Source organism: Leopardus geoffroyi, chromosome B1 (genome assembly GCF_018350155.1).
Source record: "Leopardus geoffroyi isolate Oge1 chromosome B1, O.geoffroyi_Oge1_pat1.0, whole genome shotgun sequence".
NCBI lineage: Eukaryota > Metazoa > Chordata > Mammalia > Carnivora > Felidae > Leopardus > Leopardus geoffroyi.
The window spans coordinates 21,373,270-21,445,358 of record NC_059327.1 but is presented as its reverse complement, the minus strand read 5'-3'; the positions used below and the strand labels follow the sequence as shown (position 1 = coordinate 21,445,358).

General features: G+C 38.3%; 2 pseudogenes; both read right to left on the bottom strand.

Moving 5' to 3' along the window:
- Window positions 1-5,035: 5,035 nt before the first annotated feature.
- Window positions 5,036-6,127, bottom strand: LOC123596331 (annotated as a pseudogene).
- Window positions 6,128-61,084: 54,957 nt separating this feature from the next.
- LOC123586153 lies at window positions 61,085-63,337 on the bottom strand (annotated as a pseudogene).
- Window positions 63,338-72,089: the final 8,752 nt, after the last annotated feature.

The following is a 72,089-nucleotide window of genomic DNA, read 5'->3' as shown; positions in this document are numbered from 1 at the left end:
GGACAGCGACATGCAGAAGAATGAACCTGGACCACTTTCTTACACCAGACACAAAAATAAACTCCAAATGGATGAAAGACCTAAATGTAAGACAGGAAGCCATCAAAATCCTTGAGGAGAAAGCAGGCAAAAACCTCTTTGATCTTGGCCACAGCGGCTTCTTACTCAACACATCTCGGAGGCAAGAGAAACAAAAGCAAAAATGAACTACTAGGACCTCATCAAAATAAAAAGCTTCTGCACAGCAAAGGAAACAATCAGCAGAACTAAAAGGCAACCCACAGAACGGGAGAAGATATTTGCAAACAATATGTCAGATAAAGGGTTAGTATCCAAAATCTATCAAGAACTGATCAAACTCAACACCCAAAACACAAATAATCCAGTGAAGAAATGGGCAAAAGACATGAATAGACACTTCTCCAAAGAAGACATCTGGATGGCCAACCAACACACAAAAAATGCTCAACATCACTCATCATCAGGGAAATACAAATCAAAACCACACAATAAGACACCACCTCACCCCTGTCAGAATGGCTAACGTTAACAACTCAGGCAACAACAGATGTTGGCGAGGATGCGGAGAAACAGGATTTCTTTTGCATTGTTGGTGGAATGCAAGTTGGTGCAGCCACTCTGGAAAACAGTATAGAGCTTCCTCAAAAAATTAAAAATAGAACTATGCTATGACCCAGCAATTGCACGACTAGGTATTTATCCAAGGGATACAGGGGTGCTGTTTTGAAGGGACATGCACCCCAATGTTTATAGCAGCACTATCAACAATAGCCAAAGTATGGAAAAAGCCCAAATGTCCAACAAGGACATTATATATATACATAGGACATATATATATATATATATACAAGGACATATATATATATATATATATATACATGTATATATATACATGTATATATATACACATATACAGAATGGAGTATTACTTGGCAATCAAAAAGAATGAAATCTTACCATTTGCAACTACATGGATGGAACTGGAGGGTATTATGCTAAGCAAAATGAGTCAGTCAGATAAAGATAAATATCATATGACTTCACTCATATGAGGACTTTAAGATACAGAATAGATGAACATAAGGGAAGGGAAACAAAAATAATATAAAAACAGGGAGGGGGACAAAACATAAGAGACTCTTAAATATGGAGAACAAACAGAAGGTTACTGGAGGAGGTGTGGGAGGGGGGATGGGATAAGTGGGTAAGGGGCATTAAGGAATCTACTCCTGAAATCTTTGTTGCACTATATGCTAATTTGGATGTAAAATTAAAAAAAAGAAGTTATTGTTATCTACAATAGGCTTACATGGAGAAAAAATAATATAATACAGAGAATCATTGAAATCTTATTGAGTAATTGCTTGCATAAATGCATGCAGGAGTGAAAAAAAGGCACATGCCACAGGAAAGCTATATTTAGAGAATGACATTTTCCTAAAGTTTTTAAATTCTTCTAATGTATTTATTAAAGAAAGCCTACACCTATAATGCAAGGCATGTCTGAAGAATACTAAAATAATAACTTAATCCCCGTAATAACCCTGAGGTAGGTAATGTCCCTATTTCATGCATACAAACAGTGAGGCACAACCTCCTCAAAATCTACTGAGTTAGAATTCACGGCCAAACACTCTGGCTTCCAAGCCTGTGCTCTTGGTGACTATAATGTTGCCATACTGTATGAGATTTTATTTTGAAAATAAAATAGGTCACGTCACCCAACACTTAATACAGTCTCTCCAAAACCAGTACAAAATGCATGTTTATGACAAGCAACGCAATGGGTTTTTGAAAGTTTTATGACTCAAATAGAAAATGTTACTGGGTTTTCTACAAATGCAACGTGTTTTGAGGGCAGCATGGCCCCTCTTAAAGAGTTGAAAAATTCTCTTCATTTCCCTCCACGTGAGACAACTAATGCAACAAAGATGAACCGATTTCAGTCTGCATGGTTAAGCAAACGCTGCCCCAAATTCCTGAGCCCTGTTTATATCTCTACCGTACCACTGGTATATATACTGAGCATCTGCAACGCGATTTTACCCAAGACAACAGATTTCCCCTGATGATACCAAGTACGGACGTCCAAAGAGAACCTTAGGGGAACCAGGGGAAGTGCAACACTTTTTATCTCAAATGTAACAGAAAATGATGAGTTAAAGCCACTTCCATCCAACTGACAAACTTGTTTGTTAACCTAACATGTCTTTGGATTTGAAGAAGATGTGTAAAAGAGTCAGAGGTGGCCACTTACTGTTTTTTTTTTTTTAATTCTTTTAATGTTTGATTTATTTTTGACAGAGAGATAGAGTGTGAATGGGGGAGGGGCAGAGAGAGGGGGAGACACAGATTCCGAAGCAGGCTCCAGGCTCTGAGCTGTCAGCACAAAGCTTGGGGTGGGGCTGAAACCCACGAACCCACTAGTTCATGACCTGAGCTGAAGTTGGACGCTCAACCGACTGAGTGACCCAGGCGCCCCTACAATTTACTGTTTCTACCCACGCTCTTGAGTGGCTTGTGTAGCAAAAACTATGTGTGGTCCCCAGCAGCCGGGCCCACCCCATCCTGATCTTCCTTGATAAGGGAACTCTAGTTTTGTGGAGATGGCAACATGCTCAGGGAATGGGCACAGCTCCAGGGACCTAGTCGTGATTGGTCCCAGCTTATCACACAGTTCTCCCTGCCCCTCCTGGACCCCCATCAGCGAAGGGCTTGGCTATAGTCACCTTATCCCGGTTTCAGCAGTGAGGTATGAAGGAAAGCCTGCCAGGCCCGTCTGGGACAGAATTTCTTCCCGGGAAAAACAGAATATGAAGAGCCCTGATGCTACTGAGCATTAAATCAACCCTGGAACTATCTGTGTCTGAGCTTCTTTTCATGTGAAAATATAAGTCTCTATTACCAAAAACCGCATGTAGTATGATATGTTATCATCCACAGCCAAAAGTACCCTAATTTGTATACCTTAGTGGACTTGTCTTCAATTCTCAAGGCCACTGTCATAAGTATGTACATGCTACTGTATCCTGACATTTACACCAGCACAATTTCTCCTGGTAGGTACCAGATTCTTTACTTTCTTTTGTACGTAAATTACATTGACTTAAATGAAAATATAATAATTACAACATAAAATATATGCCAGAAAATTTTTGCTGTCTAAATTGTAATGATAACCACCATCACTAATTAGGATGGATTAAAACTGTCCCTGGCAGCAAGAAATCTAGCAAATGTCTTGATTATGCACAAGTAGTCCCAAATAAGGTCATATTTTTTGTCAAGCACTTTCACAAATCCCTGCGAGCACACCGTTCTCCTTCTCTGAATTCTGAAGCATACTTACCACCTGCAGATATTGAGAACACTGACAGATAGCTTCTGGCAAAGAGGCAACTATTCTATAGCAATATGACACTGGGAAACATATACTGTGCCAAATAGCATTTTATATGGAAGAAAATACACTAAATTTTCACATTGCAGGTCAAGTTTATATACTTCATGATATCACATTTTGGGAAAAGCTTTCCTCTTCCTTTTTCTTTTATAATACCCTTGGAGCAACTTCAATCACAAATCCAAGTGGAAACTAAACGATATGCAGTGACAAACTTAAATGAGAAAATTGTTCCCTGGCTAGACCTCTTACTGAGTTTGCTAGGACTGTGTGCTTCAATTTGAAGAGACACCAAAGATCTGAGAAGATGTGCACGAAACTATAATGGCTCCATGTTTTAGAAACAAAATACCTGGAAGGAGAAGCAAGGTCATTCAAACGTGAAAGAAATATTGTTAGGATGTATATCGGCAACAACAACAACAAAAACCTACTGTACATTAGAGTAGTAAGATCTAAACATGGTTTAGATTCCAAGCAGATGAAAATATTTCCTAAAATCCATACATTTTAAAGAAAGATGGGTTCCTGAAGGAGAAAACCATTCTGTCGGAATGAACAGACTCATTCTACTGGAAGGCAGTGACCAGGCAGGAGTGAGCAGATTCAAACCAGAACTTGACTGGAGCAAACATTTTACCGCATTAAATCTACCCTCTATCACTTCGGTATACAACTTCAGAGATTCAAAATACAATTCTCCAACACAGACTTAATAGAAGCTGAAACACTAAGATTGAGCCCTTAGGCTTACACATTTATGTTACTGTCACCATAAGCCCCTCACATAGATACAATAACATTAAACATTCATTAAAATCTTTCTATCAACTGCCCACTTCTTCAAAAGGGATTTCATTTTTATCTTGAACAGATGGCAAGCCTATCACAGAGTGTTCTTTATGACCAGAGCATAAACACTGATTAAATCATTCTGAAACCAATTAAAAACTCAACATTTACTTCAGGAAGACATATCTACAATAAGAGAATGAACAGGAGCAAACATAGTCAATTTACTCACTCTGGTGCCATCCCCTGAGAAAAATCTGACTGAGGACAATGAGTTATAGGAGAAATAATCTACCTCAGGTTAGCTGTCCCATTGCTACCTGGGTACTCAATTAAAAGGGCAATTGGCCAGAGATGTTAGAATTCCTTCATCAAATATGTTTTGGAGTTCCCCAGTGATGAGACCATCAAGTACGCAGACACACACACCAAAAATTAATTTTAAAATCTTGATTCCCATTACAGAAAAAAAATAAATAAATAGAACAGATGTTGCCAGAGCACAAATCCGGGCTCAACTTACCTTGTAGCTACTTTAGCAAAAATCTTAAAACTTCAAAGTATGAGACACTATACATGACTACCTTACATTATTTCATTTAGTCTTTATAAAAAAGTGTCCAAATGGTATTCATTATTATTATTATTATTTTTACAGAAAACCTTTGAAACTGGGTGGCTCAGTCTGTTAAACATGACTCTTGATTTCAGCTCGGGTCATGATCTCACTGCTCATGAGGTTGGGCTTCACGTCAGCCTCCATGCTGACAGTGCAGAGTCTGCTTGGGATTCTCTCTCTGCCTCTCTCTCTGTCCCTCCCCCACTCATGCTCTCTCTCGGTCTCCAAGGAAATAAAATATTTTAAAAATCTTTTAACTTTTTAAACATTTAACAGACCTTGCATATTTTCCTGTGATTTTTCACAACGTAAAAATAAGGCTGTGTTCTCAAAAAGGCTTTTAAAACTATAGCACGTGCGAATTACAAATGACTAACAAAATCCCGCATTTTGGTACTGCATAGCTGGAAAGCAGGCCGGTGGTCAAGGGGGAGGTGTACCCAAATCGAAGGCAGTTTTAACGTTGAAGGCAGAAAGCTTCATAGGAATCTATTTGTAATGTTCTGAAATTGCTGTTGTGAAAGTCTCCAGTCTGCCCTTTCGTGATTGATGGCGGTCGGGATGAGATGCCGGGATGTGCACCCTCCAATGTGGGAACTGGGGTGGCTGCCACCGCTGTGCTTTCAATTGCACCCTCATCGGTTCCTCTGCGGATCCCGAAGTAACCATCTTCGCTCCCGCTAGTGCCCCAGCTATTTTTAACAATCCAGCAATCCACCCCCCAGGCTGTAGGTGCCGTGGCCCACGGGCAAAACAGCATGATTAGTCAGCTCAAAGGGGTTGAAAGGGTCTGTCAAAAAACAAAACAAAAAAAGGGTCGCTCAGACCAGTGTAGTAGTAGATAGATCCCCCTGTGCCAGTGGAGGAAGAGATCATAGATTTCAAAAGCAACTGCCATGGGGCCACGACAGGCCAGCTCATTGCAGCCCCCGTAGAAGCCTGCCACATAGTGGTACTCGGAGGAGAAGTAATGGAAGCAAGTCCTCCTTCGGTTTGCATGGAGAATCAGTGCCTGTGTAAGGGAAGCGTGGCTCTTTCAACAGCCCAAAATCGTGGGCATATTTTCCTGTGATGAGGTACGGCCCACCTTCACAGCCTTGAGCGTGCTGGCTGTGGGGACTCAAGATTGGGGTCTGAGTATTGTTGGTTAGTGTATGGATCCTTGCTTCCAGCATACCCACGGAAGCAAATGAGTAGCAGCTTCCACAAGATGCTTGGCTTCGAACAGGAGGAACAAAATTGGTACCACAAACATTTCTCCAGTCCCAAGACGCTGGCAAATGTAAAACCATTTTGTGTATTTCTTTTTAAAAAAAAATTTTTTTTTCAACGTTTATTTATTTTTGGGACAGAGAGAGACAGAGCATGAACGGGGGAGGGGCAGAGAGAGGGAGACACAGAATCGGAAACAGGCTCCATCCAGGGTCTGAGCCATCAGCCCAGAGCCTGACGCGGGGCTCGAACTCACGGACCGCGAGATCGTGACCTGGCTGAAGTCGGACGCTTAACCGACTGCGCCACCCAGGCGCCCCTCGTGTATTTCAACAGTCAGTGGTGGGATTCTCCAGCTGTGGCTACCGCCTCTCCTAATCCTCTCTCCTAGGGTAAGCGTCTCATGTTCCATGTATGTGGTTGCCGTCCAAGACTTCTGGGGGCACCTGGGTGGCTCAGTCGGTTAAGCACCCAACTTCGACGCAGGTCATGATCTCATGGTTTGTGGGTTCGAGCCCATGAGTCAGCTGTGCTGACAGCTAAGAGCCTGAAGCCCAGATCCTATGTCTGCCTCTCTCTCTGCCCCTCCCTGCTCAGGCTCTGTCTCTCTCTGTCTCAAAAAAATAAATAAACATTAAAAACAATTTTTTTAAGACTTCTGAATGGCATGGATCACTTTCACAAAACCATGGTTATATTTGTAGAGGGTATTAGAATTCAAAGAGTTTCCCTGGAGACTCTCAGGGTGTGCTGTGTTCATGTTCACCTTCTCAGAGGTAGTTCCCACTTTAGTTCCAAGGAAATGAGCCTACTTCCAGCTTGGCACATCATGCACCCATCCAGGCATGGTCTCTGCGGTGGTAACTCGTTGTGGAGGATAAGCTAAGGAATTCCCTGAGCTCGCAACCATGACTTAACAAGGCATATAGGAACAGGAAGCCTCAGGATGAAAGCATCCAAAATTAGGTAGACAAGATTAAGTATTCAGGGCGGAAACGCCCCCCAACTTAGTACAATAGCAGAAAGCTGCTTTCAAAGGAAGGAAGGACCAAAATAGGTAAACATGTGAACAGGGCTATAGACCACAGCAGGGCCCAGTTGCCCAGAACAGAGCTAATTAGCAAAAGAAAGGTGCCTTGTTGACCCTGAGGTAGCATGCTCTGTCTTTCTTGTCCCTTAGGCAAGATAAGGTAAACAGACCTGGCGCCTCATGCCTGCCTTAAACAACCATCTGCCAGGCACCAGGACTTTGTTTGGTATTGACCCAAACCCCTAACGCTGCATATCTTCAAAACCCCCTTTTCCTCACACCCATGAGTTAATGTTCACGGTTCCACTGTCTCTTTGTGCACGTCCATCACTCTTGTAAACCTTCTGATCCTAATAAAAATGGAGCAAGGACCCTTACTTGGGGCTTTTGTCTCCTCCCAGACATTATGCTCTCTCACATGTCAATTCTGCATCCACTATCTTGCTGGACAAGAAAGAACTCCAGACCCAGAGTCTACGACTCCTGGTTACCTTGCTGCCCTCTTCTTTGTACTTAAAACAGGCAAACCACTTGTAGTCATTCAACATAATCTCAAAGCCTTGGTTGAAAATCATGGTGAAAGGGCAAGGATTGCCCAAATTATCCCATCCTGTATCTAACTTCTCAAGGTGTGCCACTACTTTCTTTTTTTTCTGGTAGTCCCATAACCATGTAATTGACATCATGTTGGGAACTAATAGGGCCCGCCTAGAAGACCCAGGGACCCAGGAGCCCAGGGCAAGTGCAACGGGGACGTGTGTCACAGTGTGGGGTGCTGACAACACACAGCAGCCACAGGAGGGCTGTGAGCAGTCAGCAGGGCTAGGGACCCAGGGGAGGAGAAGGAAAGGGCAGTGGCCAAAGAACAGTGGCTGGAGAGCCTAAATGGCACTAATTATTAGACCATGTGAAGATAAAGACACTGTCTTCATAAGCTTAAGCAACTTGCCCAAATCGCATAGTTTAGTATATGGAAGAGTCAGGCTTTTTGCTCCCAGGTTTTGATTTCAGAAGACATGCTTGAAGGTACGACACTCTATTTCCTCTCAGAATAAGTTTTCCTCAGCCCTTTTAGAGAAAGAAAATTAGAACAGGAAGCTCTTTAAATCTAAGTATTGCTAAAACAAATTATTTTCATGCAATGCATACAAACAACTGAAATACTAGTTACAGATCGTTCTCATTTCTTCATTAAAGTATAATGAGAAATTCTAGTTCAAATGACTATATACACTTAAAAGAAATAAAATGAATTTATAAATATTCTATAATTCAAATTAGTTAAAAGGATAGCTTTTAAATATTTATATTTTAGGGTTTTCATACATACTACAAAATATTAACTTGAAATAGTACAAATGTTGTATTAAAATGTAAATGAGAATCTAATATATCTGAAATCCATCATTGGAAGAGTGTGTGTTAGTGATACATGCATGACGTGACCTAACTCTTCATGATTCTAGGTGCCTGACAAAGCATTTATGGGCATGGCCCTTACTGGGAGGCAGGACTTTCAGTGTTAAAACTGGAAAGCCCAGGCAAACGGGGATAAGCTGGTCCCCCTAATTCCGGAATATTATTAGGTAGCAGGGAAAGTCATAACCCAGAAAAGACACACATATCTGGAAAAATATCCTTCTGATGTGACTTAGATTCAGAAAAATGCATGTCAAATTGTGTACATTCTTGTGAAATTAGGCAATTACATTTTTTCTGTTTAATCAAGTCCCAAATTTTTCCCAGAGACGGTGAATAACTAAAAAAAAAAAAAAAATCCATGTGGTTCAGAACTTTTTTCTAGGGTAATATCAAAAAAATGTTTGAATAGTCAAATATGACAAAATTTCTCTACTCATCTTTGCTTGATCTGAGAGATTAAGCATCACCCAGAGTTATCATCTTTATATGTATCTGTAACTGGCACATCTAATATTTACTACTTTAGCACATATTTAATGCATATTCGGATTAGGGGGATGATAACTACAAATTCATGAAATGTATGATATTTTGCTAAAATTATCTCACTATGGTGCATCTGAAGCAATGTCCTACCGTGCATAGCCAAAAAAGCTATGTTTATATTTTATAACTGATATTTACTGGATGATAGCAAAGCCATTTCAATTAAGTTAAGGTTGAATTTAACAGTTTTAACTCTTGTATGGCTATGACAGATGAAACTAAGTGTGGACTCAGCCTTCTCATGAATTTGTCCTAGTGGCAACAAACTAAACTTGGCAAATGAATGAATGAATTAAAATACCACTGGGTCATTGTCAAGTTCATCACAACTAAAAGAAAAAAAATTAAAAATGCAAAAGGAAATTGCATTTTAAAGTATTTCAAGGGTCTTAGTAAAATAATTAAGTGAGAGATATCAGTCCCAAGATAATACATAAATAATACCTTTCTAGAAAGTTAAAAACCACTAAAAAACAAACCAGAAAAAAACAGGCTTTTTGAGACATGCACATAAATGCAGGAGAACCCTGGGAAAAGGAAATAAGGAAATGGTTGCCACAGAAACCATTTGGGAAGAAGTACCAGGTGGTTGGGGAGAACAGTTTGGTTTGCTGTTCATAATGCTTATTCCATTGTTTTACATAAAAATAAATATATGGCTGAATGAAAGCAAGCTATGCCTAGAAAATGAAGAGAGTGTTATATCATAAGGATTACAGTTTTCCCAACTAAATTTTATTTTATTTATTTTAAATTAAATTTCCTCAGGGGCGCCTGGGTGGCGCAGTCGGTTAAGCGTCCGACTTCAGCCAGGTCATGATCTCGCAGTCCGTGAGTTCCAGCCCCGCGTCAGGCTCTGGGCTGATGGCTCGGGGCCTGGAGCCTGTTTCCGATTCTGTGTCTCCCTCTCTCTGACCCTCCCCCGTTCATGCTCTGTCTCTATCTGTCCCAAAAACAAATAAACGTGGAAAAAAAAATAAAAAAATAAATTAAATTTCCTCATTTAAATTTTCTTAATATATAATCTTATCACCCTATGTGAACCCTCACTCCTGGAGTCATTGAGACCAGGTAGAAGATCCAGATTCATTTTCCTGTCCCCAGTGTTTCCTTCTCCACTTCGACCTACATATCCCTGTTACATTCTCTGAACTTCAAAAGCTGCATATTGTCCAAAGAATAAAGACCAGGTCAAGAACGCCTAGGATGTGGATGGGATCTGCCTTCTGTATGTTCGCATTGCTTCCTTCACTGATCACCATGCCTGTTCATGCTAGTCCTCAGTTCTCTCTGTTTTCTTGTCATTTAGTATCTTCCCTTCAGTCCTACTCGCCTTGGAGGGCTCAGCTCAAGGTCACCAAATCCACCTCATCTGAGATCTGTTTCCATTCTGTGATCCAGAGCACAATATACATATCTTATAACTGAATTTATCTATAGTAGGTGATTCCGTATTGCTAATTTAGCAAACTCTTATTGACTATTTACTTCTATCAGTGAGGCAATAAACAAATTCAGGAGAAAAACTTTGGCCAAGCCATATGCAATGCCCTCGGAGAGTTTTAGTCTAGAATTATTTACATTCCCAAATCACGTGTTCTACTTGATAATTTAAAAAAAGGTATTCATTATCAATCGATTTCACCTTTGTATATATCTTAGTACTTCCCACACAGAAGTTAATCGACTAATATTACTTTCACATCTACCCAGGGATTTTTTTTTTAACTTCAGAGACCACTAATCTAAACATTTGTGAAGAAAAAACACACTAACCAAAAACTAACATCCTACTTGCAAAATCTGGAAATAATTTCTTCTAGTAGTAAGTCTTAAGATGCTGCGACAAGAATCACCATCCAGGGTCATGTCCTTTGCTTTAGAGAAGAAGTTCTAAGATTGCTCGTCTTCACTAGGACTTGTTTTCTCATGTGGCCAGGGACAGTCCCTCATTTGTAGCTCTCTTTAATTTTTTTAATGTTTATTTTTGAGAAAGAGACACAGCACGAGCAGGGTGGGGCAGAGAGAGCGGGAGACACAGAATCTGAAACGGGCTCCAGGCTCTGCGCTGTCAGCACAGAGCCCGATGCCGTGCTTGAACCCAAGAACTAAGAGATCATGACCTGACCCGAAGTCGGAGGCTTAACTGACCGAGCCACCCAGGTGCCCCTGTAGCTCTCTTTTAACATGTATTACCACTAATACAAAACAGCAAAGACCTTTTACACCTGTGAATATTGGTTTTTATCCCTGTTTTTTTAAAAATGATGGTTTTCGGGTGTCTGGGTGGCCCAGTCAGTTGAGCATCCAACTTTGGCTCAGGTCATGATCTCACAGCTTGTGGGTTGGAGCCCCATGTTGGGGTTTGCTCTGATAACATGGAGACCACTAAAGATTTTCTGTTTTCCTTTCTCTCTCAAAAATAAATAAACATTAAATTTTTTTTTTATTTTTAATTTTTTTAATGTTTATTTATTTTTGAGACAGAGAGAGACAGAGCATGAACAGGGGAGAGTCAGAGAGAGAGAGAGAGGGAGACACAGAATCGGAAGCAGGCTCCAGGCTCTGAGCTGTCAGCACAGATCCCGACGCGGGGCTCGAACTCACGGACTGCGAGATCATGACCTGAGCCGAAGTCAGACGCTTAACCGACTGAGCCACCCAGGTGCCCCTAAAAAAATTTTTTAAGAATAAAATGTGATAGTTTGTACCAGCTAAACATACTTTTGTCCTCAAACTCCATTGCAACTACTGGTGACCATGTGACCAGAGACACAGTTCTTAGCAATGAAACAGAAACAGAAGTGTCCTGAGTGGAGCTTTCACAAATATACTATTTTTCTAACAACAACAATAAAAAAATTGGACACCCACCTTTTTCTCTTTGTCCTTTTCCTCTTCGAGATACCCATTAGAAATACATATACATATGCATATTGTATGTGTATATGCATATATAAAACCATGAAATATATATTATATACCCATTATGTATTTTAATATATTGGTAATAGGTGTATATGATATATATACATACATACATGCCTAGATTTGGTACAGCCACTTTGCAATCATAAGAATAAATGACATTGTTCAGGAGAGGCCTTGGTTCTCAGACACTTCCTTGACCCACTGGGTTGGCTCTGGACTTCCTAGCTCTAGACTTCTGGTCATGTGACAATAAAAGATTCCATCTGATTAAGCCACTATGGCTCTTTCTCCTACTTCAGACTAAAGCAATTCTAACTGACATAACATCCCTGCTTCCCAGGCACAACTAGGCTGGATTAACTGCCTGTTCAGGGAATGAATTTAAAATGCCAAGGAAGGGTGGAGATTAGAACATTTTTCTGTAACATAAAAGAGCATGGCTTCATGAATGGTTTCTTTTAAAGGACACTACAAGCAATACAATTTTAGAAACAGTGTTGTCTGTTCACAAAGAAATTCAAAGGATAAACCTTTGAGAGAAGACAACATACTGGCGTGAAAGGGAATCTGGCTAGGAGGTAAGTTGAAATGAAAAGGAAATAAATTAAAAGCAAAATGGCAAAATTAATATCTTCATGAGATTAGAATCACTCAATATTATATTCACTAAAGAACAAAGCCAACACCGCTGAAAAGTGAATAGTAATGTGTAGAACAAATTTGAACAGCTGCCCCTAAGATATGAGAAATGAAGGGAGATTAAAATCACGAGAGAAGAAAAAGTGGATGCAGTTGATGGAAAAATGGTGTGCAACATAATTTGTGTCCATGAGAAAGGAACCCTTTTAACTAAAACAATAAATCTGGGTTATAATAGGACTGCGTATTCCCAAATAAAAGAAAGTCTTGAGTCTACAGATGAAAAGTCTCAGTGACTATAGGCAACATTAACAAGGATGAAAACCTGAAGTGATTCTGTTGAAATTTATAATTTCAAGGGTGAAGAAAATAACATAAACTTAGTTCTTGACTAGACAGAAAAGTTTGCCTCCAAACGAAAAAATTCAGACTAACCTCAGACTTCTCCATGTCAAATACCAGGAAATAATGGGACAACATCTATAGAGTTTTAGGTGGTAAAAATTATAAACCAATATATAAATACATAAAATATTTCTTCTCTTTGAAGATTAAATAAACACCTTATTATCAGATATTCAACAATTCAAATATATGTCAATTTTACTTTTGAATATGAACAATTTAAATATCAGATTCTCAAAGTATTCATCAAAAGTTTAAAGGATTACTCAAAAGTTCAGAAATCAATAGCAAAGTCACTTTAAAAAATGCCTCCTAAGAAAATAATCAAATATATATACAAAATATCAGTATACACATGTTTATCATGGCACTATTTATAATAGGTAAAAAATGAAAACATCCAAATGACCAGATATACAAAACTAGTTAAATGGATTATGGTAGTATAAGTGATGGGCTAAGATCTAAGTTTTTTAAACCATACGTTAAAAAAATAGTGAAAAATTAGGAAATCATTACAATATATTAATATATGAAATAACTACAAAATGGGTGTGCTGAATGATTTTGTTTTAATAATGTGTGCAAATAGAAAAATATTGAAGAAAATACAACAAATGCTTACTCTGGTTTAAGATATGTAAGTTTTTATTTTCCTCAAAATTTTCTGAATTTTCTCTAATAAATGAAAAACAAATTGCGTTTTTAATAACCTCTCACTTTCTTCCTTTTGGGTGAGTTTATTTAGGTTAGCTCTAGTGTCTTCTTTCTGGTTTTGAAGCTTCTTTCTGTATATTTTGGTAATGTTTGAAATTGTGATAAGAATTATAACATCACATCACTTATTAGGTAAAATGACTATGTTCTGATCTGCTTTATTGCAACTGACAATCTTCGTAAATCAAATTTTCCATTTTGTCTATGTCAAGAAAATACCAGGCAATTTATGTTTTAATAACTTTCTTCCAAAACTGTGAAACTCCAGAAGCTGAGTTTTCAATAAGCCGACCTATTCAGTAGTGCTTTTTGTTTTCAGTATAAAACCATAAATATGTTAGAACTGTAAGTGAGCCTCTAATCTTTCATTTTATATCACTCTGTCTGGCCAGTTTTGCAGAATTTCACTCAGCTGATTAATACCTTTTGTGTACCTAATACAGTTTTGTTTTGCAAGAATATACAGCAGAATCATAGACTTTTTTTTACTAAGCATTGCACTTTTCTATAGTAAACAGAGTTACAAGTTTAATGGGAAAGAAAACGGTCGTTTTATTTTCTTTATCTATTTTCTGGTATGATGAATATTTTCATGGTAATTCTCATCACAGTACTGGCCCTCGGCAGTGAACTTGGGAGTTCAGGCTGCCAACTCAAAGTAATATATGAACTTGAAAAACATGGATTGTTGTGTTATTACCTGAAGGTTACTTTATGGGCTCCTGGGTTCTTAACTCCGCCCAAACACATGGAAATTCGCAGTGAGAGCCACAAGCAGACCCAGGTAGCACCGATTCTCAGCTACAACTTTGCTTCCTCAGTTGCCCACAGGGTCTGCACTGAACCCAAGATAAAGCATCCAGGGTTTGACAATCTAATTCCCTATCTGCCCCTTGGCTTGCCAACAATCTTTGATAAGGCACTTATCTGGTCTGTGCCTATAGCAACCTACAAAGTGAGAATAATATTTTGATCCCAGCTCCAAGATATGGTGATCATTAACTAATAATTTATTTTGAAGCTAAGAGACATAGATATGCCTGGAGTTATCAGTATATTTGAATAAACTCCAAAATCCTAGGTATCTTGACTTTCTCATATCTGATTAACCACTATACAAATGAGGAAATGATTAGAAGAGGAAGAGGGTTTTTCAATAAGCAGAAGCAGGTGTTAATATTCTGGATCAACAGATTTGTACTGGAGCTTAACATAAAATCTCATCCATGAGTAAGCTTTCTTTCATTCTTGGATCGGATGTAATAACTATTTCATTTTTTAAAAATTTACCATACTGGCATTTGGATTATTTCGTGATTTTTCCGGGAACTGTGTTTTTGCGCTACTTATCTGAATGCGAATGAGGCCACCAATCAATTGCAGGTATCTGTAGAACTTGAGTATCCTTTTATTCCAGACTAGCCACCCTATCAGTGGTTAAATGGATACAGCTTTTCAATCAACGGCTGTCCTCACAAAGGTATCATACACTATCGAGAATATATTTTTTCCCACATAGTTTCCTTTCGTTTTTTGTAAAAGTACAGTCTGACATACATTACATTATCAAAACAAAACAGCAAATACTATACATTGGAAAAAAAATAAATGAATTATACAAGCACAAAATCAAAATGTTGTTATTTTTGTTGACAGGCTGCATAGCACTGGGGGGATTCTTCCTCTGTAACTATGGTAATAAGGATACTTATCTTGAAGATTAAAAAAATTATTCCTTTAAAATTATTACAACAGCGTCTGGCATATAATAAGTAATCAATAAATCTTATCAATTACTAATATTCTATGACAAGAATACACTTCATCTTAATCATACTAAAGTTCTGTGTATCTAATAAGTAAAATCAAATATTATATGTATCTTCAAACACTTCAGACAGCTAATTATATAATATTTCTAAAATTCTTGATCTAAGTTAAAGATGGGAAACTTGAAAGTATCTACAAATTCAACCAATAATCTGATCATTTTGTTCTATGTTCTTATTATGTAGACACCATTATATAATGGGGATACAGCGGCCTCAAATACATTGTTCTTGTCTACTAGGATTTTAAATGTTTATATATTTATTTTGAGAGAGAGACAGAGAGCGCAAGTTGGGCAGGGGCAGAGAGAGAGGGAGAAAGAATCCCAAGCAGGGTCCATGCTGTCTGTGCAGAGCCCAATGTGGGGCTTGAGCCCATGAACCGAGAGATCATGACCTAAGTCGAAATCGAAAGTTGGACACTCAACCAAATAAATCACCCAGGTACCCCTCTACTGGGATTTTATATCTGGGTTTGCCTGCCACTGTGCCTGGCATATATGAATACTCAAAACGTGAGGCCTATTATTATTCATATTACTTTTAGGTGAAACTGGGTGGCTCAATTGGTTAGGCGTCCAAATTCACCTCGGGTCATGATCTCACAGTTCTGAGTTTGAGCCCCATGTCAGGCTCTGTGCTGACAGCTCGGAGCCTGGAGCCTGCTTCGGATTCTGTGTCTCCCTCTATCTCTGCCCCTCTCCCACTCACACTCTGTCTCTCTTTCTCTCAAAAAATAAACATTAAAAATTTATATATATGTATATATATATATATATATATATATATATATATATATATATATCACTCCTAATATTTAAACAGATTATATTGTAAACTGCCTTGGATTGCCAGCTAAGTTATAGATAAATGAGACAACTTCTAGATAAAGAAAACTTTGTGGCAGGCTTAAAATTGAGCTCTACCTAAATTAATAGATAGGAAGGATTCTGTTCATTGTTGTGTGCTATACTGTGTTTTACATATATTTTATATGTGTATTTACATATATTTTATATGTGTATGTTTACATATATTATATATATATTTATATAGATACATATATATCAGAAATATACACCAGAGTGAAATAATCTATACAACTACCTCAAGACCTGTAGCCAACCTTACCACTACCTACTTTTAAAATTAAAAATACATACATGAAAACTTAAGACATGACACACCCAAATTCTCAGCAGGAAGAAAAAGACCAAAAACAATGAGATAACAAATAGATCTTCTATGAATCTCACTAGAGAAGAAAGACAAAAATCTAGCGCACAGCAAAGTGCCAACAAAGAGAAGACAACCTACCTACTTTCTGTCACTCACCCTGTGTTTTCTTGTCTCGGTCTTCTGTGCTCAAGGAAATGGAAAAAGCTTCTCAAAAATGCTGAAAGATTACTCCCAAACCCAAACCTTCATTTCTGCCATCTCTGACTACCACTTCCTTAAACCTTGAACTTGTCTTGTTCCACCTCAACACTGTCCAAGTGAACAGTCCTATTCTAGACACTAGCGAATACAGCCTGCACCATCCCTACTATGATCTTCAATTGGATAATGTTTTTGAACACTATTTTAAAAATGTTGAGGAAGCGTATAAATAAAGAGGGCCATAAATGTGATTTTTTAAGTTTATTTATTTATTTTGAGAGGGAGAGAGAGAGAGAGAGAGAGAGAGAGAGAGAGAGAGAGAATTCCAAGCAGGCTCCATACTGTTAGCACAGGGCCAAACACAGGACTCAATCCCATGAACCACATGAGATCATGACCTGAGCTGAAACCAAGAGTTGGACACTTAATCAACTGAGCCACGCAGGTACCATGCCATAAATGTGGTTTTAAGAAAGAGCCATGGAAAGAACATTCTGTCTCAGGGTAAGCAGATTAAGGTGTCTGATGTCAGCAAAACACAGACCAAGAGGAACCATGGACCTTTAATGAAGTACTCATGTAGTTTTTGCTGTGGGAAGGGAATGAGTTCCAAAGAAATATATAAAATAGCTTTCACCATCAATCATCTATTGGGGAGAAAAAAACATTCACTAAACAAGGTAGCTAAACAAAAGAGATGATGAGTGTTAACATTCATGAATTTCTAGAAGGCATGGCAGCCTTGTTCAGCTCTGGATTCCCAGTGTAGAGCAATGCTCAGAGCTTGAACCACAGGGATTTGTCATAAATGTTTGTTGAATGAATGAATAAACAAGTAGAGTTAATAGAAGTGAGTAACAGAAATGTCCCCTTTCAGCTTTCGTTTCATCAAGTCTTTCTTGAATTCCTATGCTTCAGGCTTGGAATAGATCCTTCGGGCACGCAAAGATGGATAAAAAAGGAACACTGCCTTCAGAACTTTATATTTGGTGATCGTAGTCTCTAAATGAAGTGAAAATCTGCAGGATCAAAGAATATTTACTTTATACAGAAAGGAGAACAAAAATCAAGTACATCATTCAAGAGAATAAGACTAACATGTCTCAGGTAAGATGGGGAAAGAGTTTAACAGAATTGATAAATATTACATGGAAGGTCTATACTGCCCACAATAAATGCCAATACAATTAAATAAAATAGGATGACAACTAGGGCAACTGGCTGGGTCAGTTGGTTAAGTATCCAACTCCTGATCTCATCTCAGGTCTTGATCTCAGGGTCATGAGTTCAAGCCCCATGTTGGGCGATGGAGCCCAAAATGTGATGACAACTATAAAAAAAATACGACAAAAAAGAAAGATGAATATCATGTGTTTTAGAAAGATGAAGAAACAACTTTGTAAAGGAGAAACATTTCTGTCTACATAAAAATTAAAGTTTGGGGCACTTGGGTGGTTCAGTCACTTAAATGTCTGACTCTTGATTTCATCTCAGGTCATGATCTAACAGTTCATGAGTTCAAGCCCTGTGTCGGGCTCCACCTGACAGTATGGAGCCTGCTTGGGATTCTCTTTCTCTCTCAATCTCTATTTCTCAAAAATGAATGAATGAATGAATGAATGAATGAATGAATGAATGAATGTTTTAAAATAAGTAAAGTTTCCCATTTCAAGATGGCAGACTACATACCTGTGTTTCTCTCTTCCTTTTGTGATCTTGAAAATAACAACAAGGGGGCACCTGGGTGGCTCAGTCAGTTAAGCATCTGACTTCAGCTCTGGTCATGATCTCACCACCTGTGAGTTCAAGTCCCACATCGGACTCTGCTCAGCTCAGAGCCTTGACTCTGCTTCAGATTCTATGATCCCCTCTCTCTCTGCCCTTCTCCTGCTCATGCTCTGTCTCTGTCAATAAATAAATAAATGTTCAAAAAAATTAAGAAAGAAAATTTTAAAAAATTAGAAAATAATAATACATGGGGTGCCTTGAGCATCCAGCTCTTAGTTTCAGCTCAGGTCATGATCTCACACTCTGGGGGTTCAGGCCCCACATCAAGCTCTGTGCTGATGGTGCAGAGCCTGCTTAGGATTCTCTGTCTGTCTCTCCCACTCCCCCAGTCTCTCTTTCTCTCTCAAAGAAATAAGCTTTAAAAAAAAAAAAAAGAAAATAACAGTAAGAGCATCACAAAGCTGTAATCCATCAACAATAAAGAGAAAAGGTGGGAGGCAGTCATGAATGGGGTATGGTTCCAAAATGGTCTATGAGAATGAAAGCATACAGTGTGAGAGAGAAGGAAGCAAAGGGTCCTACAGTGGAAAGCATCAGCCTGCTCATCAAGAATCTCAGAAGGATCTGGAAATCTGTATGGTCTGAAAGAGCATGGCAGTAAGAAACTGAGCACAAGGAGATGGGTTAAAAGTCTCTATATTGTGTGGGGCACCTGGGTGGCTCAGTTGGTTGGGCTTCCAACTTCGGCTCAGGTCATGATCTCGCAGTTTGTGAGTTCAAACCCTGCATCAGGCTCTGTGCTGACAGCTCAGAGCCTGGAGCCTGCTTCAGATTCTCTGTCTCCCCCCTCTCTCTACCCCTCCCGTGCTCACACTTTGTGGCTCTCTGTCTCTCAATAATAAATAAACATTAAAAAAAATTTTTTTAAGTCTCTATATTGCAGTTTTAATTTTTTTTTTACAGTTTATTTTGAGAGAGAGAGAAAGAGAGCAGAGAGGGGAAGAGAAAGAGGGAGAGAGAGAATCCCAAGCAGGCTTCGTGCTGTCAGCACAAAGCCTACCATGGGTCTTGATTTCACAAACTGTGAGATCATGATATGTGCCAATATCAAGAGTCAAAGTTTAATTAACTGAGCCACCCAGGTGTCCCTCTATATGGGATTTTTAACCCACTTCGACTTAGATCTGTTGCACATGCAGACTCTAGAGAAAAATAAAAGGTCTTTGCTAGTAACAATACAATACTCAAATGAATTACCCACAGAGAACTAGGGCAGCTAATATAAGTGCTGATACTCAAGAGTGAGGTCCTCAGCATTTGGGCTTCTGGGCTCCATAATTAAAACCAGCTCCCATTCTACTGTCCTTACAAAAAGCCTTAGATCCGACTAGCCCCATTCACATACCCAGATCTCACTTGTCAAGTTTTCTATTAAGTTATCCTTTGACATGTACGAAAATTAATTCCATCATTTCAAGTACCTCTGGTACTTGCTGGTACCTCTGAAATCTATACCACAATACCAATTTCTTACTGTTTTTAAATCTCAAAAAGCAAAGAACTCTTCATCTACCATCCCTCAACTCTCTTTTCTGCTCTATTATTTTTTTTAAATGACAATTCTTGACAATTTTAAAGTGTATTATTTATTTATTTTTGACAGAGAGAGAGTGCACACATGCACATGCATGAGTGGAGGAAGGATGTGGGAGGGAGGGGAGAGAGAGAATCCCAAGCAGGCCCCATACGGTCAGCATAGAGCCCAAGAGTGGGCTCAATCTCACCAACCTTGAGATTGTGACCCGAGCCGAAATTAAGAGTCGGGTGCTTAACCGACCGACCCACCCAGGAGCTCCTTTGCTGCTCTCTCCTTACCTTGGTAGATGGCACACCAGGCCACTAAATTGCTTAGGCCAAAACCTAGGAGTCATGGTTGATGCTTCTTTTCCCCCTCAGTCCATACGCAAATTCTGTCAATTTCTACTCCTAAACCTACCTCGAACTAGTCCACTTTTCCTTGCTTCACTGACACCGTGAAGTCCTAGCCAATACCATCTTTTAACTGGGAATGTCCACAAAAGCCTTTTAGCTATCCTACCTCCACCCCTGCCCTGGGTTTCCTACAAAGCATTCAGATGTATTGTGATTTCCTACAATGCATTCTCCACTGAGAAGCCAGAGTGACCTTTTCAGAACGTAAATCAAAAGTTAGATCCCTCCCAGAATCCACCCAAAGGACTCCTTCGTCACTCACAATGAAATTCAAACCCTTTACCACGACGAGGAGATCACAGGTGCCATTGCCCTTGCCGGTTTTCCTTACTTCATCTCATGTATGCCTCCTTTTCTCTCACTCTGCTCTAAACACTCCGGTCTGGGCTCATTAGAGACTACTGAAGACTGCCCCAACCTCAAAACCCTGATAATTGCTCTCCCTCTCCCTGAAATACTCTTCTCCCAGACCTTCCCATGGATAGTTACTGTTTTTTTCTTTAAAGCCCCAGGTTCCTTAGACGGGTTTTCCCTGACCACCTAGTCACTCTCTACCATATGAATATCCCACAGCTGAGTGCTATGTCAACTTATTATATTTATTTTTTGTCTACTCATATATTTTTCACACTCCAGGATGAAAACTCCGTGGGGCACGGTCGTCAGCTTTGTTTCTGACAGTATCCACAGTGCCTAGAATAGTGCCTGGGGCACAAAAAGTGCTCAAAAGAGTTTTTTGAATAATTGTTCAAAAATGTCTGAAAATGAAAGGAAAACAAAGCCCAATATCAACCAAAATAAAATCAATTCCAGAAAAGAAAAAAAAAAAAAAAGAAAAAAACACAGAACTTATGTAGTAGCAAAATAATAACTAAAGTAATTTAATTATTAACTCGGTAATTTGAGAATAAATGTAGCAATTTGAAAATAAGACTTCATACACATGAGAACGATTTTTGTTTGTTTGTTTGTTTGTTTTTTGATATCTAAAAATAGCCACTCACATGCAATGCTAAAGCAAGTATGAACTTTGAGGAGCATTCTGGAAAGTAATCCAATAGTGTCTATCAATAACTGAATGCACATACCTTCTGCCCCAGTAATTCCCCTTTTGGAATCAATTTAACAAATATAAAAGCATTAGTATACACAAATGTAGCACTTTAGTATCTTCTGAAGTATTGTTTACAGTAACAACAAAGAAAACGCTCCTGATAGTGGTATAATTGAATAAGATTTAGCACATCCATATAACAGACTATCAGGCAGCTCTGCTTAAAAATAAGTTAGATCAGTGCTTGGGGAAGAGATTTACTGGGGATTATTAAGCTTAAAAAAAGCAAATTTTTGGAATGACTGGCTGGCTCAGTCGGTGGAGCATGTGACTCTTGATCTCAAGGTTTTGAGTTCAAGCCCTACCCTGGGTGTTGAGATTATTAAAAATAAAATCTTTAAAACAAAAGCAAATTTTTAAAAAGCAAATCTCAAAGAGCGTATGGAGTAGGATGCTATTTTTGAAACAAAAAAGCATATTCATATGTTTATATTCATAGCAGAAAGAAAACTATGGATACATACATATAACTATTAGCAACAGTAACCTCAGGAGATCATGGTGGGGGAGTGCAGAGCAAAGAAAAAATTCTTCTTTATACCTTTCCAGAATGTTTTCTTATAATAAGAAACATGTAATTCTTATTTAAAATTCCAAACAAAATAAGGAGGAAAAGTTCAGTGAAATGAAAGGAGAGAGAGAGAGAGAGAGAGACAGACAGACGGAGGAGGAACAGCAAAAAGAATCAGTTACTGAGTTAAACTCTACCCAAAGAACAAGAGGAAAAAAATCTCCACAATAAGTCATTTGTACTTTAGAAGAACTCGTGAACAACATGAAATCAATGAAACAAGACATTCAAGATGAAAAGATAAGACAACAGAATAAAGTGAAAAATGAGATTACAAAGCTAAAAAGATAAACTGGGGATCAAAGCAATACTATTACAGAAATAATAAATAAATTTGAAATCGCACAAAACAGAACACGTGAGTCCAAATACCCAATCAGAGGCCAAAAGAACACAGAGAATAAACACATAGATGGTGAATCCCTGAGGAGAGAGTTAATAGATACCTCAGACAGATAATGATGATCTAGCAAAAAAAAAAAATCAATTGGTCTTCATTCTGGGGAAAACTTGTATTCTGTCCTATAAATGGAAGAGGGGAAAACAGTACATTTCTATATTAAAGAAATTTTTCATGAGATGTAGGAGGGGAAAAAATAGATCTGCTAATTAAAGGAGACTACCATGTCTAGAAATAAAATAAATAAATAAATATTAAACAGAATCACCAAAACTGAGATATATACTGGAGATTTTTCTGAAATTTATAAATGAAAAAACAGATCGACAGGAAAAGAGCCAGGAAAAGCAAAAGTAAAAAGGGAGGAAGAAGAGAGGGAAGGCAGGAGGAAACAAGGAAGGAAGGAGAAACCAGGCTTGAATATGACCAGTAAGTTGAGGAGGAAGTTTGATAAGAAGAACATGAGGGGCGCCTGGGGGGCTTGACCAGTTAAGCATCTGACTCTTGATTTTGGCTTGGGTCGTGGTCTCATGGTTGTGAGATCGAGCACCACATAGGGTTCTGCGCTGACATTGTACAACCTGCTAGGATTCTCTCTCTCCCTCTCTTTCTCTGCCCCTCCCCCACTCATATTCTCTCAGTCTCTCTCAAAATAAGTTTTGTTAGCTTTTCTGTTAGCTCTCCTTCAAAACCCATGCAGAGGACAGTGACCCGCAGAGCTTGTCACACTTGCTTGAGATGATTACCTACATGAAATACAGACATTTGTATTTTTAACCATGAATAAAGCTTTAAATCAATGAAGAAGAAAGTTAATGGAAACGTATCAGACAACAAGGAGTTAGTGGAGAAAGTATTTCAGAGATCTGAGAACTATGAAATCACACCAAGTAGATAGCAAACACTAATCCTTCTCAGAAGAAAAAATAATAAATTAAAAAAATATATATATTATTTCATATACATATTCTATATATATGTATATAATACATATGTATATAATATGTATTATATGTATATAATATACATATGTTATATATAATATATATTATATGTTATAAATATATATTATATATTATAAATATATAATATATTATATATTATAAATATATAATATATTATATATTATAAATATATAATATATATAAATAATTATATGTATATAATATATATATAATGTTATATATAATATATACATAATATTCTGCCCTGTCATTTCCATCTACTTTTTGAGACCAGAACCATAAATTTGGTCAAAAGTGGCAAAGGCATTACAACCATGATCAAGGAGAAGCATTCAAAGTTTCCAAGTATAATGAAAGACTTTCTATCCCCTGGTCCTTAGGATTCGAGAAGACCCTGAAAATTAAATACCTGCTCAAAATAAGTAAAAGCAAAGAAACATCCCAGCCAGATCTTAATTTTATACTAAATTCCTGCATCACTTTGACTTCCCTGGATTTCTCACTCCAGTACATAATTATATTCAGTCTCACAGATCATCTGAAGGCATAAATGAATAGAAATGCTATGTCACCTTTACCTGAGGAGCATTGTTGCCAAGCTTAACCTGGCTGGTACTGAATCTGGACCAGAAAGAGAGTTGAAGCCATGGACCCAGAACCTCCCGTGAAAGCCTCAGGAAGCAAGGTATTATATCTAGAAGTACAGTTATGTCGCAGAGAAGGCTGTTGGAACCTAAGTGGAAAAGAACCACTGTTAGTGGATTTTGCGTCCAAAAAAGGGCAAATAAGTTTGTATAACAAGTACAGACTGCCATAGGCTGCCTTAATTCTTTTCTGCAGTGTGGTTAGTTGAGATAAGACAGTTTTCAAAGTTCTGCACTATTATAGATTCAGAGGAATATAAATAAATAAGTAGATAGGTGGGTAAGTAAGTAGGTAGATAATGTTTTTAAAAAATGAAATGCCATGAGCACGAGATAGGAAGTAATTCAATCAAATTTTATCTTAGGCTTCGTTCTCTGGTCTGAATATGATCACTATAAACATATTTCAGGGACACCAAAAAATTATTAAAATGTACATTAAAAATCCACATCTTTCTAACGAATGGGTTGTAGTTAAATTTGAACTTCAACCAGTTAAACCAAGCAAGAAATAATGGAAACCCATTGATCTGAACAAACAATGATTTTCTAGATCAGAGTGCAGCTACTTAAGTGCAATGAAAATAATTCCAGGTCATGTCTTGATCCTATAAAAATCTGTGGTCTGTGATATTGGATTTTGCATTTGACTCGCAAAGGTCAGAAGAATAGCAGGAAAGCCACGGTTCCAGTTTATTCATAAACATTTCGTATTCATGGAGGTACTGCTTCATTTCTAGGAGAACTGCCTAGAAACCAGATTGAAAATGTCTATGAATTGAGTAGGTTCCAGATGGTCAGTGATCTGCACAGTGACCACACATTTCAGAACTTAGAAAAAAAAAGTGTGTGTGTGTGTGTGTGTGTGTGTGTGTGTGTGTGTGTGTCAAAGTTTGTTGAAATTAAGACAATTTTCAAAACTCTACCTTTTTATAGATTTAGAACTGCTTTCATCAGCCATGGATCTCTTTATGACATTAAACTCTTAAAAATCATCACTAGTCATCAAAACCAGGCTTTAATAGAGATGAGATAAAATCATGTACTATTTTTTTTTCTTTTTCTACTTACCTTCTGAAAATTCTAGGAGTTCTACATAGTTCAAATATTCCCTAACATGGTAATACAGAACTATTCTTTCTTTCCACAGAGTATGTTAAAACACACATATGGACACAAGACTTATGAATTTGCAGTCACTGCTTATGGTCATCACTAGACTTTGTCACTAGTAATAACAACATTTTCTTCATAATCTCCATTTCAAGATTCCCATTCTTTGACCACCACCTTTGATCTTGTTTGCTCACTTCCTGTAGCACCCATTTCAAACAATCTTTTGTCCTCACAGAAATGACAATCCATTATCACCTCCAACTTTTACTTTCAAACACCCCTTGCATCCTACTCTTTCTTTACCCCATTGAGATTCCATGATCAATGATTATAATCACATCTCTGCATATGACTTCAGTGATCTCTTTCTTCTTGTTTTCTTATGACAAAACCACATACAGACAGGGTAAATCCAACTCTCTCCCTACTCTCCCCCCTGAACTTAGGTGGGTAAATTTAGATGAAGAAAAACCCACAATCAGATTGGCGCGTCTTCCTTGTTTTATATTCATGAGCATGAAACAATCAATCTCATAATGCTTTCTGGGAATCATGTTATACTTTATTCAGTCCATTTATACTCCACTTACTTAGATGACTATCTCCCACCTTCTCCGCTCCACCTGAAACCTCCAGCCCTTGCTCCCTTTCTTCATTCTCAGCAGATGATCTTGTTTCCTACACAAAAAAACCCTCTCAGACTCTCACAATCATATCGACCCTCCAACCAGCATTTTCGCTCACTCTTCCATCCCAACTTTTCCCTGAAATAAATGATTCTTTCTCTTTCCTAACAGTACTTATTTGACCTGTAGACTATAACCCGTTCCCTTTAACCTATCCAAGGATACCTGTCCAAGTGATTCCTTCCTCCCTTTGCTATATTATCAATTTCCTCTTGCTACTGGATTATTTCTATCAGCTTATATTCTACGGATGCTCCATCTTTAAAGTAAAAAAATTGATGCCATTCTTTCTTCTGGATAGTGCCACATATCTTTGTTTTCTTCCACACCGAAGTTCTTCAAAAGATCTGCCTTTTTACTTGATCTCAGATTTCTCTCTCGATTTCATTCTAAAAACTCAAGACTCAGTCTTTGGTCCTCCATCTTCTCTATCTGCATTCCCTGCTTTGATGGTCTCATCAGTCTGATAGTCAAAACTCTCATCTACATGCAGATACCTCCCAAAAGTATCATTGAGATCTTCAGTTCAAGCATCTCTTCCAAATCCAAAACTTATGTTTCCACTGCCTACTCAAAATTCCTGTAATGGACTGAATGTCTGTGTCCACCCCAGAGCTGATGCATTGAAGCCCTAACCCTCAGCTTGACTGTAGTTGGAGATGAGGCCACTAAAGAAGTAATTAAGGTTAAATGAAGTCACAAGGGTGGGGCCTTGATCCAACAGGATTACTGTCCTTATAAGAAGAGACACCAGAGAGATTGCTCTCTCTTCATCAAAATCACAGAAGGAAAGGCCAATTGGATACAGCTCAAGACAACCATCCGCAGGCCATTTTCCTCAGCAGAAACCATAATTGCCAACATCTCGATCATGGATGTTTTTAGCCTCTAGAACTATGAGAAATACATTTCTATCGCTTAAGTCAGCTAGTCTGTGGCACTTTGTTACAGCGACCTGAACAGAACAATACAATCCACATTTGGATGTTTTCAGTACATCTCAAACGCAGCATACTCAAAACTAAACTCCTAAGACTTTCCCCAAAACCTGCTCTACCGTCTCTCTTTGTCATTGCCAAATTGACAATCTCTTTTTATCATACCCCATATCCTTTCCAGCAGTAAATCTTTTGGTTACATCATCCAAATATATATAGAATCCAACCCCTTGCCTTTACTTTTTTTGTTACTTCCATGGACCAAGCCACCTCATCTCACTTAACTTACTGAAATATCTTCATACCCGATATCCCTGTATCCGTATATTCTTACAGTGCCAGTACATTAAGAAAATGGTTGAAAAATAATGGGGCATGTCAAAGGACACCAAAACTAACTTGAAGTAGCTGGGATAAATCTGGGACAAATGAGAAATATTGGTGCAGCCGCTCTGGCAAACAGTGTGGAGGTTCCTCAAAAAATGAAAAGCAACAGCACTACTAGGAATTTATCCAAAGGATACAGGAGTGCTGATTCATAGGGGCACATGTACCCCAATGTTTATAGCAGTGCTTTCAACAATAGCCAAATCACAGAAAGAGCCCAAATGTCCAACAACTGATGAATGGATAAAGAAGTGGTTTATACATACAATGGAATACTACCTGGCAATGAGAAAGAATGAAATCCTGCCATTTGCAACAACATAGATGGAACTGGAGGGAATCATGCTGAGTGAAATAAGTCAGTCAGAGAAAGATAATCATGTTTTCACTCAAATGAGGAACTTGAGAGACTTAACAGAAGACCACGGGGGAAGGGAAAGGTAAAAAATAGTTTCAAACAGAGAGGGAGGCAAACCCATAAGAGACTCTTAAATACAGAGAACAAACTGAAGGTTAATGGGGGTGGGGGGCAAGGGAGAGGGGAAAATCAGTAATGGGCATTGAGGGGGGCACTTGTTGGGATGAGCACTGGGTGTTATATAAATATATATATTTATATAAATAAATAAATAAATAAATAAATAAATAAATAAATAAATAAATCTAGTTGGTGAAAATAATATAAGAAACATATTCTCAAAAGATCTCCCCACAATATACTGGCGGTTTAAAAATTGACAATTGTAACTTCATATCACAGAAATCTGGCAGGTACCACCTTAATCAAGTGATCATCACTGTAATGAAGCCTATCAACATCATGTACACCCTGGCATGATCCACCCAGAAGGGCACATCACTTCTGCATTAGTCTTGCAAAAATTACACGTCAATTTGATCATGGCAAAACATCAGACGACATTTGAGACCCATCCTATAAAATAAATAGCTAGTAGTCTTCAAAACTGGTAACAAATACATGCAGTAGTATGAGAGTATAGAAAAGGACCTAGAAAGGGGGCATTAGTTCTAATATTGGGAAAATTTAAATAATGTCTGTAGAGTAAGTATTGCATCAATATCAATTTCCTTGTTTCAATAATTACACTGTGGCTACATAATGTATTAACATCGAAGGAAGTTGGGTAAAGGGTATACAGGGACTCTCTGTGCTTTTTGTAACTTTTGTAAGAGTGAAGTTCATTCAGAATAAAACGTTAGACAAAAACGTAAATTACATCATGCTGCTTCTCTGCCCAAAACCCTGTAATGGCTTCCTGTTTTCCTCGGACATAATAACTAGCTGAGCTCATCACTCATTATCCTCTCTGCTCCACACTGTTCTCTCCTGCTGTCTCTTAAACAAGCCAGGCAAGTTTCCACCTTAGAGGCTTTCACTGGTGTTTCCTCTGCCCGGAATGTGTTTCCCCAAGACACCCACATGGCTAATTCCTTCACCTCTTCCAAGTCTTGTTTCTTTTTTGTTGTTGTTGTTTATTTGTCTTAAGGTTTTATTTTTAAGTAATCTCTACACCCAATATGGGGCTTGAACTCGCAACCCAAAGATCAAGAGTCCCATGCTTTACCAACTGAGCAAGCCAGGCAGCCCTCAAATCTTGTGTCTGATCTTACCTTCACAGTGATACCTGACGACGCTATTTGGTATTATAAACTGAAACTCCCCATTCTGCCCTCAGAATTTCTGATTGCCTACCTTGCTCTATTCTGTCTTATTTTTCCATAGTACTTTTCATCCTCCTCCATGCCATTTAATTTAGTCAGTATTTTTACTTTTATCTATCCCCACCCACTAGTAATAAACTCCAAAAAGGCAGAAAGCATTCTCTACTATGTTCCAAATATCCAAAGTGTATCCAAAGTGCCTAAAACAGTGCCTGGGACAGAAAAGGCACTCTGTAATTAGTAGCTGGCAAATGAATGAATTCTCAATACTTTAATGGGATTTTAGAATTGTTTCCTTTTATCTTATATTGTTGCTTACATTCTTTTATTTTGGTATCTTCTTTCAGAATATCTTTATAGATTGGATCTTCATTTTCTGTTCTGATATCTTGGGCATCGTAATACATTATAATGTCAAAAACTGGAAAAAAAATCATTCACAGTATATATTGCAGAGTAAGTTAATATATTAAATACAGCAAGAACTATTGAATTAATAAGCAAAAAATAATCATTGGAATAGAAAAATGTGTAAAAGATATCAATAGGTAATACATTGAAAGAATTATGGTTGCCTTGCAAAAATACTAATTAAGTTACTAACAAGGAAATTCAAAAAAAGAAATAATGTATAGGGGTTAACTATCAAATTAGGAAGGAAGAAGTTAATGGCTTCATAGAAAGTAACTACATGGGGCTCCTGGGTGGATCAGTTGGTTAAACATCCAACTCTTAGTTCCCTCTCAGGTCTTGATCTCAGAGTTGTGAACTCAAGGCCTACATTGGGCTCCACACTCTGGACATGAAGCCTACTTAAAAAGAAAGAAAGAGAAAGAAAGTAACTTGTTCCTCCTGGAGGAGGGGCGTCGCACAAGAGGAAAAGTTGATTTTGATCAGATCTTGTTGTAAATGTGCCAGTGGAATTTTACAGACATGAAGAAAAGTGGGGTGCTCTTATTAAAACAAAAAACAAAAGCAGTTTTTTAGTCAAATATACCTGGTCAGTCTAGATGAGTAGTTCCCAAGGAGGAGTGATACTGTGCCCCCAAAAGGACATTTAGCAGTGTCTGGAGCTGGGTTTTCCTGGTTGTCACACTGGAAGAGGAACTACTGACATCTAGTGGTAGAATCCAGGAATGCTGTTCAACATCCTCCCATGCACAGGTCAGATCTACACAACAAAGACTATCCAGTCCAAAATGTCAATAATGCGGAAGTTAAGAAACCGTGGTCTAGATAGATTACTGTAAATAAAGATGGAATTTAAGAATTTGTGCATTGCAGTTGAGTATAGAATGGAAGTGAGCCCTGTAATCTCTTATTCCCAAATGACTAACCAAGTGTGAAAATAAAGAAGCTCTGTGGGCAGAAGAATGATTTCCCCAAACCACCATGAGTAGTGATTATATTCTAATCATCAGAACATGCATATGACATTACAGGCCAAAAAGGACTTGACAGATGTGATTAAAGTGAAATAGGGAGATTATCCTAGATTATGCTGGTGAACTCAAGCTAATCACATAGTCTTAAAAGATGAGGACCTTATCTGTCTGCAGAGAAAGAGAGAGAGAGAGAGAGAGAGAATACAAAAGGGAAGGCAGAGTAATGAGGCATGAAAAGAACCCAAGTCATAGTCGCTGGCTTTGAAGACACAGGGACCCATTAGCCAAGGAAAGTAGGTGACCTTTAAGAGCTGAGAACGATGCCTGGAACCAAATTACAAGTCTACAATACATTATTATTAACTATACTCAGCATGTTGTACATTAGGTCTTCAGAATTCACTTACCCTTGCTTTTGATGTTCCCCGCAGATGGACCCAAGTCTAAACTCCTTAATAAATTCAGTCTTCAGAAACCAATTCCAGAAAGACTATTTACCTGGTTTCCCTCCCTACTGCATCTCTACCGTGAGTCAATGAATAACAAGTAGACTACTTCAATGGGGGTGGAAAGATACTGAAGGAAAAGAAAATTTTTAAATATTTCCTCCAGAAACTTCTCTCTATTTATTGCTAGTGCCAATACTGTATCTAATACTCTTAAGAAGGAAGTGTCAGAGCACTGAGAAGAGCAGGGTATAAACTCCAAGAAGAGAGATAAAAGCTTTGTCTCAAGAAAAGACCCGCTTCCATCTTGCAATGTCCATAAAATGAAAAACAAAACAAACGAGCACATTTGCAGGAATCAAGTTAGCCAGATATCACTGACAGGTTAAAAACTAAGAATTAGAACAAGTGTCTTCAATAATAAAGGACCTAATGTAATAAGCAGTTCTTTGGTCAAGGCCAGACTACATGGTAACAAAAGACAGTCCAAACCACTCTGTTTTGTTTTTCTTAGGCTCTTACCTTAGCCAGAGAGGTTAATGGACGTTCCCAGTTCCTCAGAGATTTTTAACAAGAAAATAATGCTTTCCCTCTCCCCCTAACTTCATATAGTGCTATAAACACATACAAATTCAGTAATTTATGTAGTATTTTCATTTTTAAAAGGGGGTTCATTCAGTCATCCTCAACACATCCCTTTAGGTATCTAGAAGTCTCCAATAAGAAAAAAAAAAGCCCTCGAGGTATTTTTATATTAATAATTGGGGTAGGAAAAATAATACAATCTACTATGTGTTCAGCACTGCACAAGTGTTTTACGTGTATAATTATTTTCAAATCTGCCTAACCTGTGAGATAGGATCATGAGAACCCCCTATCTAACCGTTAGAGTTAACGTGGGGAACCCACTCCTCTGTGAACAGAATTCTGTCCAACATGCTCTATATATCCTGGCATATTACCTAATCTTTTTGGACATGCTGTTACTCTAAATCAGTACAACCATTTTAAATTTAAATGAGTATTCCCCTTTTATTACCATAAATCTTTTATTAAAGGTCAAATTTGATGGAAATGAGGAAAGACCAACAGAAAATGGTGGTAAGGAGTAGGTGAAGATTCAGCCCTGACGTTTCTCCTCTGTTGCTCAGCCACTGCATTTATTCTGCTTCCAATTTAAAAGTAGTAAATCTCTAGATAATCTTTTGAATGGCTTCCAGTCAGTGAAATATATTTTATAGCTTCCATGGAAGTGTAACATTGATTGTAAGTAAGATTTGTGAAACATCCAGCAGCATTAGATCCTCAATTTTAAAATGAGGATTCGTATTCTACAAGGCTGTTTGAGATAGCCTTAGGCCAAATCAGCTGATTTGACTCAAGGCATATCTGCCCAGAATTATTGTAGACAGACTTTTTCGGAGAAGTTTCACAGACTTGTCCATTCAACTTTCTAACAGCTTTCCCTCAGACCCTGGCCACTATACTCCAAGGAAGCAAGCCAATTGGGGAATAAAACTGTTTCACTTTGAATAATAACAATATTAATAACAGCTTTTATTTTTAACACTTATTAGATGCTAGGCATTTACTATGCACTAAAACGTTCAACAAATATTAATCAGGAAATTGAAAAATGATTATAGAGTTAGAGTCTTCAACTAATCTCCCTCGCTATGGTCTCAGGTCTACCACTTTTAACTAAATAATCTTGGCCACAACATTTAAATTCTCGTGTGTAAAACAGGCTAAAAAAGATAGTATCTACCTCACAGATTGTGAGAAACACAAGAGTGTGTGCAAGACGGAGGCCCCAGACGGCAATGTAGAAAGACAATGAACTCCCCTCCTCCCACTGACACACTGAATCTATACCTATGTAGACCAAGTCGTTCTGAAGAAGAACTGAGGGCTGAATGAACAGCATTTGCAGAACAAATGGTAGAGGGACCACACAGACAGGGTAGAAGAGTTGGGGACAAGTAATGATGGGAACCCTACCCCCACGGTGGGGAATGCAGTAGAGAGGAATATCACTGAGCAGTGATATCAATGGGCAGACTCACCCACACTGGGACACAGTGGGGGAAAAAAAGACACCTGTTTAAAGGGAAACTAGACTTCTAAGTAAGGAAAACCATTTACTAACCCTAGGGCATCTACCAAACTGGGAGGAAACTGTTGGAATTCTTTCTAGAGTCCAAGACACTGGTGAGTGCCATTTTTTTACATTCCCCTCTATCTTGGGTGCAAGTGGGAGCAGGGCCTAAATGCCTTTTCCAGCCCGCTAGGGCTGCCTCGGTGCACGCCAGGCCTAGCCTACACCAGCTCCAGCCATCTCCACAAGGTGGCTCCAGCACCATGAGCCCCAGGCCTCCCCAGCTGTGCCCACCCCAACTCCAGCCATCCTGCCAAGGTAGCCCCAGCATGGCACACTCTGAGACCAACTTGCCTGTACCCGATGCAGCTATACCACCAAGGCAGCCTTGGTGCAGCACATCCTGGGATAGACCCGCCACCCATGCCCACTCCATCTCTAGCTGTCCCACCAGGGAAGCCCTGGTACAGCACACCCCAGGACAGTCCCAGACCACTTTTGCTCCAGTCTTAGCCATCCCACGGAGGCAGACCATGATCCCACATGAACATGCCCCCCACACACACTTGCTCCAGCACTAGCCATCCAACCAAAGTGCCCTGACCAGGCACACCCTGGAACCCCTGCCTCAACCCGCCAAACTGCCAGGCACATGCAGTCTACACAGGGGATGCTCCTACACAAGGCCAGTCTTTCCAGAACAGAAGTAGTTTTTCCACCTAATTCATAGGAACAAACACAGAATGTCAAACCAGTTCTAAGAGGGAAGCTCATAGCCATACAGGCCTACCTCAAGAAACAAGAAAAATCACAAATAAACAATCTGAATTTACACCTAAAGGAACTAGAAAAAGAAGATCAAACAAAACCCAAAGTTAGCAGAAGGAAGGGAATAATATCAGTGTGGAAATAAATGAAACAGAGACTTAACAACAGAAAAAATCAATGAAACTAAAAATTGGTTCTCGGAATAGCTAAACAAAATGGCTAAACCTCTAGCCTGACTTCACAGGAAAAAGTGAGAGAGGACTCAAATAAATAAAATCAGAAATGAAAGAGTAGAAGTTACAACTGACACCACAGAAATACAAAGGATCATAAGAGACTATTACAAACTACATGCCAACACATTGGAAAACCTGGAAGAAACGAATAAATCCCTGGAAAGACACAACCTTCCAAAAGTGAAGCATAACCTCCCAGGGCTGAATCATAAAGAAATAGAAAATCCCAATAAGCTGATTACAAGTGATGAAATTGAATTCGTAATTTTAAAACTTTCAAAAACCAGAGTCTAGGACCAGATGCCTTCACAGGTGAATTCTACCGAACTTAAAGAAGGTAGTAATTATCTTTTACAAATTATTTCAAGAAATGAAAGAGGAATAAATGCTTCCAAATTCATTTTACAAAGCCAGCATTACCCTGATATCAAAACCACAAAGATACCAGAGAAAAACAAAATTACAGGCCAGTGTCCCTAAACATAACATAAATGTAAAACCCTCAACAAAACATTACCAAACCAAATCCAGTAATGTGTTGGAAGGATATACACCAATGATCAAGTGGGATTTATTCCAGGGATGCAAGGCTGGTTCAATATTCATAAATCAATCAATATGATTCATTACATTAACAAAATGAAGAATAAAAATCATATTTCAATAGATGCAGAAAAAGCATTAACAAAATTTGACAATCATTTGTGATAAAAAGTCAACACAATGGGTTTAGAGAGAATATACTGCAAAATAATAAAGGCCATATATGACAGGCCCACAGCTAACATCAAACTCAATGGTGAAAAACTTTTGAGAAAGCTTTTCCTCTGAGATCAGGAACAAGACAAGGAAGCCCACTCTCATCACTTTTATTCAAAATGGTATTTGGTATTTGGGCAAGAAAAAGAAATGAAAGCATCCAGATTGGAAAGAAAGAAGTAAAACTATTGCCATTTGCAGACAACATGATGCTACATATAGAAAACCCTAAAAATGCCACCAAAAACTATTAGAACTAATAGGTGAATTTAGTAAAGTTGCAGGATACAGAATTAACATCTGTGACATTTCCATATACTAATAAAGAACTATCAGAAATAGAAATTTAAAAAATAATCCTACTTATAATTGCATCAAAAAAAATGGAGTATCTAGGAATAAATTTTACCAAGGAAAGAAGATATCAATACTCTGAAAATTATAACATATTATGAAAGAAATTAAAGACGACACAAATAAATGAACAAACATAGTATGTTCATAGATTGGAAGAGTTAATATTGTTTTTTTTTAATGTTTATTTATTTTTGAGAGAGAGAGCAAGTGTGAGCACAAGCAGGGGAGGGACGAAGACGGAAGGGGACAGAAGATCCAAAGCAGGCTCTCTGCGAGGACAGCTTTGGCACTGACAACAGCAAGCCAGATGTGGGGCCCAAACTCATGAACTGTAAGATCATGACCTGAGCCAAAGGTGGACGCTCAACTGACTGAGCCACCCAGGTACCCTATTAAGACTTAATATTGTTAAAATGTTCATACTCCCCAAAACAATCTATGGATTCAATTCAATACCCATCAAAATATCCATGGCATTTTTCACAAAATTAGAATAAATACTTCTAAAATTCATACAGACCACAAAAGACCCCAAACAGCCAAAGAAATCTTGAGAAAAAACAAAGCTAGAAGTATCACACTCCATGATATCAAACCATATTACAAAGCTATAGTAATCAAAACTATAGTACTGGCATAAAAACAAACATATTAATCAATGGAACACAAGAGAGGGCTCAGAAATTAACCAACACATACATGGTCAACTAGTCTATGAAAAACAAGGCAAGAATATAAAATGGGGAAAAACAGCCTCTTCAATGAATGATGTTGAGGAAACTGGACAGCTACATGCAAAACATCAAACTGGGCCATTTACTTACACCACATACAAAAAACAAATTCAAAATGTATTAAAGACTTGACTTTACGTAAGACCTAAAACCATAAAAATCATGGAAGAAAATATAAGCAGTAATCTTTTTGACATCGATCTGTTTGTAAAATATTTTTTGGACCAACTATTTTCAGACAAGGACACCAAAAAATTAAAATAAACAAATGAGATTACATGAAAATAAAAAGCTTTTGTAAAGTGAAGTAAGCCATAACCAAAATGAAAACGCAGCCCACTGAATGGGAAAAGTTCACTGCAAATCAAACATTCAATTTTGGTTAACACCCAAAATATATAAAGGACTTACATAATTTAATTTCAAAAAACCGACCTGATTTTAAAAATGGGCTGAAAACTTACAAACGTTTTTCCAAAGAAGACATACAGATGGCCAAAAGGTACATGAAAGTGTGTTAAACATCACTAATCAGGGAAATGTATGTCAAAACTACAATGGAGTATCACCTCATACCATACACAGTGTATATATGGCTATTACCAAAAAGACAAAAATAACATCCTGGCCAGGATTGGAGAAAAGAAAATCTTCATACACTGTTGATGGGAATGCAAACTGGTGCAGCCACTATGGAAAACTATATAGAGGTTCCTCAAAAAAATTAAAAATAGAACTACCATATGATTCAGCAAGTTTACTAGTGAATATTTATCTGAAGAAAATGGAAACACCAATTTGAAGAAATATATGCACCCTCTATTCATTGCAGCATTATTTATATTAGCTAAGGTATGGAAGCAACCTCCATATCAAGTGATAGATGAATGATACACATATAAATGTGTATATGCACACATAGGTATATATCCCACATCTTCTTTATGTATAATAGATATATAGATATATATATAGTATATAATAGAATATCATAGGATATAATATATATTATATAGAATTGTATGTAATGTATAATAGAATGTATATAACATATAATAGAATATTATCAGCAATAATAATAGAATATTATCCAGTCATTAAAAAATGAAATCTTGCCAATTGTGACGACATGGATAGAGGGTATTGCACTAAGTGAAATAAGTCAGACAAAGAAAGACAAATTCTGTGTGGTTTCACTTATATGTGGAATCTGAAAAATAAAACAAATGAACCAACAAAACAAAAAAGAAACCCACTCCTAGATACAAAAACACTGTAGGCTACCAGAGGGGGACAAGATGAGGAGGAAGGGCAAAATAGATGAAGTGGGATTAAGAGGTACAAACTTGCAGTTATAAAATAAATATGTCATGGGGATGTAACGCACAGCATAGGAAAAACAGTCAATAATATTGTAACAACTGTATGTTGACAGATGGTAACTTAGAGTTACTGTGGAGATCATTTCATAAAGTATAGAAATATCAAGTCACTATTACGTACACCTGAAATAAGATACCGGACATCAATTATATTTCAGTTTTAAAAAATGAGGGTGCCCAGGTGGCTCAGTCGGTTGCAGGTCGGACTTCAGCTTGGGTCATGATCTCACAGTTCGTGAGTTCCAGCCCCACATCAAGCTCTCCGCTGTCAGCTCAGAGCCCACTTCAGATCCTCTGTGCCTCTCTCTCTCTCTGCTTTTCACCCGCTCAGGCTCTCTCTCAAAAATAAATAAGCATCGTTTTAGAATGCATACACACACAAAGAACATGTGCACGTAAAGGACTTGAAGGGGGCCTGCCTACCCCAGCTCGCAATAAATGTAGCTGTTACTGTGCATGACAACTCCATTCCACATGATTACTGGCCCTGGAGACAGTATGATGAACAAGATACCCAAGGTTTTCTACCTCAAGAAACTTACATTCCAATGGGGGGAAAAACACACAAACTAGAAAAGAGTAATTTTGCAAAAGATAACTTTGTATTGTGATGAAGAAAATGAACGTGGTGATTGAATTGGCAAGAGCTAGGGGAGATCAACTGAGATAAAGGAGTAAGGAAGGCCCATAGGTAGAGGGATCATTTAAGGTGGACCTGAGAAATGACAGTGAGCCTCCTGTACCCAGAACCTGCAGGGGGCGGGAGGGTGAAAAAAACCTTCCAGGCAGAAGAGGCAATGAGTGCAATAGCCCAAAGCAGATGAAGTAGACAAGGAAACAAATCTCTGAAGTCCCTGCTGGTCATGGAAAGGCGTTTAGGTTTTATTCTACGAGCACAAGGAAAACGTAGAATGATTTTTAGGTGGGAGGGTAACACAATCTGATCCGGTTGTTTTGGTTTTCTCAATCACTTTGGCTGCTGTGTGACAGGATGGCAAACAGAGAAAATCAAGGCAGGAATAAGAAGCACCAAGAGGGACTCAAAGCAGTGTCCAAGAGAGAGATGCCAGGCAATTAGGTCAGGACAGTGACGACAGATGTGCAGACATGTCCAATCACAAGATGACTGGGGGTAAAAAGAAAAACAAATAGCAATAATAAACCTGTGGAATGGGTCTGACAGTTATCCTAATTTGGTAGATAAAGAAACTAAGGCGTGTAGAATTTAAAACATAGCCAAAGAGAAGCTGGGGTTCAAGCACAGGAATTTCTGACTCTGCCAGTTTAAGATGTTAGATGAAGATGTGTCGTTTGTGGGGAAAAAAAATAGCATTCACTTTAACACTTCCTAAGCCAGCCTGTTCAGAATCCAACTGAACACTTTACAATATTTTGTAAGGATGCATCTGCTGTGTGTTTGCTAGATGGAGAACTCCAGTTTTGTTTTAAGTTCTGTAAGTTGTCAGAGTTGGAGGGAGGTTTTGTGTTCTTTTCTTTCCTTCTGCCTTTCCTTTAGTCTCTTAAGATGTGCTCTGAAACAAAGCACTGAAAGATAACTCATTACCATTTGGATTTGACTTGAAGTGAGACTGTTTTCATTGCCAGGCTCTCCAGAAAGTAGATTGCTTTCTGAAACGTGTGAACGTCTGCGTGAGAAGGGGAACTTGGAATCGTATTTATCTCTAACCCTGCTTACCCACATGGGAGAACCAGCATTACGGGATTATCATTTTGCCATATGCTGATGTTCACCTGCAGCAGAATTCTTGTTGCAGAGAAAAAAATCTTCCGAAGAGACTTTCTTTCAGGGCTGCCTGCATTCCTAATCTATCCCCCCAGACAGCTTTCACAATTTGGCACTGCATCTTCCTGAACACACTCTCATCCCAAAAATCTTTTGACCAATATGATTGTCCTCTGTTGGAGAAGTTCATACTGGGAAGTACTGAGGAACATTAGAAAGATTCTCTGTGGTCAGTAGCGGGAGAAAGGTGCTAGGAAAGGTAGGTAACTTGGCCTGATGCTTTCTCTCTAAATTTTCTGGAAAACATGAGTTTTAGGATCTGGTTAATTGAAAGGAGAACTAGGGTACACAAGATGGGAGCGTGTGCTGAATTACGTAAAGCTCAAAATGAAGACAGGAGAGGGGGAAATGATCAAGTCCTCTTTAGTAAGAAGTGTGGCAGTAACTTACTCGGACATCTTGAGTGTAATTTCACCTCCTTCTTGTAAAAAAACATCTCCAGAGTAATGCTGTTGTTTTTCTCAAAGTATAGTCGACACCCAATGTTACATCAGTTTCAGGTGTACGACATAGTAATTCAACAGCTCTATGCACTATACTCCATGTGGTAGTTCACAGGTAGCTACCATCTGTCTAAAAAGGAAGGGTATTAGAGGGCAATTTTTTAGGCTGACAATATTTTACATATTTTGTATATCTAAATTGACCGGCCTTTCTACTTAGGAAAACATTTGTAGAAGGAAGGCAACGAGAAGGACGTGGAACAGAAGGGGTGAACATTTCACAGGTCTGTGATTCTACTAATTTTGCTAAAGTCTCTTATTTTCCCACTTTCCTCTTCGCTTTATTTCCTGAGTCCAGAGGAGATTGTAGTTTGTATCAACACAGAAAAGTCCAACGGCAGAAAAACATGCAACTAGAATTGAGACAAAAATTATAGGCAGTAGTGAGCCATACGTAACAGTCAGGAAGGAACGCTTAGCCTTGCGTACAATACAATGAACTTCACCCTAACTTTATTACTGGGAAGGGGGTATATTTGCTTCTCGGTGTTGTTGAACTCCACCATAAAGTCCCGCAGGGTTTAATTTGTATGGCTCTGGTACAAAGCCATTTTTGTTAGTCATCTCAATGTTCTTCAGGAATGTGGTAGGATTTGCAGCTTCAGTAATGATTGGAGGATCCTAAATGAGATGGGTCAGTGACGAGGCTTATCTGCAGCTTTGTGATGCTTTCATTTCAGCTATGAATTTCTTTCAACACCTCACACTGGGGGCTCTACTTACGTAAGAGCCTCTGAAATAATTCTCCAACGCTTACCATAAAGGCTGTACAGAGTGTGGCACATTTTGACCGGCACATTATTTCCCCCTCATTGCCATATAGAAATCTGTCAGTGGAAATGAGGAGACAGGATTGGAAAGGGGACACAGTTCTGTTATCTCTTATTCCCATGACTTGTCTTTCCCCCATTATAATTAATGGTGGAAAAATCAAGCCGGTCACCTCCATGTCTAGGGGTATGCTCGTCAGTGTCTAACAATCCGCTCTCTCAAAATAAAACAACCTTGATGTGTAGAGCTTTACAATTGTTTGGTACAAATACCTGCCATGTGGCCAATTTCAAGCTCCCAACGTGATGACATTGAACAGGGAGTAGGGAAATGATGCACAGTCTGCCCTGGGGAACTACCCAGCGCTTCGATACAATGTAACAGGATCGTCTCTGCGTGGCAACAGGGACAATGAGGATGGCAGCAAAGACAGGGGTGAAAAAGCCAAATTGTCAGCTGCCATGGTGCTTGCCATTCTAAATCGCCATAATTCTTTTGTAAAAGCCTCATTTATCTCTTATGGAACGCATGCCTCAATCACTGGATAATGCCAGAATGCTGTGAATAGCTATGAAAAGTACATAACTAAAAATGTTCATAGAAATAGAAACTCATTTCAATAGCTCATATTTATATTTGCACGTTTTTGCATTTTTTTCTTGCCGTAGTATAAATGATGTGCTATGAAAAAGTGTTGGTGTCTTCATGAGAGTAAGAGAGGCTCTGTTCTCCCTTTCATCCTGAAAGACTGACATTGTCGGCTCTTGATCTGAAGTGACACTTTGGTTTGCCATAATATAGTTAAAACACGGACACAAAAAGTCATGTAACAGAACCCACTGGAATAATAAAATGATCGGGGGGGAAAGACATGAAAAGATCTGCTATTTGGCATTCAATTACAAATACAACTGCAACGCAAAGAACCCAGCACACCTGAAGCCTTCCCTGAATTCTTCTCATCTAACACCTAGACAGTCCTCCTGGCCTGTTGGAGAAAGCAAGTTGAATCCAGAACAAGGCTGAGACATGGAAATTTTCTGACAATTTGCGTTCGATCACTACTGAGTGTCACGATATGTCTTCTGCAGGGCAAGTGCTTCCCTTCACATGATTCAGAGATCCATTGCCTACAGAGAATAGGAGAAGGAAAATCATCCGTGAAAGCATAGTCCCTAAATTGCCTACCCTAGCTGAAAATGTACACTCCTCCCTTGGTTTAAAGGTAAAAGGCAAAGTAGAGTCATTTTTGTGCAGTGGCAACACTATGTGACATTTTAATTCTAATTCTGGCATCTAAGAATTCTAGTCAATGAAGATAAATGCGGCACCCATGGCTTTGTTCTGTCTCTCAGATCTCCCTGTCAAGGGGGTAGCCACTAGCAACATGTAGCTATTTAAATTTAAATTAGCTAAAATTAAAATATATATATAAAATTGATTTCCCAATCACATTATCCACCTTGAAGGGCTTAATAGACGCATATGGTTACTGGCTACCATATCGTACGGTGCAGATATAGAACACTGCCATTACCACAGAAAGTTCCATTTAATGGCATTGACGTGACGAAGATATTCTGGCCTCATTACACCAGCATACCAGAAAATGAAGCAAAGAGAAAAAATTGGAAATCGCCCTTTGCTTTAACCTCTTACTCCATTCTCACAGAAATCATTTTGGCCCAGAAGCATCTTTTGAATAGTCAGATGTCATAAGCATCTTAATCTGGAACCCAATATCCTTAAGCAGGTATTACAACTCCTTCTTTCATATTTAATTATAATGGGAGGAAATGGAGAAAACATTGATCAAGCCATGCTTAACAGTAATTCCCAAGCCTGGCATTTGTCAGCAGGAGAAAGAAGTTTCTGGCTGCAGAGAATTGATTCCTTACTCTCAGTTTGCTTTCCCCCTGACCCTGCTATCGTAGAACTCTTTGAGCAAGCAGTATTTTAGTCCTTAGGAGGAACCGCCCCAAAATGCTCCCCAACCCCCTCAGTAGCCCAGATGCTGCTCTACTGAATCCTGACTCTCTCCAGCTGGATGCTAAAGCAAGTTCAGAGAGCCTCCTCTCTTGAGCCTACTAAATGAAGCAGAATTTTCTGTCTTTGACAGGCAAGGTCTAATTATTGTACTTGAGTATGAAAAATTTGCTCAAAGCCCTCTGAAAGAGAAAAAATATTCTAACTTAAAGCCAGAAGTTTCTGAACTGAATTTTACAGAGCCTCAGATGGATTAATCTCTAACTCATTCAGCAACAACTCTGTCCTTGGGCATAATCTGTAGCCTTTCAATACAGTGCTTATCACAGAAGTAAAAATAACAGCAAAACCAGCCCTATGATAGCTAAAAGGTAATGTTTTGTAATCGTGTATCTGCCGTTCATGGGTTCATTGTCTAGTCAAACAATCTTTGGATAGAAAATAGATGAGATGGCTAAATAAATAAACAAAGGGGAAAACTTCTTGTGTGCACCTAGATAAGCTCTAGATAAGCTCAGAGCAGCCTAGCTTGACACATAAAATTAGAAAGTGACATTTCAAAAAAAAATACACTACATAAACGTACCGTCGTCTGAAATAAAAGATCCTTGTCTGAATTATTTTTTTTCACTTCACCCTTTTCCTATGTGCCTACCACCCCAGTCTTTATCCACTGTTTCTTCTTGTCAGGCACCTGTTTGGCCTTTCCTAGAGGCTATACAACCTCCCAGCCAGACTCTGAAAGTGACTGATCACACTGTAATCTCCAAAAGGGATCTCTTACCAGTAACAAATTACTATGGATGTATCACCCATTAAAAATATATAAATTAGGGAGAATTTCACCATTTTTCATAGCTTCCTTCATTACAATTGGAGAAAAAATATAGGGGATTTGAATCAATGGAAGATAAACTAATTGTCTTCTCATTTAAAAAAATTTTTTTAACTATTGCATCCAATATTTTTTTAGCTCTTATCTGTTCCCCTTTTCTAATTTGAAACTATGTGTTCTCTTATGATTAAGTGAGCAAAAACACTTTTCAAGGGAATCCTACAATATAGTGTTAATTTTATTTCCCTTAAGTCATTTCCACTGCAGAAAATCATGAGCACAGATCGCGGAGTAAGTGTTTAAAAACTGGATTCCAGGGGCGCCTGGGTGGCGCAGTCGGTTAAGCGTCCGACTTCAGCCAGGTCACGATCTCGCGGTCCGTGAGTTCGAGCCCCGCGTCAGGCTCTGGGCTGATGGCTCAGAGCCTGGAGCCTGTTTCCGATTCTGTGTCTCCCTCTCTCTCTGCCCCTCCCCCGTTCATGCTCTGTCTCTCTCTGTCCCAAAAATAAATAAACGTTGAAAAAAAAAAATTTTAAAAACTGGATTCCATTTCCTCCCTGAATACCATGTACCTAGGAAAACGTGAGTGTTGTTCATTTACGTACGGGAAGTTTCCGTGTCAGTAGTGGCATGAAGTTCTTTCACCTACTAGAAAGAGGAGATTCTACGTCCCATTGGTTTCTGGTTTTTCTAACCTCTACTGAGTCATGAAAAATCCATGAACAACTTTTATTTCTTCTCTTCTATTTACTCTGTCATCTGTGGGATTTAGCTGAGGTAAAGAGGCACTTTTTTCTCATTAATCATTGTAAGCTAAGGAATAATTTTATTGCTGTGAATGTTTTGGGCAGAATGCCCATCTCAAAGTGGAAGATGTTAAGCCGACCCATTTTCTCATAAGATGTATGTTTCTACATCTTCAACCAATATGCCTTAGTCTGCTGAAATGCATTAAAGATAGGAAAGATAAATAGACCCACCTAGCTGTTTGAGGTAGTGGATTGAACTATAAGGCATGTGGAAGAGATAGCTTCATGCCCGCTTATAGTCTAATAAATAACTTCAGAAATAGACAGATTCTGGGTAAATAAAATCTTGAAATAAGCCAGAAGGCAAGGAATATAAAAAGCTAACTGATCAAGTTGAAATAGAGATACTTTGCTTCCCTTGGTGACCGAGCCTGATTAAGAATAAAGCAAACATGAAAGGTGCCAGAATGCTGAGTAGAAATACTTCTGAATAAATACAATGAGTATTTTCTTTGGAAATTTTTGAAATCTAAAATTAATAGAGCCCCCAAAAAAGGTTTCATTATAGAAAATCTGGCGTTAAATTTGCCTCTTGTTAAAAAAAGAAACTGAAGAATCATAATATATCTTTGAACAGAATGTAAACCCTATAAGGGCTGTGTGTGTGTGTGTGTGTGTGTGTGTGTGTGTGTGTGCGCGCGTGTGTGTGTGTGTGTGTGATTCACCGATGCATGGCTGACATATAGAAGGTGTATGATAAATATTTGCCCAATAGAGTTTATAAAACAATTTCCTGTATATGATCTCATGTGATCTCACCTGACCCAGCAGTCTTGAGGAGTAGATACCAGTCACATGCCTTAGCCTGTAGATGGAGACTAATGAAGGACAGCACCTCAGGTGTTATCATAGAAATGGAACTCCATCGGGAAACCAGGGGAAGAACTTTTGGTAAAAGACACAGTCATCAATGGGTGTCAATACCAGTGCCTCACAGATACCAAATCAATGTTGACTGAATGGTGAAGCTCTCCATAAAGACACAGGCTGACTTAACTTAGCCCCCTTCCATTTACTATCAGAGTGTCCGATTTTGCTTTCTTCATACTTCTTTGTATAATAAATAATTAAATCATTCAGCTATGCATTTACTTGTTTACTATTTCTCTCATCCCTCTAAAATGTAAATTCCATGAATGAAGGCTCCTTGTCTGCCTTAGTCCCTCAAGAAGTGTCTGGCCCATAGTAGGTACTCTATAAGAGTTGGATGAACAAATGAATCAACCAGTCAATCATCTACCTGAAATGACTGACTAGATTACTCTTTTTTCAATTGCTCTCTCTCTCTCTGCGTTACTTGGGTAGGGCAACTGTTTTGACTGTTTTAGTTTGTATGTGTTCTATGTGTGCTGCTTTGCTTTCCTTCTCTTCCTTCCGCTGTAATTTGAACTACGTCCTTCATGAGGAGGTGAGAAGCCCTCAGAAAACCTAGCAAGATTATGGTAGAATCCAAGAAAAAGAACCATGATTTGGATGGCTCAAGCTAGCTCTTCTCTAATAGCTTGAAATGCTATAGATGAGATCCTGAGGCTCAGAGTGGTAATGAGACCGAACATCGAACAGGTCTCCCAACTAGAAGGCATTGTCTTCCCTCCTATGCCATGCTTTAATCACTTGTCTCATTGAGAATATGAAAAATAAAAGAAAAGTTTTAAAGAAGCTTACTATGAAAATATACTTTTTTATTTTTTTTATTTTTAGTTTATTTATTTTGAGAGAGAGAGAGAGAGAGCAAGCAGGCGAGGGGCAGAGAGAGAGAGAGAATCCAAGTAAGTTCTGCACTTCCAGCACAGAGCCCAACGTGGGGCTCAAACCCCCAAATTGTGATATCATGACCTGAGCCAAAACCAAGAGTCAGATGTTTAACTGACTAAGCCACCAAGGTGCCCTGAAAATATACATTTCTTACGATCATTTCTTCTTTAGTCGAGAAGTAAATTACATGATTTGTTCTTAAGACAACCAGGCAATACAAAAGATGTAAAGCTTTAAAATAATGGGAAAATCCTATCATCACCTTGACTCTTTTGTCATCTTCATTTATTGCTTCCTTTTCTCCTTCCAGGCGATTTTCTGGAAATGCTGAAAAGTTTTTGTTCTCATTTTTTTTTCAATATGGCAGTAGTCTTAAATCTCGAAGCAATAAAAATAGTCATTATAAATTTAAGTAAAGACTTGGAATATTTTTTATAAAAATCTGGCTATGTCTTCTCATTCATGTCACTTAAAGAGTTATTTGTGAATAACTCCTGCTGCTTTTTGAAATGGCTGGATCTCTAGTAGAGGTAATATCTTTCCTTCTTCAATTCTACACATTTCTTCCCCATCCCAGTCAGCACTGTGGTCAATACTCATGATGGGATTTACTGGTCTCACCCCCAATAATTATGACTTTTCTTCCATCTGTGTGTTTCTTCTTTTCTCATATTGTGAAAAACATGTTTTGTACTTACCTCTTGTCCCCTCTAGAGCCTTAGTTCTTTAAAAGCAAGAACACTCTATTATATAGCTTTTGATCTCCAACAGGGCACGGACTATATAAATGAAAGCAAGGGTTAATATACTACAATTATGTCTTCCTGTTTGTTCTATTCATCCCCAATAGTTTAATATGCTTGTGATAATGTGATAATTAGATTTGCATTGAAAATGGAAATTGAGAAAAAGCCTTAGACTAATAATGGACATTGTCCCATTATTGGACATTAGTTGTAACAAGTCTAGGCTAGATCTTAAGGAAATAACCAAACACCCTGAGCGCTTTCATCATCAATCCCATTACATTTAAATGGCTATCTGGGTTCTTTGAAATTTTAATCACCTACAAAGCTGCTGCTAGTATCCTAGAGCCTGCTGGGTGAAATTATTATCCCACAGTTTTTATTCTCCAAGTACTCAATGCTCTTGGAGCAGTAGATCCACATAACTTTCTCTTCCCCTTACAGTCAAAAGTGGTAAAATCTCCAAACAGAAGACTCAAAGATCAGTCGTGGAATTATGCAGTAAATACAGTAAACTCATGAGTTGGTCAAGGGAAAGATTGGCTCCTGACACAAACCCAAACAGTTTTTTCTTCAATCCCAGCATTCTGGGAGAAACGGAGAATGATAGCTTTGTACAAAGTGGGTAGACAGTGCCTAGTTCTGGGTGCTGATATACAGACTTAAAAGTGAAAGGGAGGAATTTAGTTTGGGTGTGAAAAAGTTCTCAACTGTAGACATCACTTGACTGGATTATAAGCTAAAGGAAAATGGCAATGTTGAATCCATAGGATTTTAGGTTTTTAAATGTTGAAGTGGGCTCTCTAGGGGCTACCCAGACACAAAGAACCTCCTAAAGAGGAGTTCTGGAATTCTCTAATCATACTTAAATATACTAGTTTCCTAACACGAGATTTTTAGGCGGTGGCACCAGTCATGGGACAAATGAAGAATATCCTCCTGGAGGTTTAAACACAAAAATAGATGTATGCTTCAATCCAAAATGGTTTTAAAACACACTCAGTTTTCCAAAATACAACCCTGCCCAAGTCCCTCTGGAGTCAACACCACCAATCAACACTCTGTACTCACAAAATACCTGACACTAAGCAAACGTTGCCAAAATGAAGCGCTTGCCCTTTCTGGGTCCACATTCTGTACAGAACGGCACAATCCAAATATTTCACAAGGTCGATCTATATTCATTTTAAAGTTTGAGGTATAAATCACTTTTATTTTTTAAAGTTTACTTATTTATTTTGAGAGAAAGAGAGAGAGAGAGAGAGAGAGAGAGAGAGCAGAGGAGGACCAGAGAGAGAGGGAGAGAGAGAGAATCCCAAGCAGGCTCCACACTGTCATCCCAGAGCCCAACACTGGACTCACACTCATGAACCGTGAGATCATGACCTTAGCCAAAACCAAGAGTCAGATGCTCAACTGACTGAGCCATCCCAGTGCCCCTATAAATCACTTTTAAAATTAGAATTATAAAACTTTTGAAAGGAACACTGATCACAGCTTTATAAGACTAAAAGCATTTTTCTGTTTGGTCTTTTTTTCTTTTAATTGCTTTTCTCTTTTGTAAGTACAATACATATATTAACCTTCTGAAGGACTGTCATGGTCACATTTTAAGTGAAGGAGTAAAACAATCCACATCATTTGGTGGGCCACAAGTGAATTAAGTTTTCCCAGAGACAGTCAGGATATTCTCATCCCACTGTTACCAATCAATAACAGAGACCCAAGGGACTCTCATTTAAATGCAAACAGCATGTGAAGCTCTTTTTCTTTTTTTTTTTTTTATCATTTCAAGTAAATTGTTTCATTAGGAACCTCACGAAGGAGGCGGCTTCCTGTGTTTGTACAGACAAAAGTGCCAGGAACAGATAGATTAGTCAGTGGAGCCCCAATTAACTTACTTCATTATCTCATCCACTCACCTACACAGAAGCATCTACCTTTTCTCTCGTCTCTTCTGTCCTGCCCTCTCCTTCCTGCCGCTGTTGCCTCCCATCAGGGAGAAAAAGGCCAGTGAACAGGTCTCAGTTCATGCTCTCCGAATACCCCCCTTCCCCCCAAGACTATGTTCACTCCACGATGCGCTCACATGCTATTCAGCAACAGCTGCTGGGCATCATGTTGGGGCAATATTTAAATATTATGCCTACAGCTGTGGGGTTTGTTGTTTTTTTTTAATCGTATCTTTACAAATCAGTGGCTCTGTTTGGGGCACACTCTCCAAGACATGGACTATGCACTGAAAAATCATTTTCTCCTCTAGAGGTTTAATAGTTCCGAAAATGGCTTTACAGCAGTAAGAAAAGTTTGCCTTTCTTCAACGCTTCCCCCACAGAAAACTGAGTTAATGAGTGTTCTTTGCTTGCAGCTATCTTTCCAAAGGCAGGTACCAAATAGGGAAAAACATTCATCAGTGAAACTTTAAGTAAGAGACTAAGCCCATCCGTTGAAAGCTTGGTGATGGGTTCAGGGTGACTGACATTGAACAAGAGGAACCACTGGGGCTGGGGGCCATTATGATCACTATTAATATAGGTGACGTTAGCTCTAATAGTTCTTTGATCATTTTTTGGGCTGTAGCTCACAAACTCCTGTCATGAAAAATTCTAAGAATTACTATGCAGCTGACTGTGCAATGAATTTTTTTAATACATGGTTTTTTAGAGCTACTCTTCTTAAGGTAATTCTGGAAACCACACTTAAAAAAGGTAAAAAAAAAAAATCTAAATTAGGAAATGTGATCACAAAATACTGACTCACGTACAGTATTCTCTGAATTCAAATGATCCCAAAGCACATCATAAAACAGTTAAATGAGTGTGGAAATTTATGTAGGAAGACAGATTGGTATCTCCTCACTATAAAAGGGAAAGTGACTCATTTCCCCCCAGGGTAAGCTAGCATCCTGCTACATTTTTCAAATGCTATAAAGTTAACTTACTTCCAGTCCCCAGTGTCTCCAAAAGCTGCAGTCATGGTAGCTGCTGCAGATGAGCAGAATGGAACAGTTGGACAAGACCAGGGGCACATAACTTGTCAGGTGATATCTAGAATTGGTCTGACTCAGAGGCATTGAATTCCCACCCTACTGCATCTTCTACTTCCGAGATCCAGGGCCCCTTCCCCTTTCTTGGAATCTTTTCAAACCCACCCTGTCTTCACCTTCTATACTGATTGTATATATTCTGCCATCTGTCACGTTTTTCGCACGTTGTCAAAAGTCCCAAATCCCTTGTGTCATTGTTCTTCCTCACCCAAGTTGTAGTCATTATAAATTAATGAGAGACGCTCAAATCAGGCCAGTAGCTGCTTAACACATGAAAGTTCCATTTGTATCAAATCCTTCCATGGCCCCTGTGTAGAGTACATTTTAGCCAATCCCAGAATTTGCAATTTTTCTGCACAGTGAGGCTATAATACATGCGTTTTTACCTTTTATCACTGTTATCTCTGGTTGGCTGCTGAGAAAAGGATATTTTCTTCACTTCCTGAGCCCTGATGACCTTGTTCATTTGATATTGGTGGCTAATGAATTCATAATGCTAATAATCTTAAAACAAATACATCTAAGAATCCTTAAGATGCCATGAGCTGACCTTCCAACATGGTTCAATATAGGGGATATAGGCCCAGCCTCCGACAGCTCTGGCTGAAGATGCTGCAAACATCATCACACAATTAATAAATCCTGTGCCCTTGGGGCGCCTGGGTGGCTCCATTAGTTAAGCATCTGACTCTTGATTTCAGCTCAGGTCATGACCTCATGGTTTGTGGGTTTGAGCCCCACGTCGGGCTCAATGCGGGCAGTGCAGAGACTGCTTGGGATTCTCTCTCCCTCTCTCTCTGCCCCACCCATGCTCGCTCCCTCTCTCTCTCAAAATAAATAAAATAAACTTAAAACAAAGAAAGAAAGAAATCCTGTGCCCAGTGACTTGGGATTTTTTTTTTTTTTTTGGCAGATTCAGGTAAACTTTATAGCATTTCAATGATACCCCAAAAAGCCAAAAATCCTCTATAGGAAATGGGGATGCCAACAATCATCAATTAGCAACATATGGCAGGAAAGGACAGTCGAGTTTTTGCTCATGCACGGTAGAAGCAGAAGAGGGTTGACTGACACTAAGAAGATTATCCCTGAGTTTCAATACAGCAGGCAAATGAATATTGCTGATAAATGCACTATCAACCTTCTTCTTACAGCTCTGATAGTGACTTTAATCCTGACCTTGAAATGGCTTCTCCTATACACACAAAGCCTTTTTGAAATGACATTTTACAGAAAAAGAAAAAAGAGAAAAAGAAACAATAATTGATCTAGTGATGAACTTTTATTCGGGTGGCCACTGTGGACCAGGCAAATAAGTGCTTAATCCTTAGAACACTATGATGAGAACAACTATTAACTTCCACATACAGATGGGGAAACTGAGGTTTGGTGCAGAATCAGGTCTATCTGCTACCAGGGCCTGAACTCCCATGCCTGTCTGAGTTTGCACCCCCATAGTATGCGTTTCTTCCATCAGCATTTAACTGTCCAGGCATTTGACAATTACTGATCATTCTAAAAAGCAGTTCTAAAAATAGTGCAGGGCAAATGCCAGCAGGTAATTGATTGCATTTAGGCTCTAAGAAAAAGGCAAATTACAGCAAGTTCCAGCCTTCTCTATAGGAAAAGCAGGCCTTGTAAAAGACTATGTAATGACATTTACAGAGACCTTAAAACTTCTTTCACACAGATAGTAAAGATCTTTCTTGCTAGTTTTCTTTAGAGCCAAACATTCTAAGCATCCTTGTGGGCTTTTTTATAAGGACACACATATCTTAACTGGGTCGATTGTTCTGTTTTGTAGGAAATGGAACGCGTTAGCTAATAAAATGAAGGAATTAATTCATCCACTACTCTCTCTTTTTGATTAACAGAGATACTTACAATTTAATCTTAAGTATTAAGATTTCTAGAAAGAGGTGTTTTCCCACTCGACTTTTTCAAGTCCTCTATGTGTCCCATATTTTTACTGAGACTCTCTTGCAAGGTCACCCTATTGTCAGAGCCACTGGGTATTTTCAGTCCTCACTCTCTACAGCCTTCAACACTGTTGACATCTCCCTCCATTTGGAATAGCCCCTTTCTTTGATACCAAGACATCACAGCTCCTTGTTTCCTATTTCTCTGCCTCGTTCACACCATTTCTCCTGGGAGCTACTGCTCTTTGGCTCATCCAGCAAGTGTTGGATTTCCTCAGGCCTCGTCTCTTCTCTGTGGACCCAGTCTGGGCCATCTCATCCATTCATGTTGTTTTGGCTTCCATATTTATGCAGACAACCCTGAAATCTCTCTCTTAAGCTCAGAATTCTATTCAGAAGTTCAGATCCATACAGCAAAATGTCTACCAGATCTCTTAGATATTCATCAGACATTTTATTCCACAGTTCCCAAAATTCAGTTATTAATTCCCCATCCCCAAAACTTATCCATCCTCTGGTATTCTGTATCTCAGTAAACAGCCCACCATGTACCCAGCTACCAGAGGAGAAAGCTGGGTATTACAACCTTTGTCTTTCTCTCTCATCCTTCATATCAGATCAACCATCGCCTGCTCTGTATGTACTTCTTAAATACCACTACGACTAATATCTGTCCTCTACCCTGCACATCCTATCACTAACTCAATAAAAGATGTCATCTCTCCTCCAGAAGACTGCACCCACGTGCAGCCAAGATCCTCTTGCTACGCGGCCTCCTTCAGTCCATTCTTGGGAAAACCATACATCATCACAACAAAATTTTATGCTTGAAAACAGGCACTAATGATATTTACAGAACAATAAACAGAAATTCGATCCATCCTGGAAAGCTAGCACATGTGGTCATACTATCAGACTGCAGTTAGAGAGATGTCTTTGTAAAACACGTCCTTCACCATGTCATGTCTCTGCCTACAAGGTGTCATTGGCTCCCCAGGGCCGTCAGGAAGGAAGCCAAACTTCTTAAGAAGGCTCTTCATGGTCTAGTCCTGCTTGGCTCTCATGCTTTGTATCTCGCCCTCATTACCTGTATGCACCACACTTCTACCACAGGTTTAATTCCCCCCAATTCACCTACTCTCTCTTGATCCTGGGATGCTTGGGTGCTCATGAGTCTTCCCAGAAGCTTTGCCTACTCTCTGCGACCATGTTTCTATGTACATGTCTCCTAACCCTGAGAACTGGCTCACATGCCCCCAGGGGGCTGCCAACACACCTCATACTTATCCCTACCCATGTGGTGCTGTAATTGCTTAGTTTCTTGTTTTATTGACCACGAGACCATGTTAGTGCCATAAGTGTCCTATCTATAAGGCACTTAAGAGCAAAAAAAAAAGTAATTGAGGGGGTAGAGGGAGGGCGACTTCTCTTGAAGCTGAATTTAAATAGTAAACGTACCATTTTCACTTATATTTACCATTTACTGTTTACTGCATGTGGGGGGATTAGTAAATACTACAAGGAGACAGAGGGTCTAAGATTTCTCATAAGCCAGAGGTTAGTACCACTAATGTGCTAAACCAGAGGTCTGAAAATATTTTTGATTGAAACCTCATGCACTTTTCATATTGGTGGATTTTATGATTTATAAACTATACATATGTTCTATGTATGTGCCAATGTATGATGTATGTTCTAAGAAACAGAAATAAAGAATTTTTTTCTGAAAAGGTAAATAGAGGTTCTAAGTTTTTCTGTACCTCAGTTGATCATTATCTGTTTATTCTGTTTTGAAGATCATTTTCTTTTTTTTAATTTTTTTTAATGTTTATTTCTGAGACAGAGAGAGACAGAGCATGAGTGGGGGAGGGGCAGAGAGAGAGGGAGACACAGATTCTGAAGCAGGTCCAGGCTCCGAGCTATCAGCACAGAGCCCCATGCGGGGCTCGAACTCACAGACCATGAGATCATGACCTGAGCCGAAGTCAGACGCTCAACCGACTGAGCCACCCAGGCGCCCCAAAGATCATTTTCAAGGATGGCTTTTGAAGACAAACTCTAATGAGTTAGTTGCTGTAACACCAGAGCCAGGCCTAGTACAGAGCCTGGCACATAATAAGTCCTCAGTTATTGAGTGAAAGAAAGAAAGTTTGGACCAGGGAATTGAGTTTACTATAGGGTGATATCTAATTCCCAAATAGTCACAATTATTAATGCTATTGGGAGGGGCAGTAAGAAGAAATTCATTTCTACAAGTGAGATTAACCAGTATATTTGTGAATAATCTTCCATTTTATATATTTTCCTTAAGATTTATGTCTTCAGTGAGTTTTTAAACCCATTTCATGCCATTAATTCATCATCACTGATGTCAGAAAAAAAAAACAAAACCATTGTTCAGGTCAGACAATGGGAAAGGAAGGTCTCAAAGGCATACTGAGAAAGATAAACAAGGTTTATAGTCTGCCCAAAATTATCCAGGATAAAGAAGATGTGATATATCTATATCTATATCTATATCTATATCTATATCTATATCTATATCTATATCTATCTATATCATCTAACTATGGTAGCATATTACTTAGCCATAAAAAAGAATGAAATCTTGCCATTTGCGACAACATGGATAGAGCTAGAATGTACTATGCTAAGCAAAATAAGTCAATCAGTGAAGGAAAAATATATGATTTCACTCAAAGGTGGAATTTAAGAAACAAAACAGATGAACATATAGGAGGAGGGGAGAAAAGAAGAAAGGGAAACAAACCACAAGAGAGTCTTAACCATAGACACAAACTGAGGATTGATGGAGGGACATGGGTGGGATACGGACTGGATGGGTGATGGGTACTAAGGAGGGCACTTGTGATGAGCACTGGGTATTGTACAAAAGTGATGAATCACTGGGGCGCCTGGGTGGCGCAGTCGGTTAAGCGTCCGACTTCAGCCAGGTCACGATCTCGCGGTCTGTGAGTTCGAGCCCCGCGTCGGGCTCTGGGCTGCAGGCTCAGAGCCTGGAGCCTGTTTCCGATTCTGTGTCTCCCTCTCTCTCTCTGCCCCTCCCCCGTTCATGCTCTGTCTCTCTCTGTCCCAAAAATAAATAAACGTTGAAAAAAAAAATTAAAAAAAAAAAGTGATGAATCACTGAATTCTACTTGTGAAATCAATATGGCACTGTATATTAACTAACTAAAATTTCAATAATAATTTTAAAAAGCCAGGAAAAATTTTTTTCTTAGTATCCACCTCACTTCCAAATAATAACATTAAATTGTACAAGATATGCAAACAACTTAGTGTCCTTGAGAGAAAAGGACCAGACCTGATGGAGTCTGGTTGCATTCGGTGTGTGATAGATTGTGTGTGCTAGAGAGGAAAGTATCATAGGTCACTGGCAAACACAAGCCCCATAACTTGAATTCTGATGCTTTGATTCAGGAGCATTTGACTGGCTTTTTTTTTTTTTTCAGGGTACTAGAAATGAAAGTCACACATTCTTAAGCTTTTCTGAAACTTTGAGACAAGAGGCTGGCATGACCTAGAGGCTGGAATATCTAATGAGTTTGAGCTTCTCTCTCTGGATTTTATAAGAACCTTTCACCTTCAGATTTATTCTACTAATTTTTACAAGATTTCCACATACGATAAGATTTAAGTGTACAGATTCAATAATTTCTAGTCAATGTACAGAGTACTGCAACCATCACCACAATCCAATTATAAAACACTTCCATCACCACAGAAAGGAACTTTGTGCCTGTGTGCGGGTATTTCTTATTCCCACTGCAACTCCCAGGCAACCAGTAATTTACTTTCTGTCACCATAAATTTACCTTTTCTTTGAAATGAAGTTATACAACGGGTAATCTTCTGTGTCTGGCTTCTTCCACTTAACGTGTATTTGAAGTTCATCCATGCTATAGTTCACATCACTGCTTCACGCCCTTTGATTGTTCTGTACCACAGCATTACAGGGATACACCATTTTTTGTCTATTCACTAGTTGATGGACTTTTGCACTGTTTTCCTTTCTCTGGCTAATATAAATAATGCCGCTAATGAACATTTACGTACAAGTCTTTGGGTAGATATATAACGTCATTTCTTTGGCTAGATAAGTAGGAGTGATATTGCTGGGTCGGATGGTATATTTATGTTTCTTATTTCAAGAAAGTGTCAAACTGTTTATACAAAGTGGCTGCACCATCATGCCACCTAACTTGAAGTTTCCTGAGTACCAGATAAATGTCACTGTGCTTTGAACAAGTCCAGAGTTCCCAATCCGAGTGGACTCTAAACTTCTGCCAGTGCTTACTAATTACCGCACCTCCATCATTCCATAATTTTCAACGACCCTATATATTGCCACAATGAGGATTTGATAAAATTAAATTCTGGTTCCTCGGAGCCATTAGAAAATTCAAATACAAATGGACCATTAAAAGCTACCATCCTTTTTTCATAAATCCGCTTGAAAAATGTCAGAAACATTCATATCACTATTAGGTTTGCTGTGAGTTACCTCAAAATGGTAAAGCAATGAAGACTAATGAGGAGTATGGGCATTGGGGAGATCCTTCGGTAAATCACCTATGTCAAGAGACAAAAGGGAGTCCTCAGATTGAGTCTTTAGAGGAGTGTGACATTTCTGTGGAAAACAATGTTTCATGCGAGATTGTTATTTAAGTAGCCCATGAAGGATAAAGGGAAAAAAGGAAACTAAACACTGTTCACAGATCAACACACCTCCCCTCCTGAAGTGAATTCTCCATTGTCACCCTCAAAGGAGCTGAGATATAACCATGACTTCTTAAGCAGAGTTCGTAATACCAGGACTGATGCATTCAACTTTTCACAAGGGGAAAAATAGAAATTTCACTTAGAAAAAAAGAAAGAAAAAAAGAAAAATCTATATTTAATGGAAGAACAAGGCCCCCACCTAGTGGATAATTCAAGAATTTGGTTTTTTACAGTTTACATTGGGGTTTACACAGTAAAATGGCATAATAGATCTATAGAGAGACAAAACAGAAATGCCAATAATTAATTCCTATTTACATTTGAAGCCTAGAAAAACCTGGAAAGAATCCCACAATCTTTCAGGGAGACAGGGAAAGGGCACAGTCACCAATAACATGTTTAAAAGTAAATGTAGGCGATAGAAGGTAGAGAAAGAAGGCAAGCTTCAGAAGGATGGAGAACATTTAGCTAAATGATTAAAAATGTGCACGACTGCAAGCAACAGTGACTTTCCATTGTAAATCCTCAACACCACATGAATTGTCACAGAGCACAGGCCACCAGTGTCTGGGTTATTTCCCTCATCAGTCCTGTGCACAGGCCAAGATTTTGTGGGGTCAGGAGACAAAAAGTAACTGTGCTTCTAAATTATGTCATTATCAAAGGCAATTACAGGATTCCCTAACCCTATACAATAGTTTCCAAATTGTATGACTTTTATTGAGTGTATTAAAATTCTAGACAATAACAGATTTCAGGTTTATAACTCTGCTATATAATGTATTTTTTGAAATCTCCGCACTAGTGTAGAGATTAAACAAAAATTATGCTAATTTTTGAGGATTCACCTTGTTCTAGGCACTGGTAAAGACTTGATATAAATTATTTATATAATCCCAAAAACAATCTGAAGCTCTCCCTTTATACAGGTGAAGGACCTTCAAAACACACAGCATCAAGTGGCAGACAGGAATTTGAGCCAGCAAGTCAAACCCCAAAGGCCACGCTCCCAATCTCTGAATGAAAAGAGGAATAAAGTTAGCAAAATATAAAGTAAATGCATATTTCTCAATGTGGTCAAGGATATAGGTACATTTTTTTCTTATAACATTTATTTGATAATTTTCAAGGCATCGTTAACATCCCAATTCAATGTTAGAACAAGAACTGAAGTAATCCTCTGAAGTCCCGGGCTCTAACTTTGTCTTTGACTTCACTCCCCTTTTAACCTTAGACAATTGCTTTAAGCTTTGTGATGAAATGACTTGCCTCTTTTTCTAGTGTTCCTAGTATAGAAGCCATTTGGTGTTGTATTGAAGCCAATGGGACACAGTAGGGTCATCTCTAACATGGATAAATATGTTCCCATTCCCACTGCAAGGCAATCATAGCAATATAAAACAGGAGCCCAAATTTCCATTTGTTAGAGGAATACACTTGAGAGAGCATTAGGATCATTTGGTACAACATCCTTGGAGTCTCCATTTTCTTTCCTCAACAACATTGACTAGAAATCAGTACTCCCCCATGGTAATGCCTTTAGGGCAACAAACCTTGGTTTCTCAGGATTATCTCATGAGTGCAAGAGAGTGAACAGCTTTGGCCCCCACCTTTAAAATGCCAATACAGCTCTGCACATTCCCAAATTCACCTCTACCTGAAACAGCACAGCCTCTTGGTAAAAAGCATAATAAAATTGCTTCAGGCCCAGGAATCTTCGCCCCTCAGTTTCCTCTAAGTTTACAAAATATAAAGAGATATCACCAGAAAGGAGAAACCACAAACCGTATGTGCTTTGAATCAACCAGTCAACAGACATATATGATTGCCCAGAGGGGCCGGTCAGGCGGAGGTGGGGGGGGGGGGGCGGGGGGAGGGTTCACTTTCCCTAGTATGGAAGATAGGATCCAAAGCAGAGTGCAGCACACAAATTGTGAGTGGTTCCTGTTGTGATCTTTTTAGTCTCACTCCTGGCTTTTTACAGATTTAGAAGTTAGCTTTTGAAATATGGAACTATGATTTTTGGTCCTTAACATGCAGTGGTAATTCATCAGACACAGGAAAATGCAAAACAAGATTTACAGGCATGGTGTGCGTGGGTTGGGGAAGTGGGTGGCAAAAATGCTTGTACATGTAAAAGGTAGGATAGTTCAAAGATAGTCTGGGCTTACAAAAAAGTAGATGCCTTTCCTATTTTTCTATAACTCAACCTTAATTTCAATACCCTACTCCACATAATAAAAGAAATTTGATCTAATCATTAAAATCAAATACCAGGGTTTTCTCAGCCATTTTTTATTTAAGCTCAGTATTTCCCCCTCTTTTATTCCTTCTCCATTTAGGGACATGGGGAGTGTTGACAGACTCATAATAATAACCGTAATTACTATTATCATAATAGCTAAAATTTGTTGAGCACTTGTGGTAGAATCCCTCTCTCCTCCTCTCCTGTCTTCCCATCCCCAGGCAACTTAACTGCTTTCTATCATGATAGATTAGTCTACATTTTTGTAATTTTATATAAATGGAATTATATACTATGTACTCTCTTGGTTTAGCTTCATCCACTTCATATAATCATTTTGAGATTCATCCATAATGTTGCACATGTCAATAATTCATTCCCTCTCATTGTATAGATATTCTATTTTATATCCATTCAACAATTAACGAAAATTTTGGTCATTTCCAGTTTTTAGCTACCACAAATAGAGCCACTCTGAATATTCACGTAAAAGCCTTTTTAGGTACATGTACTCTGTTTCTCCTGGGTAAATACCTAGGAATGGAATGGTTGGATCATATGGTAGATGTACATACACCTTTTAAGAAAATGCTAACCTTTTGTCCAAAGTGGTTTTATCATTCCCACCAGGAGCATATGAAAGTTCACATCTTTACCAACATCAAAATGTAGCCAGACATGTTAAACTTTAGTCGTTCAAGTGGGTGATTAGTTTAATTTAGATTTTCCATGATGGCTAATGACCTTGAGAATCTTTTTATGTGTTTATTTACCATCTGTATAATTTCTTTGAAAAAAATATCTGTTCCAATGTCTATTTCTATTTTCTACTAAACTGTTTTCTTTTTATTAAGTTGTAAGACACTTTTTATACTCAAAATACAGGTCCGTTAACAGATGCATCTCTCGCAAGATCTTCTCCCAGTTTTATTTACTTAACCGAGCACAAGATTTTAGTTTTGATAACATCTACCATATTGATTATTTTTCTCTTATGAATTGTGTTTTGGTGCTGTATTTGAGAAGTCTTTCCCAAGGCCAACATCACTTAAGCTGTCTCCTCTCTGATCCTCTAGAAGTTCTAGGGTGTAAGCTCTTAATATTTAAGGTTTTGGACAATTTCAAGGGAATGTTTGCTTACATTGTAAGGGAAGAGTTGAGCTTCTTCCTTCATGTGTATAGTTAGTTTGTCTATGTAAGACTTTTTTTTTAATTAATATAGGCATTTATCACTATAAAATTCCCTCTTAGTACCACTTTGCTGCAGCCAATTAAGTTCGGTGTGTTGTGTTTCCAGTTTCATTTATTTCAAGATAGGTTTTTATTTCCCCTTTGATTTCATCTTTGAGCCATTGGTTATTCAGGAGTGTGTTGTTTAATTTTCACATGTTGCAAGTTTCCCCGTTTTCCTCCTGTTACGGATTTCAGTTTCATTCTACTATGGTCCAAAAAAGATACTCGGTATGAATACAAGCTTTTTAACATTGATGATACTTGTTTTGTGATCTAACAAATGATCTATCTTGCAGAATTTTCTATATGTGCTTGAGAAGACTGTGAATTCTACTACTGTCGCATAGAATGTTCTGTATATGTCTTTAGGTCATTTGGGTCTAAAGTATCGTTCAAACCCAATGTTTCCTTTATGATTTTCTGGCTAGATAACCTACCCATTGTTGAAAATCTGGGTATTGAAGTTCACTACTATTATTGTAATGTCTATTATTCCTTTCAGATGTGTTACAATATCACACTTTCTTGATCACTGCAGGTTTATAGGTAAGTCTTAAAAGCAGGTAGTGAAGACCTCAAAATTTCTTCTTTTTAAATTTTTCTTTTTTCTTTTTCTTTTTTTTTTTTTTGTAATATCTAGATCTTCTACATCTCTATGTAAATTTTAGAACAATGTTTTAAGTTTCCAGAAACAAACTTTCTGTGATTTTTAAGTATGATTGTGTTGAACATATCAAGCAATTTAAAAAGAAATGATAATATTGTATCTTCTAATCTAAACACAATCTTTTTCTCCAATTATTTGAGCCTTCTTTAAATCATCTTAGCCCCTGATAGTGTTCCAGGTGTAGGATTTATACATCTTTTGTTAAATGCATTCCTAATTATTTCAATGTTATTTTTAAAGTACTTACTAAATTTTTATTTCTGATTGCTTATTGCCCAAATATAGAAATACAATTGAATTTTGTTTAATGTCATCTATAAATAAAACTAGTTTTACTACTTTCTTTCTTATTTATATGCCATTTATTTGTTGTTATTTCCTATTGCATGGGCTAGTACCCTATAGTACAAGATTGAGTAGAAATGGTGAAAGCAAACATCTTGATTTGTTTCTATTTTTTTTAGAGAAAGCATTCAGTCTTTCGTCATTAAGTTACATGTTAAGAACAGTTTTTTCATAGATGCCCTTATTAGGTTAGGAAAACTCCCTTCTCTACTGAGAATTTTTATTGGAAATGGATGTTGGGTTTTGTCAAAGCTTTTTTTTCACATCTAAAGAGATAATCATATGGTCTTTCTTTTGTAATCTGTTAACGTGGCGGATTAGGCAGATCAAATTTTTTTTTTCTCACTAAACTTTTGTTTTAATAGGTCTCAAAATTCTGTGACAGATTTTAGATCGTTGTTTCTATTAAGAAGTACTGATTTTAAAAACTAGTAACTTAAAACTGCCACATACATACATACATACATACATACATACATACATACACACAAATAACAAATGGTCCACAAAACATTCTCCTTTTCTTCTGAAGGTTTTACGAGGCATTGCTATCATTAACCAGTCTTTTACCATTCAACTTAAATGGCCAATTGACACAAACAGTTCTGAGACCTTCCTTCCACCACTGATGAAGACGGGGTGACAGGTATTGGGGATAATATTCGTTTAGCCTTCAGAGTCTTCTGGGAAGACTTGGTGACCTTGCCAGCTCCAGTTGCCTTCTTGTCCACTGCTTTGATGACACACACAGCCACCATCTGTCTCACGGCAAAACAGCAAAACAGTCCAGAGGAGGATGGAGAAGCTTTCAACACACATGGGCTTGTCAGGAACCATATCAATGATGGCAGCATCAACAGATTGCAAGAACTCAGGACCATCTTATAGCTTTTTGTCCTGAACGACGATCAATCTTCTCCTTCAGCTCGGCGAACTTGCAAGCACTGTGAGCTGTGTGACGATGCAGCACAAGTGCATAGCCAGCACTGACATGGCCTGGATGGTTCAGGATAAGCACCTGAACTAGGAGGCCAGCTGCTTCCATTGATGGGTCACTTTTGCTATCACCAGCCACATTGCCATGACAAACATCTTTGACAGATACATTCTTGACATTGAAGCCCACATTGTCCCCAGGAAGGGCTTCACTCAACACTTCATGGTGGATTTTTTTTTAACGTTTATTTATTTTTGAGAGATACAGTGTGCGAGAGCAGGGAGGGGCAGAGACAAAAGGAGACACAGAATCCGAAGCAGGCTACAGGCTCTGAGCCATCAGCACAGAGCCTGATGCAGGGCTCGAACCTACAAACCTCAAGATCATGACCTGAGCTGAAGTCCAGCGCTTAACCGACTGAGCCACTCAGGCACCCCCGTGGCGCATTTCAATAGACTTCATTTCAGTTATAACATTGACTGGAGCAAAAGTGACTACCACGCCTGGTTTAAGAACACCAATCTCCATGCGGCCCACAGGAACAGTACCCATACCACCAATTTTGTAGACATCCTGGAGGGGTAGGCTTGTCAGTTGGATGAGTTGTTGGCAGAATGCAATCCAGAGCTTCAAGAATCGTGGTTCCACTGGCATTGCCACCTTTACGGATGACTTTCCATCCCTTGAACGAAGGCATGTTAGCGCTTAGCTCCAGCATGTTGTCACCATTCCAACCAGAAATTGGCACAAATGCTACTGTGTCGGGGTTGTAGCCAATTTTCTTAACGTAGGCGCTGACTGCCTTAACGATTTCCTCATATCTCTTCAGGCTGTAGGGCGGCTCAGCAGAATCCATTTTGTTGACACTAACAATGAGTTGTCTTACACCCAGTGTGTAAGCCAGAAGGCATGCCTCAGGGGTCTGCCCATTCTTGGAGAGACTTGCTTCAAATTCACCAACACCAGCAGCGACAATCAGGACAGCACAGTCAGCCTGAGATGTGTCTATAATCGTATTTTTGATAAAATCTCTGTGTCCTGGGGTATCGATGATGGTCACACAATAATTGCTGTTCGCAAATTTCCACAGGGAGATGTCAACGGTGATACCATGTTTATGTTCAGCTTTCAGTTTATCAAAGACCCAGGGATACTTGAAATAGCTCTTTCTCATCTCAACAGCCTTCTTCCCAAATTTTTCAATAGTTCTCTTGTTGATTCCACCACATTTGTAGATCAGATGACCAGCAGTGGTAGACTTGCCCTAACCTGTGTGTCCAATGACGACGATGTTGATATGAGGCTTTGCCTTTTCCATTTTGGTTTAAGTTTAGCAGTGTTTTCTACGACACCTGTGTTCCGGTGGCAAACCTTCGTAGGCTGAATTTCAAGTGTTAAACCGAGGTGGACTCCTGCATAAACATCATTTGATCATGACATATTATTATTTATAAATATTTTTGGATTTGAGTTACTGAAGATTTTAGAGAATGTTTGCATTTATCTTCATGAAGGCCATTGGTCCGTAGTTTCCTTGTAATATTTTTGTCCAGTTTTGGCATCAGGATCATATTTAGATAAATTGGGAAGAATTTTCTGGATGAGGTTTATAAAATGGATATTATTTCTTGAATATGATTAACATACATTAACATTTTAAATCTTAACTTCTTTGAAAACAACATGAGGTAGGACATTATTATTACCATTTTATAGGATGGTTAATCTACTTGCTTAAGGGTCACAATTTATAAGAGTCACAGTGATGGAGCCAGAACTAGAACCTTGGCTGTCTGATACCAAAGCCCAACTCATAGCTACTTCACTATACTGATTTCTGTTACAGCCAAGTAAAATGAAATAATTTCATTTCAAATGTAAATAGCACATATTTTCTAATTCCTTTTAAGCCCCATACATGAAGACTGGAACATGGTAGAGACAGTGGAAGTCTTTTACTTAGGAAATATCTAGTCTTTGGAGGAATAACTGTGTAATGGGTTGTTAAAATGGGAATTTTTTTTGGCCCCAAATTTTGCTGAGGTTATAAAAGGCCCGGAAACAAAATAAAAGGTACAAAATTTGCAGAAGGGATGATCATAAACTCTTTTGCAGACTTAGCTTACAATCAGCCAACAGCAAGAAACAGTTGGCAATTGAAGAGCCTGGAACAAGGAAAGCCGGAGAACTGTGTCATTTTTTCACCCACCAGCCCTCGTTGTAAGCTGAGAGGAGGAGGTTTGAGAAGACCATAGGTAGAGCCAGAAGTTTGCTCCCAATTGTGTAAGAGGCAAAGAGATTGGCATTTGACGCTTGCCTGAGGAGAGCAAATGCAAAAGTCAATGCTGTGAGCTGCCTGCAACGTCAGGACAAAGAAAGAGAAAAGGTAAGGAAGCAACTTTTCTTCCCTTGATGCATGAGAGTGAAGCAGGCTGAATCCTCTCAACAGATGTATCCAAAAAGGAGACCCAGCCAGGGTGAGCATACCACAGCAGTGAGAGGCTACGGCTCACACCAGCAAGAAAAGGCTCGGAAGGTGAGTCAGAGAAGGTTAGCTAGAGACTGCATCATCCACTCATAAAACTGCAAAATGGGACATCCAAAGAACGCACAAACGTGCACCCAAACATGAATCAGATTTGGGCCTCCGTCAAAACTTCCAATGCCATACCTACTGGCTAGTGTCTCATTTAAGACCTGAATTAATATCCATAAATATGATTTGTCTTAATGTAGGCACGTATGCGTGTGTGTGCATGTGTATGTGTGTGTACGTGTGCTCACGTATGTGTGTGAACTTTGTCAGGGTTTTGATAGTGGTGTTATATTGGCTTTGTCCAAAAAATTTTCCTTCATGGCCCAAGTACAACTATGCTTCTTCTGATGTTATTACCCTAGATAAAAGTTAAAGGAGGCCCAGGGAAAAACCTGTATTCTCCTGGTAATGCTCTTTCCTACCCAATCTTATCTTTACAGAATTACCATTCGCTACAATAAAGTAACTAACAGGCCAGTGCCAAGAAGCAGTATGTTATTGGAATACGTTTTCCACCCACCCCCCCCCTTCTTTTCCTGAGAGATCAACATTACGCCCTCATTCCGTTTCACCTCAAGAAGTCCAGTCTTCTTGGGCATCCCTCCCTATCCAGACTTTCCATCTCATATGGCTTTGTACATCTACATGTAAACCCAATACTTCAATTCTCCCCAACTTTCTATATTCCTCCTCTAAAAGTCATGTTCACTCATCAACATAATCTATTATATCTTCAGCCTCTTTTTTTAAACATGTATTTCCCTTTTTTGCTCATGATTACAGGCTGTTTCCTGAGGACTCCAATTTCCTGCAGCTCTCTCAGGAGATTTTTCTCCCACTCCATACATACCACGAAAACTAGAGGTCAATTAGGTGTAAGACTTGCTCCTCCTTGCTGCATCCAGACAACTTATCCTTACTTCCTAAAACTTGAAAATTTCGAGTACATTCCATAGAAACATGATACCGTTCATTCACGGAGAACTTTACCACCTAGATAGTGTTTTTCTTTCAACCACTAGCCCCATCAACGATTAGACTGACACTATGCCTATATAGATTCAACACTTTGACCACCCCATTTTCTTGACCTCTCTGCTTTCAATAATTTTGTCTTTCATTTTACCTCTTCCACTAATAACTACATCATCTCCAGTATCTGTTGCAGTCAACCCATTCCTTGATCATTACATCCTATCTTTAGAGCGCACCCTCTAGAACCATCACTCCAACAATCCTCGTTCCAAGAACTCACTGCAACTTCCAATCCACTGACCGGACCACTTTTTCATGCTGTATCACATCTCATGCCCTCACTTCCTTACTTACCCAGCTTACATTCTATGAGCAATCATAATAATCACTAACTCCTACACCTTCCAGTCCTAGATCTTCTTTGCCTTCATTCTATTCAGCTAACAAAACATCAATCGTGCTTAAATTCAATTCCAAATCCAACCCTGAGTTCTATATGCTGACTAATCTCTTGGTTGGTTGGATTTCTTTATTATATACTTCATCCAAGAACTCATGGATGCTATACTCCCTAAGCCCTTGCAGTTTTGAGTCGATTCGTCTGTAACATTTACACCTTAACTGAAATGTCTCAGGTATATTTTTCTTCAAACATTTACCCTCTACCTCCCACAACATTTCAAATATTCTTCCACTGTCTTCTGGCTATTGTGAAAAAATTGTCCTGATATTTGAGGTGAGTTTTTTCCTGGAATCCTGAGTAATCATTTAATCTTCCTTGAGGATCAGTAACTTCACCTTGATATAGATTAGCAATGACTGTTCTGGAACATGCTGTACATTTCAATTTTCAGATGTTATAACATTAATTTCATTTCAAGAACTTTTTAAAATTATATTTTGGAATATTTTCAGTTTTTTTAACTCTACAATGGTATTCATTATCTTTCGTATATATATTTCTCTAATTTCTTTTAGTCTCATTTTTCTTCTTCATATTATCTGAATTATTTTCCTAGCCTCTTTACCACTGGTTCAATTTTCAACATTATTCAACACTATGACATTATTTTCAATTAGTTCCAAAATTATGTCTTTTTATATTCAATTTATTTATCTAACTCTCTCAAATTATCTTCTTTAATATTCTTTTCATCTCTGGCTTATGGTTTCATGTATCCTATATTCTCTTTAATTTCTTTGAAAATGCAAAACATTAGTTGTGAATATTTCTCCTTTAATACTAGGGTATGTAATCATTTAGAGTGCTCTGCATTGGAAGTTTATTTATCTTATTTTTAAAATACCCAGAAGAATTTCTCATAGTTGTTATCCTATCTTTTCTCATTTCAACCATATTAGATATGGGTAGGTCTTCTTTTTTCCCATGGGTGAACTCTCCTCAAATCCCTTCCTATCTTATCTGAGTCTTTCATGGCACCATTGTAAAGAATGGGCTGGATTCACCCTGCTTTTCATTTACCTGTAAACAGGAGGTGATGAGAGGAAGGAAAGACAGCCATGGGCAGTATGGATTGGTGATGTTGGTCCCTTCTCCATGTTCTTATCCATTTCATAAAATCCTGGTCTGTATTTTCTTTTGTCCAGTCACAGGTTGACCTATTCCCTTCATTTAGAGTGAGCTTCTGCGCCTACATTTCACAAAGTATTACCCACTCTGGGTAGGTTTTTTTCTCCCTTTTTAGCTGAATGTTAAGTTCCTAAGTGCAAATGAGAGGCTTTCAACCTATTCTTTAATCTGTTCCTGCTCTGTAAATGCCATAATAAAACATTATGAGGGATTAAATTAGTAAATCTGGTTAGAAATGATCTCAGAATGAAATACAGGCTGGAACACTGGAGATGGCTATATTCCCCTTCTCAACTCTATATGCTCATAAGTTGAACTCAACTTCCTGAAAATGATTTTAATGCTGTCATTCCTTAATAATAATGACTGCAGAGAAACTTCAAGGAGCTCTTTTTTCTTTCTTTCTTTCTTTCTATTCCATCCCACTGACAAGTAGGCAACATATTCAGTATACCAAGATCTTATGCATTCCTTCCAAATTAATAATTTTTCTTTCTTCTTACCCATTTAGGAGAAAAAATAAGTTGCTGAGTCCAAAGTGCTACCATTCTAAATGAATTTCTTCCAATTTAAGCACTAGAGAGATTCTTATCAAATATGCAGTGCATACAAATTTATATCACGGTTTCCAAAGATTTTATAGCTGCAAATTGAAAATGAAGTTTTGTCCTATTAAAATTAAAACTTTAAAGCCATAAGGAGAAAACATCACTTTCCAGTGCTTCAATTACCACTTTGTACAGATGACTTCTAAATTTAAATCTCTTTTAGGAATCAGAAACTTTGGCGAATTCCTACAATTTATGTAGTTATTCTATTCTTACTTCAAACTCATAGGGCCAAAAGAAAACTTCACATTCTCCCCCATTGAATAGGTACGTTTTCTTGCTTCCTCATCTGTTAATGCCATTACCAACCTATTAGACCAATGGGACCAATTCTGAAAGCCATCTCCCTTTCTTCCTTTATCAACAAGCTCCTCAGTTATTCAGCCATCTGGTTCTGTAGACTTCTCTCCACCATTTGAATCAGATTGAGTTTCCATCAATTCACGTATACCACTGGGAAGTTCAGGCCTTTGGCACTTTCCTCCCATTATCGCAACAACCAGTCTCATGATTATAAATAAAATTTCCTTGAACTTGATCCATTTAAGTATACTGTCCAAAAACACAGTTCTGATCATTCAATGGCCCTCCACTACCTACTCAGCCTCTTTTCATTATCTTTAATATTCCCCATGATGTGGGTCCAAACAGTCTCTCTGCGTTAACCGTCTCCTCACAAAAGCATACATGGCTGAACCCCAATTGTTCATTATTTTATACCGTTAATGACACTGCTTCTTTTGTTAGGAAAACCTGTTCATTCTTTCCTCTCTTGCTGCATCTTTACTTGTTCAATCCTATTCAAGCTTCAAGGCCGGGATCAAATAGTCACTCTACTACAAAGTTGTCCCGTAAGGAAATAATCTCTCTATATGACATTTTAGTGCCAGCTAATTATTATTCCCACTTTATAGTTATATTTGTATCCTCACCTCAATATTCCTCATATATTCTGTCCCTATCTCTTTATAAAATCCTTGAGCATGAACTTGGTGTCAAGTTTATTTTTGCGCTCTCAAAGTCAGAACGCAAGGCCATGTCAATAATAATTCCTCTACAGTCGGAAAGAGCACTGAGAGCAACAACCAGCTACGTTTTTTTTTTTATCAGAAATGTATCACTACCACTTAACGTAGTGCCTGTCACTATTTTGAATAAATGTTGAATAAATGGATAAGTGTTGAATTGATTTTTTTTTTCAAGACTTCATTGTTACCTTTAGTTTTAAAGACATCTGAAATTCCCTGTTTTGTCAGAAAAGGCAGCAATGAATCAAGTTCAGGGAAATTTAGTTATATGCGTTGCCACAAAAATTGCGTCTTCACATAATGACATCCTTTGCTAAGAATAATCCAATAGTGAAAACACATCTTTCTTTGGTTATCATGAGCAACACATCTAAGTCAAAATTTTGTTCAAATACCAAGGTCACCTCTACACTTGATTGCCAATAAAAATCCTTAGATCTATGAAACTGTGATATTTATGTAAAATACCCATGTGTGTTCATACCTTTAAAGTTGGTGGTGGCTCCAATGAAGGAACCATCTTGGGGTTATTAATTGTGGTAGGTAGTTTCATCATTTACATAGATTTGGTCTTCAAAAGGAGAGAAAATGAAAACATCTTTTATTTTCTTTTCTTGACATATTAATAACATTTGTTTAATTCTTTCTAATTTCAAAGCATATTCCACATATTATCTTACCAAAATAGCCCCAAAGTATCTAAAGCTGACTCAGTGAACAATATAGTCAGTTAGAGCAAGTAGCATTCAAGAATTCCTCTGGGTTGTAGTCTCCTCTGTAAATGACAGACTTGTATTAAATGACCTCTGAAGATCCTGCCAGTTCTAATTTTTCATTATTTTTAGTGCACAATTGGTCTTTTTTTCATTAATAATTTTTCATTATTTTATTTGTCAGTTCAGTCTGGAAACGAATCAAAAAGGAAAGTGCCCAAATGTTTGAAAGTGATAGAATCGTCAAGCAAAAATTACAGGCACTGCCTTGCTGTAACTTTTTTTTTCTTTTCAAATAATGCCACACTTTGGAGGTGTTTGCATTCCTTCATGGCTCAATAGACCTGCAGGTTTACTGCTTTATAGATCAAATCTGGCCTGAGGTTTGTTTTTGTAAACAAAGTTTCATTGGAACTCAGCGATTCCCATTCATTCTCTATTGACTGAATACTTTTGCCTGGCAGAGCTGAGTAGTTGGAAAAGAGACATTTTGCCTAGCAAAACCTAAAATATTATCACCTGACTCATCCAAAAAAAGCCTGCTAACCCCTGATTTATAACAATAACTCATTTCCATATACTATTAAAAATGTTAATTCTTGAGAGCAAAGATAACGTTATGTTAATTTTTCCAAAAAACTCTTGTCAATTTGTAAATTATGAATGAGTTAAATCATAAAAAGTGATTTATACTTAATTCTGTTTCTATTAAATCTGATACAAAAATTTTCACAGTTTTCTAATATAATGATGTTTCAAAAAACATACTTAGAAATAAAACTGCCCCCAAACATCTTTCCTTCCTCGTTTCAGTAACCTGGTAAATCCTGTACCAATTTGGTAATATTTCAATTGACCAGTAGAGGGAGCGCTTGATTCAACATAATTGTATGCACACAATGGCTGCGTGCTTCATTTCGCCCAGAAAAGGTCAAGCACTGCGTGGAGGAAATTTAACAGAATTAGTGAGTTGGTTTTCTATTGTTGTGTTGGTGGTGAAAGGGAATAGAAAAGCACTAGAAGACTCCGTATTACACTTAACCGACGGTAATGTCTCTTCCTGAGAAGAAAATTGTTCATCTACTCTTATCTTGTCTCATCTCGGCGTTGGTTTGCAGGGACCTTGAATATTTTCAAGAAGAGATAGCAACAATTTGGCTACGGAAAACAGGATTTTTTTTTTCCACCAAGATGATACAGAACATCTTGTGATAGTGGCTACTCTTTCTCCGCCTTCCATCTCTTTGCATTGTTGCCTCCTTGTGTGCTGATGCCATTAGTATTGAGAGAGCCATTGTCCATTGTAAGAAAATATAAAAGAAGATCATTAGAAGTTCAGATTTCTGTAGTGCTCTCTGGGTTTTTTGATCAACACAGAGGCTGTCTGAAAAGAGAAACATTTCCAAGGAGAATGTGCTGCGGCACTAAAGAATGCTAGGACCCTAAAAAGAGCTTGAAAAAAACCCACCTACCAGCAGGCTAGACAAAGGGTACAGGTTGGGGCCTTTTCTTTGAAAGACCTGATTAATGTGAGGTCTTGTTACCTGCTTTATCACTGTTTTGTTATGAGTGAAAGGTTTCAGCATTCTTAATTTGTCTTGGGGATGGGAAAAGGGAAGGCAAACTTGCCTGATGGGGGTCTGAGGGTGAAGTCGATCCATTTGCTCTCAGTGAAAAATAACAGACACGAAAGACGCAGTATGTTGTACAAATTCATACTGAAGGTTTTTTTCTAAAAAAGCAGCCTGAAAGCACTCATCGCTTACCCACTTACCTGGAAGAATAAGATGTAGTCTCTGCTGGTTGCTAAAACTAAAAGTTATCCATTATGCTAAAGCAAAAACAGATTCAAAGAACTGAACGGTGGGGGGGGGGGGGGGCGGGGAATCTGTTGTAGAAAATTGTGGGGAAAATAAAGAACACTCACAGAAAGATAAAAATGAGGTAATAATTCTGTGAACCCCATTACCATAATTTTGTTATTTACTAGGTTACTCTAAGTCACGCTTAGGTTTAAGGTCTCTAGGAATATTCCTCTCATAATATGTACAATTTAAAAATTAATTCCATGACACTTAGTCATATCAACTGTGAAACTGGAAGGTGTATACCATGCTGTGCAGATTTGGAGGTGTTTAGCCAAGAGGCAGGATGTGGGCCTTTCACAATGTTTTATTTCTGGCCCCCTGAAATTTAAGTCTTGAGAAAATTTTAGGAGACACATGCCGTAGTTCATGGCAAATGTCCAATATGTATTGCCAAGGGCTGGAGACAGAGCATAGAGTGACATACTCCTGTGGGCAGAGTATTTCATGAATACTGTTTAGTGAAAACTAATAGTTAATGGAAGCTGGTACTTATATTATTGTATTAGCTAGTCATAGTTTTATTTATTTTGAAATTTTTTTAGTGTTACTTATTTTTGAGAGACAGAGAGAGAGAGACAGAGCACAAGTGAGAGAGGGGCAGAGAGAGAAAGAGAAGGAGACACAGAATCTGAAGCAGGATCCAGGCTCCGAGCTGTCAGCACAGAGCTCAACGCCGGGCTCGAACCCACAAACTGTGAGATCGTGCCCTGTGCCGAAGTTGGACCCTTAACTGACAAAGCCACCCAGGCGCCCCCATCGTTTTAAAGTAAAAGATATAATTGGGTTGGTACTAAGTGGAAAATACCTACAACAAGTAAGCAAATGAAACGTTGTGTGAAAAAGCATAGCATCTGATCCAGAGAATTATTAAAGAAACGGTCTCTAGGTATCATTATCATAGTATAAGTACAATTTGGTTTGATGGGATTCATTTTGGCAATCTTTTTATTAGTGTTTTTATTTCACACGTAATATAAATTATCCTTGTCTTTTCTTCCTCCTTATGGCCAGACTTTGACATAATGTAAGAGACAGAGTGACTGAAAATACAGATACATATGCAAACATTTATTTATATCTATTTATGTGGA